Consider the following 72089-nt stretch of genomic DNA (forward strand, 5'->3'; position numbering starts at 1 on the left):
TCACCTGAAGCCTGTTAGAAACGCAGAATCTTGGACTCTCTCCCAGACTTTACTGAGTTAGAATTTTAACAAGACCTCCATGCTATTTATGTGCACATTAAAGCTTGAGAAGCACTAACCTACAGTTATGCCAACGAATTTCTGGCATCTCAGCATCTTGCAGTTAGGCCACCCCTGAGCCCAGGTATCAGTCACCTAATTGAAAACACAAGGAAAATCATTTCCACCTGCTCACCCTGACATCCTGAATTCAGAGTTCGGGATACACACAAATACCAGTAAAATCAGCCTGATGTAACATTATGTTTCTCTCTCCTTGGCCTAGACCCCCTATTCTCCATGTTTTTGAAAATAAAAATCAGCAGTATCTTCCCTCTGGGTTTGTCTTCATAATTACATTCCAGGCTATGCAGTTACTGGAAACTGGAATCTAGTCAAAAACTTGGAAACAACTAGGGGTGGCAGAACTGAATCATAAGGAGAATGGGTTCCCTTAGCAAGGTACCCACTGGGAAATGGAATATTGCCTGCCATGTCAGTAAACCAAGGATGTCACCGTCATAAGGGATTGCAGCCACTGCCAGACTACAGCTACCACCTGCCAGTGAGCTGGTGAGCCCCGAGGAAACTCAGGAAGGAAAAGAATACCTGCCTTTTGGCAACCAGCAGACTGCCGTCATTCCTCATGGTGAGTCCAGAGGAAACTCAGGATGTGAAAACACAGGATCCTGGCCCCACATATCTGAGCTGCATATCAAAGGAATGATTTCAGTGAACCCAGACTGTTGCATTTTCTCCTTAGAAAAGTGCTAAATTCCTTAACTTCAGATGTCTGATTTTCCTTAATTAACAAGACTTTTGACATTCAGACCACCTGCCCTTTGTTGCAAAGCTCCTATGTATACTAGCTCCCTCCTTGCCTCCTGGAAGCAGTTCTCTCGGAGGGTTACTTGAGATGCTGCCTCCTGGGCTCGAAGTCCTAAATATTTCTGCCAAAAAGCACATACAACTTTTAGGTTGTGAATACATTTTTAGTTGACACAACTTCAGCTATGATCTGTAGGCGTCCCCGGGCAAGGAAAGGATGACTTCATCAGGAGGGAAAGGAAAGGCTCCTTCCGAAGCATTCAAGCCCTCCTGTTACATCTGTTTCCTTTTACATGTCCAAATTTTTACATAAGGATGAATGAGGCTGTGAATTAAACCAATGCTGTAATTCAGCAACCCAGAGCTATGGCCATGCACCCTGATTCCTGCCAACGAGAGATGGGAGGAGACAAGGTATTGGGCATTGGGGATTTCATCCTTGTCCCCAAGAGGGAACGAAAGGGGAAAGACAGTTTCTGTCTTCCTCTGGAAGTCTGAGTCCGGAAGTGTTACTTGGCACTGCTGCAGTTTACCTGCTATCAGCCTGAGCGTGTAGACATCACTGAGATTGAGAAAGAATGAGAGATGCCAGGAACCTGGGGCCTTGGAGACACTGCTGAGTCTTTGATTCCACCAACCCTGGGGGCTGTTTTCCTTCCGTGTTTCCTGTTATGAGAGACGACATCTTTTATCATCTTTTTACCTATTGGAATTGGGATATTTGTTATTATGGCTAGAATCTGGGTGTAGAAGGAGGAGGATATCCATTGATGCTAGATTCCATGGCAAATAAGTGAGAGGCTCAGGATTTAAGTTGATCTGAAGGCAAAGCCCATGCTCTAGGAATGTGGCCCTGCGTATAGATGGGACATTGGGATTTTTATTAGTCATCTGGTAGTTCTAGGGCGGGTGATGGCAAGGGCCAGATACTAAAGATTTTAGGCTTTGTGGGCCATATGGTCTCTGTCTCAGTTACTCAACCCTGCCATTGTAGCAAAAGTAGCTATAGATAATATGCAAATGAGTGAATATGGCTGTGTGACAATAAAACTTTATTTAGGTTGGTGCACTTATGGGGTTGTATGTTGCCCATCATGGTAACAGAGTAAAAGGTTGAAAAAATCTGGAATTAGATCCTACATTTTAATTACACGTGTCATTATATGAAATATTGACTGAATCTGATTTAAGTGTTTGTGGCAAAGTGTGAAATTTCGACACAGCCAAATCATGTGTTGCATTTTTGAAAAGTTTTACCTATATCTTCCAATAGCAGGATTTGGGTCACCATAATGTGAGTTGAAGGTTTCCTGGATGGTGTTAGTGATAAAGAACCTGCCTCCGAATGTTCTTTGCAGGAGGTGTAAGAGACAAGTGTTCAATCCCTGTGTCGGGAAGATCCCCTGGAAGAAGGTATGGCAACCCACTCCAGTATTCTTGCCTGGAGAATCCCAGGGACAGAGGAGCCTGGCAGGCTGCAGTCCATAGGGTTGCAAAGAGTCAGACACAACTGAAGTGACTTAGCATGCACGCACAGTGTGAGTTGATTTCTAACTACAGAGTGAGTAAGAAAGGTTTGCAAGTAAAGGGTTATGACCAAGGGCCCTGATGTATTTGCAAAAGGCAGCCCTGGGAAGCGGGAAGGATGTGGTTCCTGCCTGAGAGGGCCAGGAGGTAGCACGGTTGACTTTCCCTCTGCAGCAGTTGCTTCCCTCTCCCCCCTAAGCCAGTGACTGGGAGAGTGACTGTCTAGCTGGGAGTGGTTACTGCACAGGGCACTGTGGGTGTGACTTAGAAGTGAGGGTGGGGAAGTGGGTTAGGGATGCGTGGATCAAAAATGTCACCATATTAGAAAACTAAGGATTTTGCAGCCATCAAGCTACCAGTACTGCATCCACTAGTACCCGACTAGGCATCCTGAGGGGGCTCAAGATGGAGAGAAATGGGATACTGGCTGCAGATAGTTAAAGTGCATGTCAGAGGCATGACTTCAGTGAGCCCAGACTCTTGCATCTTCCCATACATAGAAACGAGCTGAATTCATTAACTTGAGATATCTGATTTTTCTTTAATTAACAGTAGTCTTTTGATGTTCTGACTTACCTGGTTTTTTTTTTTGTTCGTTTTGTTTTTATTTTGCAAAAGCTCCTATATGTCCTGGCTGTTCCCTTACCTCTTTGGAGTGATCCCTCTGAGAGGTTGCCTCCTGGGCTTAAATCCTCAGCAAGTCTACCTAATAAAATTTAATTCTCAACTTTTAGGTTGCACATTTTCTCCCTGGCTGACAGTGGGAATCCCTCCCATGTCTTTTCCACAGAGAACGTTCAAGTAATTCTAAATAACTAGAGCTTTTGATGTGTTCTACCATGATTCTTGCAAAGATGGGCTCGATAAAGGACAGAAATGCTATGGACCTAACAGAAGCAGAAGATATTAAGAAAAGGTGGCAAGAATACACAGAAGAACTGTACAAAAAAGATCTTCAGGACCAAGATAATCACGATAGCATGATCACTCACCTAGAGCCAGACAGCTTGGAATGTGAAGTCAAGTGGGCCTTTGAGAGCATCACTACGAACAAAGCTAGTGGAGGTGATGGAATTCCAGTTGAGCTATTGCAAATCCTGAAAGATGATGCTGTGAAAGTGCTGCACTCAATATGCCAGCAAATTTGGAAAACTCAGCAGTGGCCACAGTACTGGAAAAAGTCAGTCTTCATCCCAATCCCAAAGAAAGGCAATGCCAAAGAATGCTCAAACTACCGCATAATTGAACTCATCTCACACACTAGTAAAGTCATGCTCAAAATTCTCCAAGCCAGGCTTCAGCAATATGTGAATCATGAACTTCCAGATGTTCAAGCAGGTTTTAGAAAAGGCAGAGGCACCAGAGATCAAATTGCCAACATCCGCTGGATCATGGAGAAAGCAAGAGAGTTCCAGAAAAACATCTATTTCTGCTTCATCGACTATGCCAAAGCCTTTGACTGTGTGGATCACAATAAACTGGAAAATTCTTCAAGAGATGGGAATACCAGACCACCTGACCTGCCTCTTGAGAAACCTGTATGCAGGTCAGGAAGCAACAGTTAGAATTGGACATAGAACAACAGACTGGTTCCAAATAGGAAAAGGAGTATGTCAAGGTTGTATATTGTCACCCTGCTTATTTAACTTATATTCAGAGTACATCATGAGGAATGCTGGGCTGGAAGAAGCACAAGCTGGAATCAAGATTGCTGGGAGAAATATCAATAACCTCAGATATGCAGATGACACTACCCTTATGGCAGAAAGTGAAGAGGAACTCAAAAGCCTCTTGATGAAAGTGAAAGAGGAGAGTGAAAAAGTTGGCTTAAAGCTCAACATTCAGAAAACAAAGATCATGGCATCTGGTCCCATCACTTCATGGGAAATAGATGGGGAAACAGTGAAACAGTGTCAGACTTTATTTTTTTGGGCTCCAAAATCACTGTGGATGCTGATTGCAGCCATGAAATTAAAAGACGCTTGCTCCTTGGAAGGAAAGTTATGACCAACCTAGATAGTACATTAAAAAGCAGAGACATTACTTTGCCAACCAAGGTCCGTCTAGTCAAGGCTATGGTTTTTCCCGTGGTCATGTATGGATGTGAGAGTTGGACTGTGAAGAAAGCTGATCGCCAAAGAATTGATACTTTTGAACTGTGGTGCTGGAGAAGACTCTTGAGAGTCCCTTGGACTGCAAGGAGATCCAACCAGTCCATTCTAAAGGAGATCAATCCTGGGTGTTCATTGGAAGGACTGATGCTGAAGCTGAAACTTCAATACTTTGGCCAACTCATGCGAAGAGTTGACTCACTGGAAAAGACTCTGATGCTGGGAGGGGTTGGGGGCAGGAGGAGAAGGGGATGACAGAGAGTGAGATGGCTGGATGGCATCACCGACTCGATGGAGGTGAGTTTGAGTGAACTCCGGGAGTTGGTGATGGACAGGGAGGCCTGGCGTGCTGTGATTCATGGGGTTGCAGAGAGTCGGACACGACTGAGCGACTGAACTGAACTGAACCATGATTCTTAGCGAATTAAATGGTCTTTTTGGGGGAACCTGTAAGATTTTTGGTCTACAGGTAAAGGAACATTTATAGCCCTCTTTACTTGATTTCTGTCCTAGGGTTTACAACAGTAATTGAAGGGGACCTCAGTGAGGGTCTGGATCAGGGTGTTGACCAGAGTTGGGGAAAGAGAGAGGAGCCTGGAAACTCTCTGAAGGGATACAGAATGGAGCTTAATGATGTTGCCATGGCTGAAGATAACAAAAAATGAAGTGCTTCCATTTGCTGCACAGTGGACATGCTCAGGGGACACACATTTTAAGACTGATTCTCTGCAGAGCCGAGTACTTAATATGTCAGCTTAGTGGTAATACCGGCAAGAGCATCACTTGTGTACCTGCTGTGATGAAGGCCAGCTCTGGCCTGGGCTCAGACAGTGCGTTTGTGCCTGGCAGGTCCTCCTCAGCCTAGGGAGCATTCGAGGTCCTGGCTCCTGCCTCAGGCTTGCTTCCTGGCACTCCCTTGGGGTTGGCTCATCTTGTCTGTTATGGCTGGAGGGAAGCCTCCTGGGGCTGTCGGCCTGAGCAGAGGGGACCCGAGACACAGTGGAGCCCTTTCCTGTTCCCCGCAGGCTGGAGGAGGTCCCCATCAGTGCTTTTTAATTTCAGCCATGGGGTCCTCTGCTCGTGGTTCAGGAGGGAGGGTCCCAAAGTGAAATATGACAAGTATTTCATTTTATGGGACACTTTCTGAAGCCCTTGCTAGAAGAAGAGATTTCAAAAGATAAAATGATGAATTGCACATCATAGGTAGTGACCAAGCAAAGCCACAGCCCAGGAACCGCCACAAAGCTCGGAGCCTGGCTGGGAGCACAGAGCAGCCACTTTCAAAGGAGATTGTTAGACAGAAAGTCATAACTTATTCATGCTTCATAAACACACGCAGGCATTCAGGTCCCTTAAACACAGTATGCCACTTCACTTCAATTAACAGCAAAGTGGTGCCATTTGCTCATACATTCTGCCAGCCTCGGTGTAGAGAGAGCTCCTGCAAGGAGGCGGCTAGCCATCAAACCCAAAACTCTAGCAACTGATTTGAATCCAAGAAATGCCGGCCTCCTTGGCCACAGGAAAGACATTTGGGGCCATTTCTGTTTTTTTCTTAATTTGGAATAACTTGTTGTGATTAACCAGAAAGTCTTAGTATCTGAGCTTCACTTGATAGGGAAGAAGAGGTACAGATTAGAAATAGCAAACCTACTAGAGAAGATGGGTGTGTGTGTTCAGTTGCTCATTTGTGTCTGACTCTTCGCGGCCCCATGGACTGAGGCCTGCCAAGCTCCTCTGTCCAAGGAATTTTCCAGGCATGAATACTGGAGTGGGTTACCATTTCCTACTCCAGGGGATGTTCCCGACCCAGGGATCAAACCCGTGTCTCTTGTGCCTCCTGCATTGGCGGGCAGATTCTTGACCACTAGGTCCACCTGGGAAGATCCTGAGAAAGTGAAGAAGCAGAAACTCATTATCTGATGACTGGATGTGCTGTCTGGTTGGAATCAAGAGCTGGGCTGTCGAGAGCAACCTTTTCCCAAGGCCTAAATGGCTTCAGTTCAGCACTCCATGTAACTATAGGCATTTGGATGGGGACAAAACACCAACATTAAGTGGCTCAGTGGAAAAGAATCTGCCTGCCAATGCAGGAGACCGGAGTTTGATCCCTGATCTGGGAAGATCCCACATGTCGCAGAGCAACGAAGCCCGTGTGTCACAACTATTGAGCCTGTGCTCTAGAGCCTGGGAGCTGCAACTACTGCAGCCCATGTGCCTGGAACCCATGCTCTGCAACTCGAGAAACCTCTGCAATGAGAAGCCCATGCAATGAGTAGCCCCCACTCATTGCAACTAGTGAAAAGCCCATGCAGCAACAAAGATGCAGCACAGCCAAATAAATAAATAAATACATAAAATTATTTTAAAGAAACAACAGGATAGTCCAGCACACGTGGCAACCAAGTAGGTCTTTATTGATAATGCTCTTGCAAGCCCTTGTTGACACAGCACACCTCAAATAATTCAGAGAAATAGCCCTTACCCTTAGTCATCATGAAAAACGAAACCACTTCCAAACATTTCTAGAATCATGTGGCTGGAAGGCTCTTTGGGAGATTACTTAGTTGAGTGACTCTTGAATGGAGTATTATTACCCCACTCTCCCCTACCTACCCTGCCATGGGGCATCTGGAAGTGTTTGGAAGTAGTTTTGACTTTCATGATGACTAGAGGTAGGGGCTTTGTAATTGCGGTTAAAGCTCAGGATTTCAGGGACCTTAAACATCTCGCCACAATGAGCAATTCTGTCCAAGAAGAATTGTCCCAAGTAAAAATCAGTAGTGTTCAATTTAGACCGATCGCCACATTTTACAGAAGAGAAAGCTGAGGCTCCGGTATAGATCTTTTGTCTAAGATCATCCAGGTTGTGTTGGAACTCTTTGCCAGAAACTGGGGACACAGACCACAACTATTTCTTCTTATACCACAGTCACACTTAGCGCAGCGCCTGGTGTGTCGTCGACCCTCAGTAAATGTCATCTGTTACCATCATCAGTATCACCAGCACCTTCCTGAGTTAAGCTTATTCTCTTGCAAGTAAGGAAGGTTCCTGGGGTGTAGATTGGGGATACAAAGTATAGTTTCTAATTAAAACAGGAAAGCAGTCAGAAAAATACAAGGGTCAGTACACTGAGACATGACATTCAGAATCATTCAGTTAATTCCATACAGACTGTCTCAGCCTGAAAGGCTATACTCAGGGCAAAAGACCATATGGTGGCTTGGTTGGTGGCATCTACAGAGTGCTGAAGAGTGCCGATTGTTTTTAACTGAAATGATCTGGAAAAGAGAATAAATCACACATCATGTCTACCCAGAAGTATGTCAAGCATTAAAAACAAGTCAGAAATAAGCAGTTGCAAAATATTAGTCTCCAAGATGGAAAATAAAAATATGACTTCATGAAGAATGTTGGCAGTGCCAATCTGTATTAATTCGCATAGGCTTCTGAGTCCCTGGCTTGATAGAAATACTTTTTAGGCAGGCTAAGATTTTAATTAAAATGGGAAAAGCCTCACTGTCCTCTCTCTATTGATCATTATATAGAAGACTCATAAGGTTGGAAGAAACTGGGGAGGATTTACAGAAGAAATAACTTTGCATAGAACTTCTGAAGGCTGTAGGAGTCCTGAGAAATTATTTCATTTAAAACCATTACTTTATAAGAAAAGAAACTAAAGCCTAAGGAGATGATGTAATTTACCCACATCCTACATAGTAAATGACATAATTCAGCACCGCCAGCTTCCATCCAGGACTGCCCTCACTATACCTCTAAAGAAACTGTAGAAATTTGTGATGGTTCCTCTTGGTTTTTTTTCTACTCAGTCTTAAAAGGAGAAATTTTTTGGATACAGAGGGTTTCTGATATGCTCATTTCCTGAGCCTTTTTATGCTTTGAATATTTATATATATAATGAGGTGATCTTCCATCATGGGAAATAATGTCACATTTTTCTCCCAGAATCTTTTCTGCAGTATTCTGGAGAGGCATTTACCTATAAAGAGAGAGCTGGTCAAGCCTAAGGCCAAGGTCCATTCCAGTCCCACTGCTGCTCCACCTGCACGTTCCTTAGAAGCCAGGCTCTGCTCTTGCAAGCCGACTGAACTGGCTGGTGTCAAGTAGATTGCGCAGCTGAATGAAATGTGGAATAATTGCACCTTCCCATTAATCAATTATACAAGACTCAGAGTCATCCTTCCCTTAAAAGCCAATTGCTTCAGCAGTGGCGATTTCTTCCTTTCCATTAGATATGTCAGAAGTTAAGCTGGAAAGAAATCACATGGGTTCATACATCAGTGAAAGAGAAGTTCACTCACACAGAATAATGGGAGTGAGAGCAACTTGAAACGGACTGAGTGCCTACTCTTTCTTGCCCTCCAGAACAGAAAACACGAGTAAAGCTCAGTTATTAAGGGTAGGAGAAGGAGAACAGTCAAGAGATTTCCTTGGAGAAAATGCTCCAGGTTCTTTTGAATCCCCAAGATTAAGCTCTGTCCTCATTTATGATAATGATTCAAAGTTTTTCCATTAGGTAGGACCAAATGCTTTTCAAATGTCGAGCTCTGTTGTCAGCAGCAGCAGCACATAGTGTCCATCTCTGCATCCCGTGAGATGATGTCTTAGTCCATTGCGGTCCTGTAACAAAATACCACAGACCGGGTGGCTTATAAACAGCCGAAGTTTATTTCTTATAGTTGTGGAGGCTTGAAGTCTGAGATCAGGGTGAGGGCGCCCCCAGTTTATGAGGGTACTAATTTCTTCACGTCCTTGCAGATACTTACAATCTGTCTTTTTAAAACTTTTTATTTTGTATTGGAGTATATTAGATTATCACTGTTGTGATAGTTTCAGGTGAACTGCAAAGAGAATCAGCTCTATATATTACATGTATCTATTCTCCCCCAAACTCCCTTCCCCTCCAGGCTGCCACCTAACATTGGTCAAAGTCCAGTGTATCTGACTTTTTGATTATAGCCACCCTAGTAGGTCTGAAGTGGTATCTCATGGTTTTAATTTGCATTTCCCTGATGCTAATAATGTCAAGCATCATTTCAGGTGCTTACTGGAAGCTTGTGTATCTTCTTTGGATAAATTTCTGTTCAAATCCTCTGTCCATTTTTAATTAGGTTATTTAGACTTCTTATATATTCTCATGATGGAAGGGACTAGGGAGCTCTGTGAGTCTCTTTTATAAAGGCATGAATACCATTCATGAGGGCTCTACCCTCATGGACCTAAGCACCTCCTGCCATCCCCGTGGGTATTAAGATTTCAACATAGGAATTTAGGGAGGAGACAAATGTTCAGACCATAGCAGATGGTGAGAACACTGCGCTTTTTAATCTATTCTTGAGTTTGAGACCAGAGTGGTAAGTAGTAAGAGTTGTTTGTGGTAATGAGATGGACTCTGGGTGTGAAAATTCGAGTCCACATCTTAGTTCAGAGATCTTCCTTCTCTCCTTAAGTCTTCCTGATCAGCAGAATGGGCACAGCTGGATACACTCGGTGAGGTCAGACCCAAGACACGCTGGGGAGTCTAGAGTCCTCAGAAGCCTGCTGTCTCCAGCTGCTATTCTGGAGTCTCGCTTCCTGGGAACCTGTGGAGGGGCCTCTAGATCCTCCTGGGATTCTCTACTTTTCTGTTTTCAGTTATTTGGGACTTAAACATACCCCCAAATGTGTAGGCAGAGTCCCTAGGCTCTGAGAGTAGGGGATCAACTCCAGGGTCCTCCTTTAGTAGGCGGTTTCCAGGCTTGTCTTTAGTTTGGGGACTGTGGGGATCGTTTACTGACATGCCCGCGATGCCAGCTCTCAGAGTGGTGTGGGTAGGAGTGACAGCAGAGAGTATAGGAGCAGCAATGTCTGAAATACCAGCAAAGCCGTTTATTGAGTGTTTACTAAGTGCTAGGAACTATGTTAAGCATGTTACAGTCTCTTTCTTTGCACTCCTAACAGCCCAGCAAGGTGGATGGTTATCCCTCTTTTATAGGTGAGAAACTTAAAACTCAGAGGTGAAATAATCTGCCTAAAGTCATACACAGCAAATGGCAAAGCTAAGATAGAAGTCTGTCTTACTCTGGGACTGCTTGGCCACGCCTTTCTACCACTCACAGGTGTTCTTATTTAGAGAGTCAAGACCCATCCTTGGAAATTAGTGGAAAAGATCTACAGGCACAAGCTCTCTTCCCTTAATCTGGCCAGTTAGCTGGCCAGCCTCAGGCAGGCTGGCTCCTGACATTTGTGCGCTTGCCCAGGTTGTAAATGACACCCCACATGACTAAATGTCTAAATATTTTAAAATTATAAATCCAGCTAACACGTAGTTAAATACAGTATGTTATCTATTTATTATTTAAGTATAGTTGAATTACAATGTTAGTCTCAGGTGTACAACATAGGGATTCAATATTTTATAGATTATATTACATTTACAGTTATTATAAAATAATGGTGATGTTTCCCTGTGCTGTACAATATATCCTTCTTGCTTATCTATTTCATACATAGTGTTAATAGTTTATATCTCTTAATTCCCTACCCCTGTCATGTCCCTTCCACTATTTCTCTCCCTGCTGGTAATCATTAGTTTGTCCTCTATATCTCTGAGTCTGTTTTGTTACATGCATGCATTTGTTTTACTTTTTAGATTCCACATATAAGCTATAACATAGAGTATTTGTCTTTCTCTGACTTATTTTGCTAAACATAATAGTTCCTAGGTCCTTCTGCAATGTTACAAATAGCAGAATTTTATTCTTTTTATAGCTAAGTAATATTCCAATATTCTTCAAATTTCAAATTCGCAGAAGCAAAGTTGCACACTGAGGTAAATTGACAGCCTTGAGTGTGTGCATGCTAAGTTGCTTCAGTCATGTCTGACTCTTGTGACAGTATGGACTGTAGCCCACCAGGTTCCTCTGTCCATGGAATTTTCCAGGCAGGAATACTGGAGTGGGTTGCCATTTCCTTCTCCAGGGGATCTTCCCAACCCAGGGATTGAACACATGTTGTCTATGTCTCCTGCATTGGCAGGCAGGCTCTTTACCACTAATGCCATCTGGGAAGCCCAGTATATTCATATATACACACACACACACACACACACACACACACACATACACACACAGGAAGATCCCCTGGAGAAGGAAATGGCTACACACTCTAGTATTCTTGCCTGGAGAATTACGTGGACAGAGGAGCCTGGCGGGCTATAGTCCATGAGCTTGGTGAACAAATCAGAATGTTGGGAGGATGTTTTTGTCTTGAGATTGGAGATGGCATGTAAGCTCTGAGACCACCACCCGCTCCCTGGCCGGCAATACCTTGCCCTGTGCATCTTCCATTTACCTATTCCTGAGTTTATCCTTAAAAAAAAAACCCATAATAATAAACAAAGTGTTTCTCTGAGTTCTGTGAGATACCCTAGAGAATTGCTGACCCTGAAGAGGGGGTTGTGGGAGCCCCTTAAATAATAGCCTACAGACAGGAGTATAGGAGGCCCCTGGGACTTGCCAGTGGCATCTGAAGTGGGGGCTGTCTTGTGAGACTGGACCCTTAACTTGTGAGGTCTGCACTAATTCAGGGTAGTTAGTGACAGAATTGAATTGTTGGATGTCTGGTTGTTCTCAGACAATTGGAGAATTGTTGGCGTTGGAAAAACCACACACATTTGGTCTCAGACGTGGTTTCAGAAAACACCCCACAATGTATAAAATATGCCTTTTTAAAATAATTTTTTAAAGAGAGACTGGTTTTTTACATATTTATATATATCTTTATTTGGCTGCATCGGGTCTTAGTTGCAGCATTCAGGATCCTTGTTGTGCCACGCAGGATCTTTCTGTGCATCGCACGGGCTCTAGTTGTGGCACTTGGGCTCAATAATTGTGGCCCATGGGCTTAGTTGCTCTGTGGCATGTGGGATCTTAGTTCCCCGACCAGGGGACCTGCATCTCCAGCATTGCAAAGCGGATTCTTAACCACTGTATCACCAGGGAAGACCCAAAGCTACATCTCTTAAATAAATGGAGTGACTGGAGCACACAATTTTGATTGCAGGTGTGATGCGGGTCCTGGAAAGAACAGGCCCAAGGCTGGGGTCCCTCTTGTCCAGGTCTAAGAGTGGTACTGGCTTCAGGAACATCAGGGATGGTCTAGCATAAATCTAACTCTTTGACTGGAAAACAGGCTCAGACAGCATCCTCTTCATAAAAGACAACTTACTGTGAGTTTGGGGTGATGAATTAAATGACATCATAGTGAAACTTAAAACCGAGCTCTGGGGTTTGGCCTCATTTTTGCTGTAGTAATTCTTTCAATTTTTAAGTTACCATTTGGCATGAAAATTACTTATCCCTAAACTCAGGCAGAAGGATTGACTTTTCTTGGGTGTGTATTTAAACTCTATTAGGCAATATAAGTTTGAGCTTCGAGGCTTAACAGAAGTACAGTTTTATCTTGGAGAAATGTGTTAGTCACTTTTCACCCATGCAGAAACATCCCTTCGCCATAATCAAACAGTTCTCCAAATGGAAGTAGGATTTCTGATTTTAAACATTTTAGGTCAAAGACAAAAGGTTAAGATCCCTGGTATACATAATTTACTTACGAGTAAGATAAAAATGAAAATGCAGTAGAAAAAAAGGAAAAGGGCATGAATCAACACTTCACCAAAGGAATATAAATGGTCAACACATATTTAAAAGATACTCAACCTCACTAATCATTTTAAAAACACAAAACAATAGGTGTTGTTTTGTGGGTTATCTTTTTTTCAGCCTATTATATTGGGAGGGGTAAAGATTGCTAAAATGAGAAAACAGACTTTCTCAACCTGCAGGATGAAGTGTCAAGTGGGTAGACTATTTTGGGACATGAGAACAGCATATAGAGTTATCTGCTATTATTGGAAATTTTTAAAAACATTGATTTGACAACTGATTTCTAGGAATTCATCCTAAAGAAACATAGTCCAAACATAGATGAATAAGGATGCTCCTTGCCGCAGTGTTTATTAAGAGTACAAAGCTGCATATTCAAGAGTCCCCAGGTCCACCGTCTGATACAGATACAGCTGCAGATTTGGGGAGCCCCAAGACTACCTTCAGTTTCAGTAATTTGCTAGAAGGACTTGCAGAACTCAGCAAAGCCATTTCAACAAAGCCATTACTCTAACAATTAAATTTATCCCAGCAAAAACATGGATTAAAATCAGCCGAGGGTAGAGGCACACAGGGCTGAGTCCAGGAGACACCAAGCCCAGTTTCCAGATACTCCCTCCTGCCCGCTCAGTGGACCAGCTTCTCCCAGAAAGTGTGTATGACAGTATGCATGGCATATCGCCAACCAGTGGAGATCATTTGGGATTTGGTGTTCAAAGATTTTACTGGGGCTTAGTCACGTAGACCTGACTGACCACCTGCGTGGCTGACTTTAATCTCCAGACCCTCCGGAGTTCAAGCTGCTACTGGATGACTCAAGGACCCCCAGCCACAAATCACATTGTTAGCCAAGACTATCCAGTATGGCCCGAGGCCCCCAGATAAACAAGGACATTCTTATCAGGCCAGAGGGTTTGAAGGTGTCTAATGGATTTTCTTCTGTAGATGGAGAAGATTCATTGAAGAATCTTAATAAGGGAAGACCAGGAGTAACGTGTGCTGTAGACAGTGTTCTCTAGGCTAAAGATGCAGCCAGGATCTCAGTGCTTGTTCATTCCTGCTCCTGGCAGCACTGCTCCCCACTGGGGCCCAGTCTCACATGCACATCTAAGCTGGCTGCCGTCGCTTCTTGGTCTTTTGGTTAAGATCAAGTGAACTGGTTGCCATTATATTTAGATTGGTGCAAAAGGTTGGTGTGGTTTTGCCCCATTGAACTTTGCTGTTGATCATGGCATCTGGTCCCATCACTTCATGGGAAATAGATGGGGAAATGGTGGAAACAGTGTCAGACTATTTTTTTGGGCTCCAAAATCATTGCAGATGCTGACTGCAGCCATGAAATTAAAAGATGCTTACTCCTTGGAAGGAAAGTTATGACCAACCTAGAGAGCATATTAAAAAGCAGTGACATTACTTGGCCAACCGAGGTCCGTCTAGTCAAGGCTATGGTTTTTCCAGTGGTCATGTATGGATGTGAGAGTTGGACTGTGAAGAAAGCTGATCGCCGAAGAATTGATGCTTTTGAACTGTGGTGCTGGAGAAGATTCTTGAGAGTCCCTTGGACTGCAAGGAGGTCCAACCAGTCCATCCTAAAGGAGATCAGCCTTGGGTGTTCATTGGAAGGACTGATGCTAAAGCTGAAACTCCAATACTTTGGCCACTTCATGTGAAGAGTTGACTCATTGGAAACGACTCTGATGCTGGGAGGGATTGGGGGCAGGAGGAGAAGGGGACGACAGAAAATGAGATGGCTGGATGACATCACCGACTCTATGGACATGAGTTTGAGTGAACTCCGGGAGTTGGGAGGCCTGGCGTGCTGTGATTCATGGGGTCACAAACAGTTGGACACAACTGAGTGACTGAACTGAAATGAACATACTTAAAGACATGTGATTATGTTATACATCATTTTAATGCACATTTCTCACTTTATGTTTTTTGGCTAATGATTTATTACTTGCTATGTATTTTATATTTATTTTAGACTAGGGAAATGGTGTTAGACAAAAATCAAATTCGAGCAATTTTCATATTCAAAATGGGTCATAAAGCAGCGGAGACAACATCAACAATGCTTTTGGCCCAGGAACTGCTAATGAACATACAGAGCAGTGTGGTTCAAGAAGTTTTACAAAGGAGATGCGAGCCTTGAAGATGAGGAGAATAGTGGCCAGCCATCGGAAGGTGACAACGGCCAATTGAGAGGATCATCAAAGCTGATGATCCTTACAACTACATGCTGAGTTGCCGAAGAACTCGTCAACCATTCTGCAGTCATTTGGCATTTGAAGCAAATTGGAAAGGTGAAAAAACTCATAAATGTGTACAAATAAAAGAAATCATTTTTGAAGTATTGTCTTCTCTTATTCTGTCCGACAACAACGAACCATTTCTTGATTGGATTGTGACGTGCGACTACAAGTGGATTTTATACAACAACCAGCAATGACCAACTCAGTGGTTGGAGTAAAAAGAAGCTCCCAAGCACTTCCCAAAGCCAAACTTGCACCAAGAGATCATGTTCACTGTTTAGTGGTCTGCTGCCTGTCTGATCTCTACAGTTTTCTGAATCCTGGCAAAACCATTACATCAGAGAAGTATGCTTAGCAAATTGATGAGATGCACCAAAAACTGCAATGTCTGCAGCCACCTTAGGTCAACAGAAAGGGCCTGATTCTTTTCTGTGACAACGCCAACCACACCTCACACAACCAACGGTTCAAAAGTTTAATGAATTGGCCTATGAAATTTTGCCTCATTTGCCATATTCACCTGACCTCTCGCCAACCGACTACCACTTCTTCAAGCATCTCGACAACTTTTTGAAGGGAAAAGGCTTCCACAACCAGGAGGCAGAAAATGCTTTCCAAGAGTTCGTCACATCCTGGAGCACAGATTTTTATGCTACAGGAATAAACAAATTTATTTCCCATTGGCAAAAATATGTTGATTGTAGTGGTTCCTATTTTGATTAATAAAGATGTGTTTGCACCTAGTTATAATGATTTAAAATTCACAGTCCAAAACCACAATTAATGTTTCACCAATCTAATATGAAAACAAGCAGTTCTACTAATGAGTGGGCTCTGGAATGGGACTAGTTGCCAAGAGCTTAGTGTCTGTGGTATGTGCCGTGAGCCCGGGAAGCCCAAACCTTCCTGGGTGCATCTTTTTTTTTTTGTCTCATCTACCTGATTGTGTCCAACTCTTTATCTGTTTCCTGACATGTGCTCCAGGTGTCTGAAGGTGAGCTCTCCTGAGCTGTCCACTGTTTGACCAGCTGCCTGGACTAGGCCTCCTCACTCAGGCATGAAGGTCAGAACATCCTTCTTCATCTCATGTCTAGACATGATTCTAGAAGGATCTCCTGGAACCGTGATTCTGCCGTTCACACAACTCCCAGCACCATCCAGAGAAGAGTGGCTAACCCTCTCTCCCCTCCCCTGGACCCATGCCAGCAGGGCCAGTGAGCCCAGCAGTCTTTCCCACTGTCATGGATGCAGCTTCAAGATCTTTTTCTACGCAGTATTCCAAGCGGCCTCTCAAAGATTAGCGTTGGCTATCAAGATGAAGGCCATTTGTCATTCTTGATGAAGGGCCCTGCTCCCCTTGGATGTCAGTATGGTCCAAGGTGACTTCCACTTCAACAGAATCCTCCAGTGTGGGTTGTTGGCATGTCTGGGACCTCACCTGGCCTTGAGTCCACTTATTCCTGGCTTTTCTCTTCAACTTGGGTGTCTTAAGGTCAAGTCTACCTGAGCTACAGTTCCAAGATATGAATTATGGAAACAGTTTGTGCTTCTGGAAATTTGGAAATCTTTGGAGACCCAATCAAGCCTTTGGTCGGTCAATACACTGAGAATTCCTACTCTCCCCGCAGCACTGGGTGCAGCCAGCTTGCTTCCCCAGGAGCTTGCTAGCTAGTTGGAGAGATATTTGTGGGGCCATGAGATGAACCTAAAACTCCAGGCATCATAAGCTAAATGCTAAATGAGCAGAGAGGGTGACAAGTACCAGAGGAATTCAAAACACACGGGAGCAGATGCTTTCAGAAACAGCACACAGGGCTCCACTCCTGATTCATCACCCAGTCACTGGCATTGGCCCCACAAGTGCCAGATGATGGGGAGGCAAAGCCAGATGCTGCGGAATGAGCAGGCAGGAGGAGGTGGTGCCCTGCCAGTCTGGCGGGGCCCCCAGGGCTTTGGTGATGCCTCCTGGTACTGGCAGAGGTTGCAGGAGGCAGGCAGGAGTGGGCGAGCAGAAGGAACGCCAGTCACCAGGAGCATTCATGCGCTTCCCTGTCATTATCTGAACTAAACTCGGCTACACCCACAGGGCCCCCAAATCCCTAGGGAGGCATAAGCAGAGAAGTCATTTCTGGGGGTGGGCGGGAGGCTGGTGTGTGCCCTGTGAGGTTTCTCGGTGGCTTCATAGCAGATGGTCCATGTAGGCTTAGAAAAGTGGAGGAGGACGAGGGGCTGGAGCAGCAGTAGCACTTTGACCACTGTGACTCCATTTTGAATTACTTACCATGTCTTAACATAGCTTAAATCCCGTATAGTTCACATGAGATGAGTAGGAATCATAGCACCGAAGAAATCACATCATGACAGAAAGACAGAGTGCAGAATATCCTCAGAGGAGGTAACTACAGAAAACCAGGAAAGTCACACCCACCTCCTGGAGCAAGCTTATTAGAAGATGGGTGGGTGCTTTGCCTGCCACCTGCCCCCCGCCCCCCCCCACGTTGCAGTCATCTCCATGGCCTGTTGCCAGACATTGAGGGGGTCCTTTCTGGGGAAACTTGTAAGCATATGACAAATCAGCTCCCTTTTCCTCCATCTCTGTTGCCTGCCCTGATGGAGGCCATGGCCTTCCCTCGCCCACACTGGCCCCTACTTGGGCTTCCAGATTCTAATCTTGCCTTATAAACAAATAACCCGGATTTTCCATTTCTCTTCTGTGAAGGCAATCTGTTGGAAAAACAAAGCTCTTTGTGTCACTCTCTTGTTTAAATCTGAACTCTGGATCACAGCCTTCACACCTCTCAGAGACCTGAGGTGGAGATAAATAATTTACGACTTGAGAGTTGTGAGTTAAGTTTTACTGGGGGCAAAATGAGGAATGGGGCCCAGGAGGCAGCATTTCAGATGCTCTGAGAAACTGCTTCAAGAAGACGAGGAGGGAGCCTGGTGGGCTACACTCCATGGAGTCGCAAAGAGTGGGACACAACTGAGCGACTGACACATACACACACACTGGGTCTGTGAAGATGCAAGAGTCTGGGCTCACTGAAATCTTGCCTGTGATAGGCACTTCAGCTACCCCGGCCTGTGTCCTGCTTTTCTCCTCCCCGAGTCCCCTCAGGGCACGCAGTCGGGAGTGACTGCAGTGGCTGAGGGCTTGGCAGCTGGCAGCCTGTCTGTCTCCATCATTTGTCTCCACCCTGTCTTCCCTCAGGGCTGGTTGTAGTAGCTTGATGGCTGCAGCATCCTTTGTTTACCGATTTGGCAGCAACATTTTTTCACTCACACCATGAACTAGTGAAGAAAGCTTTTCTCATTGTTTAGGTCCCACGGAGAAAGTGTCTTATTTCCATAAACACGAGAGGGATCCTTGCCCACTTGCTGCCCTTCAGCCACATTATCACCTTGGTTGATTTCTTCGATTTCAAAGAAATAAAACAGGAGACAATTGCAGAGAGGCAGAGAAGACCACTGCAGTATGGGCTGGGGCTTCCCTGTGCTGCTTGCACCCCGACTCTGCAGGAGCATTAGGAATAAATGAGATCGTAGTGATGTTTTCTTAGGTCAGTCTCCCAAGGCAATAGAAATAAAAGCAAAATAAACAAATGGGAACTAATCAAACTTACAAGCTTTTGCACAGCAAAGGAAACCATAAACAAAACAAAAAGACAATCTATGGAATGGGAGAAAACATTTGCAAATGATGTGACCCACAGAGGCTTAATTTACTGAATATGCAAGTAACTCAGACAACTCAACAACAACAACAAAAATCCAAACATCCCTATCAAAAACTGGGAAGAAAATCTAAATAGACACTTCTCCAAAGAAGACAGATAGATGGCCAATAGGCATATGAAAAGATGCACAACATCACTAATTATTAGAGAAGTGCAAATAAAAACTGTTAATACAATGAGATATCACCTCACACCAGTCAAAATGACCATCATCAAAAAGTCTACAAACAATAAATGCTGGAGAGGGTGGGAAGAGAAGGGAACCTCCTATACTGTTGGTGGGAGTGTAAGTTGATACAGCCACTATGGAAAACAGTATGGAGGGTCCTCGGAAAACTAAAATTAGAACTACCATATGATCCAGCAATCCTACTCCTGGACAGATATCCAGACAAAACTATAATTCACAGTAGCACTATTTACAATGTCCAAGATATGGAAATAACCTAAATATCCATTGATAGATGAATGGATAAAGAAGGTATGGTACATATGTACTATGGAATACTCAGCCATAAAAAATAATGAAATAATTCCATTTGCAGCACCATGGATGTAACTAGAGATGATCATACTAAGGGAAGTAGGTCAGAAAGAGAAAGACAAACATCGCATGATATCACTTATATATGGAATCTAAAATATAACACAAATGAACCTCGCTATGAAACAGAAGCGGACTCACGGACGTAGAGAACAGATTTGTCGTTGCCAAGGGGGAGGGTTTTGGGAGAGGGATGGAATGGCAGTTTGGGGGTAGCAGATGTAAGCTATTTTATATATTATAAACAACAGGGTGCTACTGTATAGCACAGGGAGCTCTATTCAATATCCTGTGATAAATCGTGATGGAAAAGAATATTAAAAGAGAATATATATATATACAACTGAATCACTTTGTTGTACAGCAGAAATTAACATGACATTGTAAATCAACCATACTTCAGTAAGAATTTTTATTTTTTACTTTTCCTTTTTTTGGCGGGGGGCTGGTGCACGGGGATGACCCAGAGGGAGGATAAGGGGGAGGAGGGAGGTGGGAGGGGGGTTCAGGAAGGGGAACGTACGTACACCCAGGGCGGATTCATGTCAATGTATGGCAAAACCAACCAATATAATATTGTAAAATAATTAGCCTCCAATAAAAAAGAAAAAAATTAAAAAAAAAGAAGTTTTAAAATTTATAAAAGGAGTAAATGAGGACCATTCAGCATTGCAGGCAGGTGCCCACCCTCTGCTCTGCGGGGCTGAGGGAGTGTGGGCTTTTTGTCGAAGGAAGCTCCTTGGCGCTCCACAGTGAACTGATGCTCGCAGGCGATGACCTACTTCAAAAACACCTGCCTAGTTATTCTCTGGGCCATCCCAGGCTTTCTGATAAGGAAATGGTATGTGGGGACTGGAAGTCCAAGGTCAGCAGGAGTCAGGACATGAGCCTCGAACAAGGGGCATGTACTATGAGTCTAGAACAGGGGGCGTGAACTTTTGTCTATAAGAGGCCAAATAGTAAATATTTATGACCGAATAGAGACCATGAACCATGTGATTTCTGTAGCAACCTCCCAACTCTGGCCATTGCAACGTGAAATAATAGCAATTGATGGGCCTGGCTGTGTTCCAACAAAACTTATTTAAACAGCAGGTGGTGGGCTGAATTTGGTCTGTGGGCCATGCTTTGCCAACCTGTGGTCTAGAATTTCACATTCAGAGATCCTGGGGGATTGTGTGTTGACTTGTTGAGCCACTTCTTGGATCACCCAGTTGCAGATGTGCATCGTGACTTACTCAAGGTCACATGGCTGGTAAACAAGGCTGCGATCCCAAGCCAGGTCTCCTGACCCCTGTCCAGTGCAAATTTTCACTGCCCAGGGAAATGCCACCTCCTTCTGTTCTCCTAATGTACCTACTATACTGACAATCCCAGATGGTGGGCACCCAGAAAGGAAAATGGATTAATTAAAATAAGCCTTTTTCATCCCCCTTTAATCAGAAGGTTTAGTAGAAAAAAGATCAGTCACTCTGAGTTGCCCTCTTCTAGAAGTCCAGCACAGAGTGACTCTGAGCAGGGTTGAGGGTCAGCCTTTCCTTTGCCTCCTGGATCCACTGGGCTGCAGCGAATCAGCGTTCTACAGGAAAAGTCGCTGTGGTTCACTTCTCAGTCCAGGTTCCCTGGCAAGGACACTCCTGCTCTAATCAGTTGAACTGCTGCTCTAATCAGAGCAGAACAGGCAAAACGAGGCTTGTCTTTGGGGAATTAATTTGCCATGTGATTTGTTTCTGTCCACCTGACTGTCGAAGTGCTGAGATTTAACTCTGATTGTGCTTCAGGGTTCCTACAGTCTAGTTGTCAGAGTTAATTAAAATGCAACACTTGGAAAACATTTCCAATGCAACAAGAAACATCCGTGTGTATATGCAGCATACATGTGCATGTGTACACACACTGTGTGTTCTTTCAGTGAGCGAACACGAATTATTAGAGACTGTGCAGTAGCATTAAGCCACTTTAGGAAAGACAAACATTTTTTGTGAGTATGCCGTAATCTATCCCTCCCCTCCTTCCATCATACCCTTTCTGTTGCTATGCAGAGCAGTTTTGGTGTTTTCTTTCCAACTTACAGACAATGCCCGAGATTCAGTGTGGTCTGAGAAAATGAGGGTCACTTCAGTGTCTTGCCAGCCAGAACCATTCATCCCTGTCGGACGCCTTAAATTACCTAAAACTCGTAAAAACTTTTGAAAAGTATCCTTTCCTTTCTTTGGAAATAGAAGTTTTAGCTTTTAGGCAAGGACCATTGACTGGGCAGACTATCCTCCTTTCAGAAGAAGGGTCATGCAAGGATTTAGAATCCTCCTGGCCACACTACAGGGAAATGGGTCGTTCTTACCAGCACACACGGGATGTTTCATCTGGTCATTTCACAAAAATAAATATCAAGTATTTGCTCTGGGGAAGGTGCTCTGTGTTCCTAAACCTAAAACGATGAGAACAGCAACTCAAGACTTCTTTGATTTTTAACCTGACATTTTGCATTTTTCAGTTAACCACGAAATGGAATTATTAACCTTCCATTAACAAAGCAGCAGAGCAGAAACAGTGGTGAGGTTCCAGGTTATTTCCCTAGGGAACTGGGTATGTCATGCGTGTCCTGGTTCAGGGAAGAGCAGCAGCCGGGGATCTGCCCCGCTGCACAGCCCTGGCCTGAGGATGCTCCTGGGCCCTGCTCATAGAGGGAGCCTTGACAACCAGCTGGCGGATGTGAGTGCTGAAAGGGGCTTCAGGACATCCCTGGTCCCTTCTCTCTCTGTGCAGCTGCACTGGAACCAGCACTGCCAGGCGCGTGGCCACTGAGCAAAGCAGAACCCGGGGCTGGCACAGTACCCATTGGAGAGTGCTACTTCTGGTTGGCCAACTGTGCTTTGTACCTGCACCTGTGTCTGGGCTGCTGTACCCATTTCTGATTCTCTTCCTGATCTCTGGCTGCCTTCCCCTGGCTCTGGGTCTGCTGGATCACCTTCCAGCTTTCCACAAACAACCCTCCTGACAACTCCATCTCCAGTTGCTTCTTTTCTAAATCTGGTCATTAGGAAACATCTCCAGCCCTCTGCTCCCCACCACCCACCCCCACCCCCGCCCCTGCCCCAAGGCCCATGGATGGTTCCATTTGTGCCTTCAGTTCAGTCACTCAGTCGTGTCCGACTCTCCGCAACCCCATGAATCACAGCACACCAGGCCTCCCTGTCCATCACCGACTCCCGGAGTACACTCAAACTCATGTCCACAGAGTCGGTGATGCCATCCAGCCATCTCATTCCCTGTTGTCCCCTTCTCCTCCCGCCCCCCACCTTTCCCAGCATCAGAGTCTTTTCCAGTGAGTCAACTCGTCGCATGAGGTGGCCAAAGTATTGCAGTTTCAGCTTTAGCATCAGTCCCTCCAATGAACACCCAGGATTGATCTCCTCTAGAATGGACTGGTTGGATCTCCTTGCAGTATAAGGGACTCTCAAGAGTCTTCTCCAACACCACAGTTCAAAAGCTTGGAGTTATTAGCAACTACTTTCTGGGATGGTATGAGCCTTCTGGAAACTTCATATTAACAATTGCCACAGGAACAACCAGTTTAACAACAGCTTTAATCCTCCGAAATCCAGGTCCCCCCAAAAGAGTGTGCCCTTGCCTCAATCTGTCATTTTCAAAGCAAGTGAACGGTTCAGATGTCTATTTGCTAATAAACCTGATATCATTTTAAGGGCATCAGTTTTACAGTGAAACTCCTGCATTTGTCTGGAATGATGATGCTTTTGCCATTATATTTCATGGCTCATGTTTTAACTCACTGCATATCTTAACCAGCCGTATTGTAACAGGGTGGTGCTATATTTGAAAAGTGACTTCACTTAGCCCAGAGATTTAGAAAGACACTGACTTAAGGGGGAAAACCCTGCTTTTTCCTGTCTCTGCTTAATTTGGACTTGTCATTTTGAAGGGACAGGATCTGCTAAGATGATGTCAGAGCAGTGGTCCACATGGACCTGGTTATTCCTGGATTTTTGCCACAGATTCAGGCTTCCCAAATGTCAAAAAGAATTTGATCATGGCCCTGGCTGTTCCCTTGTCTTTGGCATTAAAAACCAGCAAACATGTGTCATCTCCCAGCTTCCTGGTTACCTCCCACTCCCCCATTCCTGATGATGTCCAATCTCTTTTCTGTGGTTTGCTTCTGGATTTTATCAACCTAGCTTCCTAAGTATGATTTAATCTTACAATTCACTCTGAGCTCTGATCCCATCTAGTTTTTAAAAATGAATAACTTTATGTTTTTTTTTAATTACACATTTTCATTGAAATGAATTCATACAAAACAAAAAGGTACCAAGAAAGAAGTTTAAATACCACCTGACCTTATACCATCCAATGACAAGCACTAACTTCTTGCTGGATACCCTTTCAGGCATCTATATACAGTTTTATAAAAATGGGATTTACTTTACATTCAGTTCTATGTCTTGCTTTCTTCACTCAACCAGATGTCATTGTGGAGAGTTCCCCATGGGTCTCTTGTGCTCCTACATGGTCTTTCTGGGCATGCACAAAATTGCAAGGTCATTTTTAAGGATTGCGTTGATAGTAAACTACCTGAAGGATATCTTCCTCCTGGACAAAGGGCCGTCTTGCTTACTGCTTGCAATAAAATGGATGGGTTCACTTGAATGTCAATGAAACCTCTTTCCAAAAGGACACAATTTACATGTCTATAGACAAAAATTATTTTGGAGTAATGTCTATAATTTTTCAAGAATTAAAATTGCTTCCATAGCATCAGAGTACCCCAGGGGTGTCCTTTACAGTCTGAATAAATCCACAGTTTCCAATGAAGCGCGTTTCCCCCATGAGCACTAAGCAAACAGAGGCAACGAACTCCAGTTGCCTCTCAGAGGGTGGCAAACATGCAAGAGCAGGGTTGATTTCAAGTTCAGCTAGAGGAGAGCTGCCTTCTATCCTTCCTGATTCAGAGCAGGGCTGGTCTCAGAGCTGGGGGCTCACGGTGTTGAGGGTCCTGAGGAGCCAGAGCAGGGGCAAAGAAGGGGAGAGAGCCAGCAAAGTCATTACCAACACACCCATCATACGTGATAGTAATGGATTTCTATTCAAACCCACTTGAATTTCATGCAGCAAAACTGGTGTCCCGTCAGGTGTGTTAAAACTGGGTTTTAATCAATAAATGAAAATTGAGAGCAGGAAAAAAACTAAAAATGATACAGGATTTTGGGAAAGGGTCCAGAAGTAGCTCTATTTTCCCTTTTACTGCATCTCAGTTTTATTTCCAGACACAAATTTTCTTGGTGGAAGTGCCCATAGTTCAAAGTTCTGAGACTGGCCGTGAATCTCTTTTTAGCACCTTTTCATGGTAAAAAAAAATCTGGGTTGTTTTCCTCAGGCTGGCCTGGAAGGGGCCTCCCTCCCTCCTGCATTTGGAGCTGCATTTTAATGAGACCCCAAGGGATGACTCTGGGGATGCAAGGAGCCAGCACTCAGTTTCATTTAAGAGACTGGCTTTTTTAATTTTATTTTTTTCCTTCTGAGTCTTGGGCAATGCTGAGCACTCCAGCTGACGAGTTTAGCTCTCCATTCTGAAGCACCAGTGCTGTGGTTCACTGAAAAGTCCTGAGAGGACTCAGGGACATAAGAACGATGTGTGTCTAGTGACCACAAGGCTGTCTTTAAATGAAGAACAGTTGTAGCACACGGAAGTCTGCTCAATATTCTTTAATAACCTACGTGGGAAGAGAATTTGAGAAAAAAATTGATTCATGTGTATGTGTATCTAAATCACTTTGCTACACACCTGCAACTGACACAACATTGTTCATCAACTATACTCCAATATGAATAAAAATTAAAAACATTAAAAGAACGGTTTGTTAGGAAAATTCCACCTCTGCCAGCTGCTCTGTGTCAACTTCAAGGCCCATTCAAGTATTCATTCAGCAGCACTTACATTAAGTGCATGTTTTGGGTTTCAGAACTTCCAGGATGAGCAAACACAGAACTGCTGTCTGTTGAGGCTTGTTGTCCAGTACATGATAAACCCCAAAACAGACCATTGTAAACAGCCTTTTGTTGTTGTTGTTGTTAGTTTCTCAGTTGTGTCCAACCCTCTGCCACCCCATAGACTGTAGCCCATCAGGCTCCTCTGTCCATGGAATACTCCAGGCAAGAATATTGGCATGGGTTACCATTCCTTTTTCCAGGGGAATCTTCCCAACCCAGGGGTTGAACCTGGGTCCACTGCATTACAGTCTCCTGCATTGTAGGCAGATTCTTTACCATCTGAGCCACCAGAGAAGATCCCAAGCAGCCTAGAGGTGGCCAGAGATTCATGATGAAGAGAAAAAAAGCCAGGAACAGACCACCTGGCTGATACCCACTCCCATGTGAGTAACAAGAGTTATTTACACATATAGAGAGACATAAGACATATATGCTTATATATGCAGAGAACATTTGTGGAAGCATAGAGGATCACTGGTTATTTCTGGAGGTTTGGCTTTGGGGAAGCAGGCAAGGAGATTTTTACTTTCCACTTAATACCCCTCCATATGTTCAGAAAGCATTCTTTTTACAATGAGCAAGCACTACTTACAAAATAAAACAACAACATAGCATGCCAGTGCCATCAAAAAGATATAGATGGTGAGTAATGGAAGCAGTGAGACAAGTTGCCATATCTAAACTTAGGAATTTTCTTGACCACCTTAACTGGGGTCAATTTTTCTGTCTTCTGGAACCTCATAGGCTTTTGCTTACACATCTCATGCATGATACCTATCATTCTAAACCAGCATTTCCTTCCCCTTCCTCCTTCCCTCCCTCTCCTTCCTCCTCTCCTTCCTGCTTTCTTCCTTCCTTTCTTCTACAGATGTTGATCAAGATTCTGTTATGGGCAAGGCAGATGATTCAATACTGTGTTATGATCAAGTTTTGGGGCTTCCTCAATGGCTCAGCAGTAAATAATCTGCCTGCAATGCAGGAGATGCATGAGACGTGGATTCAATCCCTGGGTCAGGGAGATCCACTGGAGGAGGGTATGGAAACCCACTCCAGTATTCTTGCCTAGAAAATCCCACAGACAGAGGAGCCTGGCAGACTACAGTCCATGGGGTTGCAAAGAGTTGGACACAACTAAAGTGACTGAGCACAGCACATGATCAAGTTTGGCTAACTATGACAGAAAGAAAAAAATTAGTGGCTCAAATGAAAAACAGAAATTTGTTTCTCTCACACATGAAAAGTAGTCCAGAAGGAAGCACTCTAGGATCTGTATGGTAGCTCCAGAGTCATCAGAAACCCAGGTTGCTCTAGCTTGCTGTTCTATCATCCTTGGCTTGGCAGTTCAGGTTTTAAGATGGTTGCTGCATCTTCAGCTCTAATGAAGACTAGAGCGGAGCTCATACTCTCCCTTTGTGTGAGACTTCCCAGAGCTACCACACCACACTCTGCTTAAATCTAATTGGTCAGAGCTTATTCACATAGGCACATGTAGCTGCAAGGGAAGCTGGGACCTGTAAGAAAGTTGGAACATGTAGGGAAGCTGGAACGTGTAATATTTCAGTGGGGTACATTGCTGCCTTCAGTAAATTTAGGATTCTTTTTCTAATTAAAAAAAGTGGAAACCAGGTATTGGAAGGTCATGAGCAATCTCTGCTACCATAGAAGCCAAACAGTCCTTGTCTCTGTGATGCTATATTCTAACAGGGAAATTAGACAGTAATCCAACAATCATGAAAATGACACTAAAATTGTACACTTCGGTAAGTGAAGTAAAGATAAATTTCAGTGGGTTCTAGAAATATATAAAGTCCTGACCAACTCTTGGGGGAAGATATCCCCAAGAAGTATGTAATGAGGTTGGAGAAATAGGCAGAGGTCAACTATGCAGGGCCTTGCTGTCTTTGTCAAGGATTTTGATCTTTGTCTTAAAGTCATCCATGGAAAAAATTTTGAGCAGGTTGTAAGATTAAATTGTTATTCTTCTATTCAGTTCAGTTCAGTTCAGTTGCTCAGTCTTGTCCGACTCTTTGTGACCCCATGAATCGCAGCACGCCAGGTCTCCCTGTCCATCACCAACTCCCGGAGTTCACTCAAACTCATGTCCATCGAGTCAGTGATGCCATCCAGCCATCTCATTCTCTGTCGTCCCCTTCTCCTTCCACCCCCAATCCCTCCCAGCATCAGATTCTTTTCCAGTGAGTCAACTCATCGCATGAGGTGGCCAAAGTATTGCAGTTTCAGCTTTAGCATCAGTCCTTCCAATGAACACCCAGGATTGATCTCCTTTAGAATGGACTGGTTGGCTCTCCTTGCAGTCCAAGGGACTCTCTAGAGTCTTCTCCAGCACCACAGTTCAAAAGCATCAATTCTTCGGCGATCAGCTATTCTTCTATGCTTATGTTATAAAAGATCTTTTGGACCGCTTAGTGCAGTATGTGCTAAAGGTAGGAAGAGTGGATGTGACGGGGGAGATTGCACATCAGCAAAGGGATGACTGTAGTCCAGTTCAGAGTGTCTTCCTTTTTTGGAAATTGGCAATGGTTGGTGGTGAGGCTGCTCAAGGTTGTGCCATTTGTCTTGCCCTATCCTACTGAAGGAGGAGGGAAGGGCCTTCAGCCACAAAGAGGAAGGTCTGCATTGAGTCATGTGGAGTTATGTGTTATTTACGTATATTTTTCCAGTGATAGCACAGCCTGGTAAACATGGTTGGTTGCCTATCCAACAGCTATTTCACTCCTTTTTCCTGCTGAGTGAACCCTGATATACTCAATTGCATGGTAAACTCAATAAGATCGATCCCTCCTTTATCCCCTGGGGATAACTCATGATTGTACAGATATGATAATCCCATACTTCTTCCCAGATATTTTCCCAGCTTTCCTGTAGCTAGTGATAACCTTGTGACTCAGTGAGGTGAAATGGAGTTTCTTGCCTAATTACCCTAGCTGGAGAGAGCAATGTGGAAAAAATGTGCTGAAAGTAGGCATCATGCCTTGTTACTAATTTTAGAGGGAAAGTCCCCAGTCTTTAACCATTAAATATGATTTCAACTGTGGATTTTTCGCAGATACCCTTTATGAAATTGAGGAAGTTTTTTTCTCTTCATTTGTTGAATGTTTTTATCATGAAAAAAAACTTGAATTTTCTCACATGCTTTTTCTGCATCAACTGAAGTGATCATGAGATCTCCCCTCCCCCTTCATTCCATTAATGTGTATTGCTTTGATTGATTTTCTAGTGTTGAGCTATCCTTGAATTCCTGGGATAGACTTAGTCACAGTTTAGAATCCTTTTTATATATTGGCACTTGGTTTGTTAGTATTTTGTTTATAATTTTTGCATACATATTCAGAAGAGCTATTGATGTGTAATTTTCTTGTTATGTGTTTGCCTTGCTTTGATAAGACAGGGTTATACTAGCCTCATAGAATGAGTTGAGAAGTGTTCTGCCTCCTTCTGCTTTTTGGAAGAGTTTGTGAAGAACTGGAATTAGTTATTCTTTAAATGCTTGATAAAATTCATCAGAGAAGCTAGCTGGTTTTGTTTTCCTTTGTAGGCAGTTTAAAAAATATTATTACTAATTCAGTCTCTTCCCTTGCCTTTTCAGATTGTCTATTTCTTCTTAAGTTAGTTTTGTTAGTTTGTGTCTTTTTAGGAATTTGCCCATTTCATCCAGTTTATCTATTATTTTGCATATAATTCCATTCATTTTGCATACATTTCTTTTATAATTTGTTATTTTTGTAAGATTGGTAATACTGTTCCCTCTTTTGCTTATAATTCTATTAATTTGAGTTCTCTCTCTCTTTTTTCCTGGTCAATTTAGCTAAAGGTTTATTAATTTTATAATTTTTTTCAAAGAATCCACTTTTGGTTTCATTGCTTTTGTCTATTTTTACTATTTCCTATTTCACTAATTTCCACTCTGCTTCTGCTGCTGCTGCATCGCTTCAGTCGTGTCCGACTCTGTGCAACCCCATAGACAGCAGCCCACCAGGCTCCCCCGTCCCTGGGATTCTCCAGGCAAGAACACTGGAGTGGGTTGCCATTTCCTTCTCCAATGCATGAAAGTAAAAAGTTATTTCTGGCTTTCTGTTGATTATAAGTTTTTTCCAGTATCTTAAGGTAGAAGGCTAGGTTACTGAGTTGAGATCTTTCCTCTAAATATTGGTATAGGTGCATTCTCTAAGTTTTAGTATGTTGTATCTTTATTTTCATTTATCGCCAAAGTATTTTCTAACTTCCCTTTTGATTTTTGCTTTGAAAGTGAAAGTGACTCAGTCCAAATCTTTGCAACCCCATGGACTGTAGCCTGCCAGACTCCTCTGTCTGTGGAATTCTCAGGCCAGAATACCAGAGTGGGTAGCCTTTCCCTTCTTCAGGGGATCTTCCCAACACAGGGATAGAACCCAGGTCTCCCACACTGCAGATGGTTTCTTCACTGTCTGAGCCACCAGGGTTTATTTAGTAGGAGTATGTTGTTTTACCACGTTTTTTAATTTCCGTCCCGAAGAATTGATGCTTTTGAATGGTGGTGTTGGAGAAGACTCTTGAGAGTCCCTTGGACTGCAAGGAGATCCATCCAGTCCATCCTAAAGGAGATCAGTCCTGGGTGTTCATTGGAAGGGCTGAAGCTGAAACTCCAATACTTTGGCCACCTCATGCGAAGAGTTGACTCATTGGAAAAGACCCCGATGCTCGGAAGGATTGGGAGCAGGAGGAGAAGGCAACGACAGAGGATGAGATGGCTGGATCAGATGGACATGAGTTTGGGTAAACTCCGGGAGTTGGTGATGGATAGGGAGGCCTGGCATGCTGCGATTCAGCAAAGAGTCGGACACGACTGAGTGACTGAACTGAACTGAACTGAAAGCCTTACATATTCTAATGAATCAGTTCAGTTCAGTTCAGTCGCTCAGTCATGTCCGACTCTTTGCGACCCCATGAATCACAGCACGCCAGGCCTCCCTGTCCATCACCAACTCCTGGAATTCACTCAAACTCATGTCCGTCGAGTCGGTGATGCCATCCAGCCATCTCATTCTCTGTCGTCCCCGTCTCCTCCCACCCCCAATCCCTCCTAGCATCAGAGTCTTTTCCAGTGAGTCAACTCGTCGCATAAGGTGGCCAAAGTATTGGAGTTTCAGCCTTAGCATCAGTCCTTCCAATGAACACCCAGGATTGATCTCCTCCAGAATGGACTGGTTGGATCTCCTTGCAGTCCAAAGGACTCTCAAGAGTCTTCTCCAGCACCATAGTTCAAAAGCATCAATTCTTCGGCAATCAGCTTTCTTCACAGTCCAACTCTCACATCCATACATGACCATGGGAAAAACCATAGCCTTGACTAGACGGACCTTGGTTGGTAAAGTAATGTCTCTGCTTTTTAATATGCTATCTAGGTTGGTCATAACTTTCCTTCCAAGGAGTAAGCGTCTTTTAATTTCCTGGTTGCAATCAGCATCTGCAGTGATTTTGGAGCCCCAAAAAAGTCTGACACTGTTTCCACTGTTTCCCCATCTATTTCCCATGAAGTGATGGGACCAGATGCCATGATCTTTGTTTTCTGAATGTTGAGCTTCAAGCCAAACTTTTCACTCTCCTCTTTCACTTTCATCAAGAGGCCTTTGAGTTCCTCTTCACTTTCTGCCATAAGGGTGGTGTCATCTGCATATCTGAGGTTATTGATATTTCTCCCAGCAATCTTGATTCCAGCTTGTACTTCTTCCAGCCCAGCGTTCCTCATGATGTACTCTGGATATAAGTTAAATAAGCAGGGTGACAATATACAACCTTAACGTACTCCTTTTCCTATTTGGAACCAGTCTGTTGTTCCATGTACAGTTCTGACTGTTGCTTCCTGACCTGCATACAGGTTTCTCAAGAGGCAGGTCAGGTGGTCTGGGATTCCCATCTCTTTCAGAATGTTCCACAGTTTATTGTGATCCACGCAGTCAAAGGCTTTGGCATAGTCAATGAAGCAGAAATAGATGTTTTTCTGGAACTCTCTTGCTTTCTCCATGATCCAGCGGATGTTGGCAATTTGATCTCTGGTTCCTCTACCTTTTCTAAAACCTGCTTGAACATCTGGGAGTTCACGGTTTACATTCTGCTGAAGCCTGGCTTGGAGAATTTTGAGCATGACTTTACTAGCGTGTGAGATGAGTGCAGTTGTGCAGTAGTTTGAGCATTCTTTGGCATTCCCTTTCTTTGGGATAGGAATGAAGACTGACATTTTCCAGTCTTGTGGCCACTGCTGAGTTTTCCAAATTTGCTGGCATATTGAGTGCAACACTTTCACAGCATCATCTTTCAGGATTTGAAATAGCTCAATTGGAATTCCATCACCTCTACTAGCTTTGTTCGTAGTGATCCTCTCTGAGGCTCACTTGACTACACATTCCAAGATGTCTGGCTCCAGGTGAGTGATCACGCCATCATGATTATCTTGGTCGTGAAGATCTTTTTTGTACAGATCTTCTGTGTATTCTTGCCACCTCTTCTTAATATCTTCTGCTTCTATTAGGTCCATACCATTTCTGTCCTTTATCGAGCCCATCCTTGCATGAAATGTTCCCGTGATATCTTTAATTTTCTTGAAAAGATCTCTTGTTTTTCCTATTCTGTTGTTTTCCTCTATTTCTTTGCATTGATCACTGAGGAAGGCTTTCTTATCTCTCCTTGCTATTCTTTGGAACTCTGCATTCAGATGCTTGTATCTTTCCTTTTCTCCTTTGCTTTTTGCTTCTCTTCTTTTCACAGCTATTTGTAAGGCCTCCTCAGACAGCCATTTTGCTTTTTTGCATTTCTTTTCCATGGGGATGGTCTTGGTCCCTGTCTCCTGTACAATGTCACGAACCTCCGTCCAGAGTTCATCAGGCACTCTATCTATCAGATCTAGACCCTTAAATCTATTTCTTACTTCCACTGTATAATCATAAGGGATTTGATTTAGGTCATATCTGAATGGTCTAATGGTTTTCCCTACTTTCTTCAATTTAAGTCTGAATTTGGCAATAAGGAGTTCATGATCTGAGCCACAGTCAGCTCCTGGTCTTGTTTTTGCTAACTGTATAGAGCTTCTCCATCTTTGGCTGCAAAGAATATAATCAATCTGATTTTGGTGTTGACCATCTGGTGATGTCCATGTGTAGAGTCTTCTCTTGTGTTGTTGGAAGAGGGTGTTTGCTATGACCAGTGCGTTCTCTTGGCAAAACTCTATTAGCCTTTGCCCTGCTTCATTCTGTGCTCCAATGCCAATTTTGCCTGTTACTCCAGGTGTTTCTTGACTTCCTACTTTTGCATTCCAGTCCCCTATAATGAAAAGGACATCATTTTGGGGTGTTAGTTCTAAAAGGTCTTGTAGGTCTTCAGCATTCCTGGTTGGCGCATAGACTTGGATTACTGTAATATTAATGGTTTGCCTTGGAAACGAACAGAGATCATTCTGTTGTTTTTGAGATTGCATCCGAGTACTGCATTTTGGACTCTTTTGTTGACCATGATGGCTACTCCATTTCTTCTAAGGGATTCCTGCCCACAGTAGTAGATATAATGGTCATCTGAGTTAAATTCACCCATTCCAGTCCATTTTAATTCACTGATTCCTAGAATGTTGATGTTCACTCTTGCCATCTCCTGTTTGACCACTTCCAATTTGCCTTGATTCATGGACCTAACATTCCAGGTTCCTATGAAATATTGCTGTTTACAGCATCGGACCTTACTTCTATCACCAGTCACATCTATTCTAATGAATAGAATATGTCAAAATTGAGAATATATTAGTGTTGTGATTTGATTTTTGAAAGACTGGTACTTCTATATTGTTTGTGCAAACTTTCACACATTGGTACAGCCACTGTGGAAAACAGTATGGAAGTTCCTTAAAAAACTAAAAATAGAGCTACCGTATGATCCAGAAATCCTACTCCTTGGGATATCTGGAGAAAAACATGATTTAAAAGGATACAAGCACTCAAATTTTCATGGCAGTGCTATTTACAATAACCAAGATATGCAAGCAACCTAAACATCCATTGACAGATGGATGGCAAAGAAAATATGCTACAAATATACAATGGAATATTACTTAGCCATTAAAAAAGACTGAAACAATGCCATTTGCAGCAACATGGATGGACCTGGAGATTATCATACTAAGTGAAGTAAGTCAGAGAAAGACAAATGTCATATGATATTGCTTATCTGCAGAATCTTGAAAAATAATGCAAATAAACTTATTTACAAAACAAAAACAGATTCACAGACTTAGAGAATGAATTTATGGTTTCATGAGGGCATGGGTCAGGAGGAGGGATTGGTTGGAAGTTTGGGATTGATATGTACTCATACTGTATTTAAAATGGATAACCAACAAGGATATAGCACAGGAAACTCTGCTCAATGTTCTTTAATAAACTAAATGGGAAAAAGAGTTTGAAAAATAATAGATACATGCATATGTATAACTGAATCAATTTACTGTTTTCCTGAAACTAATACAATGCTGTTAATCAACTGTGCTCCAATAAAAAATAAATATATATTTTTAAAAAAACCTAGTACTTTCATCTTGTTTGTACAAACTCTTGCTTTATCTAATGAAGCAAGCTGCCATGTTGCATACAGCTAGAGAGGCCTAACCATCAAGAACTGAGGGCGGCCCCTGGCCAACAAATCAGAATCCAATGGCCCACAAGCAACTGAGCCAAAGGACCCAGCCAATGCATACTTGACTCAGAAACTGTGAAATCATAAATGTTATTTTTAAGCCACTAAATTTTATATTAACTTATACAGAATTTCTCTGTCCACAGTATTCTCCAGGCAAGAATACTAGAGTGGGTAGCCATTCCCTTCTCCAGGGGATATTCCCCACCCAGGGATTGATCTTGGGTATTCTGCATTGCAGGTAGATTCTTTACCATCTGTGCCATCAGGGTAGCTCGTATTATATACAGCAGCAGATAACAAATATAATGTAGTTAATTCAGAAGAAGGGTCTAGGTCCTTTGGGTGGACCAGCCATTTCTTTCTTTTTATTTCCTGTCTCCACAATGTATGAGACCTTGAAAGAACTCTAGCTCACACATTCTCTCTTTGCTCCAGCAGCTCTGCTAAGAACTAAATGGTTAATCAAATTGGGTCTGCGCTAGGGAACTGACCATCTTAGACTCAAGAGAGGAAGAATCAAGAGACCCTTCTGTAAGTTCAGTTTTCCAATCTCTCATTCAGTACTGGGGTAAAATGGACGTTGCTGTTTCTAAAGCGTTTCTTTGTTTACCATTGGTTATTATACCCAGTGAATAAATCTGCTGTTTATAATGGTAAGGGAGGAAGGGGAATAAAAGACTAGAAATCTCAAACCTTTACACCTAACCCTCATTATGATGAAAGCAGAGTATTCAGTATTCATAGTAGGTGTTCAGTAAGTGTTCATTTTTTCCCTATCATGTTCCTTTCCCTTAGATAGTCTTCCAACCCAGGAAGACTCAGAGAAAAGACTCAAACATAGAGAAAAGACTCAAACAGTTGGCATTATACCCTAGAATCATGGTCTAATGGGAGGTTATAAAACTCCTAATTTGTCTGCTATTGACATGCTTATTGATAACCTTTGCTGAAAGGGGAATTCAACTCAACAAACATCTAGGTGATGGGTATTATTACATTGAGGCCTCACAAACTGAGATGAATAGAGCAGTTTCTGTCCTCAGAGTTTTTAGTCCAGAACTAGTACCTGTGTGGAATAAGTTCATCTTTATGGATCATCTCATACTTTGAAGTTAAATTGCTAAGAATCCACTGATTTTTTTTTTTTTTCACTACACTTTCCGTAACCCATCCTGCTAAGTGATCATTTCAGGAAATCTAATAGTTCTTCCATTTTAGCTTTAGTCCTGGTGATGGATTTTTCCTGAAGCTATCTACCTGGGTGCCGCCTTGGCTCCCACTCCTAGAACAGAAGCCTGCCCTGAAGGAACTCTACTAGCCTATACAGTAACTTTGTGTAAACTAGAAAAAAGCGCCTGAACATCAAGTCACTTCACGGCCATTGGTCACAAAATGCCCACAATAATGGTACAACTCTATGACATGGTTCCCCACAGTTGTGTAATGTATGCTTGCACAAGCATGAGTGGTATACAGCTTGTACACTTACAGGGAGCAGGAGTGGAAATACAGGGAAACGATCTGCTTGATGTGGGGCAGGAATCTGGGGATGCCGGAGAGGGGTGGAGCAGGGCTGTCGGAGGAGGAAGGAGAGGATGGCCTTGTCCTGGGCGTCTCCTCCAGGCGCGCACACGATGCTGACATTCACACAGGAATTGGCCAGCTCACCGTTGCTATCAGTACCTTTACAGCCGCAGGATTGTCAGTGTCCTCCAGTTAATTCTGGTCTCAGACACGTCTCAGACCAAGTCGGCTCCTCTCCTTGTTGAGCGCCCCTGCCCTCCAACCACTTGAGGGCAGTATCTCACCACTGGAGCGGCTGCCAAGTCTGTTCTGAGACCAGTGACTACCCCTGACGTAGGCGACAGGTTTCCCAGGTGGCTCAGAGGTAAAGAATCCGCCTGCCAGTGCAAGATATGCAAGAGATGTGGGCTCTATCCTTGGGTCAGGAGGATCCCCTGGAGGAGGGCATGGCAACCCACTCCAGTACTCTTGCCTGGAGAATCCCATGGACAGAGGAGCTTGGAGGGGTACAGTCCATGGGGTCACAAAAAGTTGGACACAACTGAGCATGCGTGCACTGCACTACTTAGGCTACAGCAGCCTTCGAAGAACATCAGAGCACTGCAGATGCCAGCACTCCCACCTGCGTTCCCTCTCGTCTCTGTCCATTGAGACCTACACTGTGTCCCAGACAGAAATCTCCAGCCCAGATCCACCCTGGCTCTGGCTCTCAGGCCCTTCAACAACCATGCTTGTCTACCAAACTTCATGGTTTCCCTCATGCAGACAGCACCCCAAGGTCTTTTCTGCTTTAATATTTCCTTTTTTATACATCCAGCTGTTCCACCAGTTAGATAACAACCAGTTTTTGAACACCCATCATGGGGTGTCAGAGACACTCAGAACACCCTATTACAGTCATTCTGGGAAGTGGACCTTTACTTCAGGGAAGGGGTCTCCAGACGTTTTGTGAATTGAAATGGTACTGTCTCCCTCCTGCAGTCATATTGTTGTTGGTGCAAGAGGTAGATATGGATGAAGAGGGATAAAATCCTCGAGCAAATTGTGTTTCATGTGACTGTGTGTGAGATGTTGACCCACATCAGGGTTAGAGATTAGAATGGAAGCCCCTGCCAGCTTCACCCTTTTCCCTTCTGGGAATCCCAGCACACCTCTGGCTCCAGGTTGGGGGATGGATCATAGCAAGATTTCTGAGGACAATAACCAGTTTCCAGAGCCACTGGCTGGAGCTTTGGAATCGGCCCTGAAGGGGCTTCTGTGCCGGACACAGAAGCTGTGTTGTGGGGACTAGCTCCCAGCCAGAAGGAAACTCAAAGTTCTGTTTTCAGATGAGTAAATAACTACATACAAATATCTGTCAGTCAAATGTTGACTGAAAATTTCCTGGCTTTTTCCTGGTCTTCTGAATACATCCAGACCTTTCTTTGATCTTTTCTAGGAGGTGATTGTATTCTCACACTGGGTCAACTCAATTAAAAAATTAATGACTGTTAAAAAAATGAATGAATGAACCTGCATGGCGGGAGAGAAAGGATGGAAGGAAAGAAAACTGAACAAGCACTGGGAGACCATGGCTCAGGCTTTGTCGTTAACTATTTGGGTGACACGGTGTCTCAGTGATCTCACCATTAAGGTAAGTGGTTAAGGCAGTAGCCGTTCTTGAAGGCAACCTGCAGCGCATTCTCTGAGGACACCCCCTCCCTCCCCCTTTGCCTGTCCTCCCCGTGTCTCCCTTCTTGCCCTGTTCCCCCTGCACTGTCTCCTTTCACTGTTCCCTTTCCCTTTCTCTCGTGTCTGTTGTTTTGATTCCCAGATCTTTACACAGGCTCTTTTATTTTCATCACCAGGCGATGTGTGCCAACAAGTGTGATGGAAATAAAGTTAGACAGGATTTTGGTTCTGACTGAATAAGAATTGCTCCACTTGAGTTTTTTTAAAAAAACAACCCAGTCCCTCTCAACTGATTCTATTCAAAGTTTCTTGGCCTCTGAATTTAAGGAACAAGTTGTTCTCGTGGGAGGTTAATTATAAAATGTTCAGTCCACCCCCTGCCCCAGGAGTGACCAATACACAAAAACGAGTCCCCAGAAGGGTGTGCAAGCTCAGAACAGTCTTACAGAGTGAGGACTTTCCCCTCACCTACCAGGTCAGTGAATCCAAGTTCAAAATTTAAAAATTCTATGAAGCCAGGGCTGTCTAATGATAGTGAGTTGAGGAATCTCAGGAACATTCAGCATTTTCTGGCACACACACACACACACACACACACACACACCACACCAGACCATTGCTGTCAAAGCAGACTGGAATTAGCAACTCCAACTTTCTAAATGGTCTCTCTTGCTTATAGAAACAAGTGGCCAAGGTGGGTAGTACTTTTGGGAGGAATAAGAAAAACCACAAAAAGATGAAGCATCTTGCACTTCCTAGTTATGAGTTAGGGGGAGAATAGGATTCAGTTGCCTGAGGTGGGTAATATAATATGAGTAAATCATAGGAACAGGACATAATTCTACTCTTTCCACCATTTTTTATCAAGGAGATGGAAAAATCAAATTGAATCAAGTGGAATAAACAATACATTTGTGCCTAAAGTCCTCAAGATAGGCGAGAAGAAATTAGGAGAGCTCCTAGTTGCCCAGATGAAGTACCCTCCAGGCAGTTAAGATGGGCATAGCGTCTTAGCAGACGTTTTGATGCTTTGTCCCATATCCCTGGAAACCACCCGAGTTTGCGGCTAAGGTGAGCAGTTTCTCCATGCTGCCGGCTTCCAGCTCAAGCACCTGACCCTCTTTTCTCTGTGTGATGGCTTTTCGCGTCCTCACCAGGTGTCATTGGACTGCTCCCAGGCACAACCCAGAAAGTCAAAGGAGGGGATAATGCCCGCAGAGGCAAGTCTCTGGGAAGTAAATGGGAACTAGGAGCCAGTGATACTTGCCGCAATCTCCCCCATTCTCCAGAGAGATGCTCTTAAGCCGTGGCCCACCTGGTACTCAGGGTAAGGCAGCAGCTGCCCACAGAGGGGGGCTGCTCCTCGGCGCTCCCTCGCATGGGCGTTCGGCCTTCTCCATCTCACTTTCCCTGCTTCCCCCTGGAGCCTCCTGACTTCGCTTCCCAGACAACCTAAACCCAAGTCCTTGAAGTCCTTGTCTCAAAATCTGCTTTTCCAGGAACCCAAATGAAGGCTCCACTAGGTAAATTTTTTTTTAATTCTGGTAAATATGTATAATATAACATTTACCATTTCAACCATTTTGAAGTTTAAGTGACTTCAAGTTTCATCCATGTTGTGTCATGTCAGAACTGCATTCTGTTTTTTTTTTTTTTTAAACATTCAGAGGTATTGACATATAAGTTGCATATAGGAGCATTCACTCCTTTGGGCTATAAAGTTCAGTGGGTTTTGATCAGTGAACACGGTTGTGGACCTGCCACCATAAATCAGGATAGAGAACATTTTCCTCACCTTCTTGTACAGTGGTGGTAAGTACATTCACATTGTTGTGCAACTCTCACCACCATCCACCTTCAGAAATTTTTCAGCTTCTCGAGTTGAGAGCCTGCACCCGTTATATAACAACTCCCCATTCTTCACCTCCTCCCAGCCATTGTAACCACCATTCCACTTTGTGTCTCTATGAATTCGACTATTCCGAGAACCTCATATGAATGGAGTCATACATTTATTTTGTCTTTTTGTGGCTGGCTTATTTCACTTAGCCTAGTGCCTTCAAGTTTCAACCATATTGTAGCATTTGTCAGAATTACATTCTTTTTCTTTTTTTAATTCAGATATACTGAGGTACAAGTTACCATATAGTAGCAGTCACCCTTTTGAGCTGTACAATTTAATGGGATTTGACAAGTGGAACAGTTGTGGAATGGCTGTCATCAATTAAGATATAGAACATTTTTATCACCTCAAAAAGTCCTACTGTGTTCAAATAGCCAACACACACATAAAAAGATGCTCATCAGGGAAATGCAAATCAAAGCCACAATGAAATACCACCTCACACCTCTTAGGATGGTGCTTATCAAAAAAATTTCTTTTGTTTTTAAGGATGGATAATATTCCATCGTATATATATATATATATATATAGTATTTATAACCTTTAAGAATCCATGTTAATCACTGGCTAGAATTGTTGAAAGACTGTAGATGGACTGGTTTTCAAAAAGGAAAACATTGATTTTCGCTGCACAGCAAACAATCCCCAAATCTCAATGGTTTACAACAAATATTCATTTTTCTCACTGCCAGGTGTGCGGGTCTGCTAGGGCAGCTCTGAGTCACACTGTGGGTCTGGTTCAAATCAGCAATATATGTCTTTCATTCTTTGTGGACCAGCAGTCCCTGGTACAGGTGATTTTCATAGTGAATGGTAGGAGCACCTGAGGAGTGACTGGATGTATAAGGCCTCCTGTATGTTTTATAAGCCTGCATCTCTGCATCTCCCCCATCTCTTCTGCTGCCTTCCTCCGATTGTCCAGAGCTGCCACGTGGCCACATCACGTCTGTGCTAGGAGGAAATAGAATCTGCCAGCTCCCATGGGAATCCTGCAACGTCACACAGAAGAAGACGTGGATATATTATTCCAATGTAGGAGAGTGGAGAATTAGTAGCAATAATCCAAGCTATAACAGAATTGATTATGGAAAATAAGAATTGATGCTTTTGAACTGTGGTGCTGGAGAAGACTCCTGTGGTTTGCATTTCCCTGCTGATTCAGTTCAGTTCAGTCGCTCAGTCATGTCTGACTCTTTGCGACTCCATGAATCACAGCACGCCAGGCCTCCCTGTCCATCACCAACTCCCAGAGTTCACTCAAACTCATGTCCATAGAGTTGGTGACGCCATCCAGCCATCTCATTCTCGGTTGTCCCCTTCTCCCCCCGCCCCCCAACCCTTCCCAGCATCAGAGTCTTTTCCAGTGAGTCAACTCTTTGCATGAGATGGCCAAAGTATTGGAGTTTCAGCTTCAGCATCAGTCCTTCCAATGAACACCCAGGATTGATCTCCTTTAGAATGGACTGGTTGGATCTCCTTGAAGTCCAAGGGACTCTCAAGAGTCTTCTCCAGCACCACAATTCAAAAGCATCAATTCTTCGGCGATCAGCTTTCTTCACAGTCCAACTCTCACATCCATACATGACCACGGGAAAAACCATAGCCTTGACTAGACGGACCTTTGTTGGCAAAGTAATGTCTTTGCTTTTCAATATGCTGATTAGTAATGTTTAATATCTTTTCAGGTGCCTGCTGGCCATCTGAATTTCCTCTTTGGAAATTCCTCTTTGGCCCACTTTTTAAATGAGTAGTTTGGTTTTCTTTGTGTTAAATTGTATTACCTATTCATCTATGTTGGGTATTAATCTCTTATCAGTCATATCACTTGCAAGTATCTCCTTCCACTCAGCAGGATGTATTGGTATTTTATCAATGGTTTACTGTGCAGAAGCTTTTAAGTTTAATTTTGTCTCACTTATTTATTTCTGCTTTTATTTCCTTTACTTTAGGAAATAGATCCAAAAAATATTTCTGCAGTTTGTGTCAAAGAGCATTCTGCATGTTTTCTTCTAGAAGTTTTATAGAAATCAGTCTTATATTTAGGTCTTTAATCCAGCTTGAACTTATTTTTGTATGTGATGTTAGAGAACGTTCTAATTTCATCCTTTTACATGTTGCTATCTAGTTTTCCCAGCACCACTTAGTGAAAGACTTATCTTTTTTATTGTATATTTTGCTTTTGTTGTTGTAGATTTATTGACCGTAACTGCATGGGTTTATCTCTGGGCTCTATATCCTGTTCTGTTGATCTATGTGTCTGTTTTATTTTTATGCCCATACCATACTCTTTTGATTACTGTAGCTTCGTAGTTTAGTGTGAAGTCAGGGAATGTGAGTCCTCCAGTTCTGTTCTTCTTTCTCAAGATTGTTTTGGCTGTTTTGTGTCTTTTGAATTTCCACACAAATTTTAAAATTACTTGTTCTAGTTCTATGAAAAATGCCATTGCTATTTTGATAAGGATTGCATTGAATCTGCAGATTGCTTTGGGTAGTGTAATTGTAACAGTACTGACTCTTTCAGTTCAAGAACATCTTTCCATCGGTTTGTGTTGTCTTCAGTTGGCAGATATATTTTATTTGAATTTTAGAAAGGCATTCTAAATTTTTTCCGTACTATCCTTGAAGTTAAAATGGAGACATACAGATTTTATAACAATATAAACAGATGTTTACACAACTGCTCTTAAATATTTTTGATTAATGAATCATGTATCATTCTGGGAGGGAATCTTTTATAGCATGGCACAGATATAAAGCTCTGTTTGGGCCTCTATTTTATATCAGTGATATGTGTGAAGATAGACATGGGAGTGAAGCAAGCACAGAATGGAATTACAGATAAAAACCAAAAACTTAAAATTTAACAGGTATAAATGCCAACTGTCCTACTTAAACATTTTAAAAAATACCAAAGAAGCAAAAATCAACTACAGGAAGAGGAACACAAGGGAATGAAGAAAACTTTAGGACTCTACTGGGGATCGTAAAGGAAGACTTGACTAAAGGGAAAATATAACTAATTCTTACATAGGAAGCTTCAGTGTTATAATGCTGTCAATACTCCCTCAGTTGGTATATATTTTAATAAATGAGCTTAACTCATTTATATTTGAATTACTGATACGTTTGGAATTCTTTCTTCTGGCTCTTTTAGCGTGGGGGAGAGCATATGGGGACTTGCAGGATACTGGCAAGGTTCTATCTATGGACCTGGGTGGTGCTGTATAAAGGGGAAACCCCTCTGTGCTTCTCCTTTATGCTCATACCACTGCCAACAGTTTGCTTCACTTCTGACACCAGATGTGTGGATTTTCCACACATCAAGTAGTTCTCTGATGCCAACTAGGTGTCCTACAATTTAACTTAATTCTGATACCATCAACTTGAAGATGGCTTCAGACTTTACACAGGAAGGGCTCCTTCCCACAAAACATGCTCTTCCCCGCTGGCGTTTTTAGATGCCAGTCTCAAGTCTCAGCTTATTATCTATCTTGGTTATAAGTCAGATTTCTGTGACTCCCTCTTGCATTCAGTACTTTGCTAGAAGGTTCACAGAACTCAGGGAGATTCTTATGTTTACTGGTTTATTATATAATGAAGGACACAGATGAACAGCCAGATGAAGAGGTACATGAGGTGAGATCTTGAAGGGTCCCAAGTGCAGGAGCTTCTGTCCCCGTGTAGTTGGAATATACTACCCTCTAAGCATCTGGACTTGTTCACCAACCCAGAAGCTCCCTGGTCCTTACACTTTGGGGATTTTTATGGAGACTTTATCACATAGGCATAAACTCAGTCTCCAGCTCCTCTCCTCTTCCTGGATGATGGTGGAGTAGAGCTAATAGTTCCAAACTTCTAATCATGGCTTGGCCTTTCTGGTGACCAGCCCCCATTCAGGAGTCCACTAAGCTGCTTCGTCAGAACAAAACACATCCCTATCACCCAGAAAATTCCAAGGGATTAGGTTCTGTGTCAGGAACTGAGGTCAAAGACCAAATGTTACTCTTAGCACTTAGGAAATTACAACGGTTTAGTAGCTCTGTGTCAGAAAACAGGGGCAAAGACCAATATAAATATTTAATGTTTTACATGATACCAGAGCATTTGCTTTATAATTATGCATTATATTTGTTTTATGCCCTCCTAATCACAATCTCCTTCCTCTCCCCAGATGTAGCTATCATCCAAACTTATAGTAATCAATTTCTAGCACTTAGTTTATATATCTGAATGACATAGTTTAGTTTTACCTATTTTTGAACTTAATATGAATGGAATGAAATAGTACATATTTTTAATGTCTGGCTTTTCCCCCCTCCAAACTGTATTTAATATTCACACACTTAAATATAATGCAATGTATTTTCTGTCTTACTGTTGATTATTTTGATGTGTCTAGCTTTTGAGTGTTAAGAACATTGCTACCATGAGCCTTCTTGTATATGTGTTTTGGTGCATATGTGCTCGAGTTTCTCTTATACACATAACTATGAGTAAAAATGCTGAGTCACAGGGTATGAGGCCCTTCACCTTTGGTGAATAGTACCAAGCAATTTTTCAAAGTGATTATAATAATGTATACTGCTTCTAGAAGTGTTCAAGCACTCTTGTCCATCCACATCATTTCCAACTCTTGGTATTGTCAGGTTTTTAGAATGTAGTCAGTGGATTAGGTGTGATTATAAAGTTGTCACATGCATACTTAATGTACATTATTCTCAAAATGTCTCAAATTAATAAGTATATAAATATAAATATATATATATTTTTTTCCCCCTGGGACAGAAGAAGGATGTTAACATACTTTTATTTCTCATTGCTCTCCTGGTGCCTCTACAGCCTTACACATACCTACCTATGTTATCTTCTAGAATTTTAGACTTAATTATTTTAAAAAATAAGATTTTTGTAAGTAAAACTTATTATATAGTTTACTTTTGTCTGTGTATCATTACTTCTTCCATCCGTTTTCTTCTTTCTGGATTCACTTTCCTTCTTAATGGAGAGTATTCTCTGTGAGGGTCTGTGGGTGGTGAACTTTCTGAGTATATTAAAATGTCTTTATTTCATGAAAATAGTACATAACAAGATGTCCTTTCATATCACTGGAGAAAAGATGGGCTATTTACTCAACGATGGCTTAAAATTAGATCCCTACATCACTCTTTTTTTAAATTTATTTTTATTTATTTATTTATTTTTATCTGGTTGCATTGGGTCTTCGTTGCTTTACGTGGAGTTCTCTAGTGGCGATGGGGTCTCCTCTTGGCTGTGGTGCGTGGGCTTCTCATCGTGGTGGCTTCTCTTATTGTGGAGCATGGGCTCTGGGGTGCGTGGGCTTCAGTAGTGGCGGCACAGGGGCGCAGTCGTTGTGGCTCGCAGGTCCTAGAGTGAGGGCTTGGTAGTTGTGATACATGGACTTAGTTGCTCTGCAGCGTGTGGAATCTTCCTGGACCAAGGATGGAACTGGTTTCCCCTGCATTGGCAGGCAGATTCTTATGTACTGCACCATGAGGGAATTCCCTTACATTATTCTTTATAGTGAGAAAATGTTCAGATGGATCTAAGATTTACATGCACCAAAAGGATGAGGTTAAGCTGGCTTCACCAGAACCCACTGGTCAGTCATTACATCATTAAAAGTGGACACGCAGTCATTGAGTATCTCCTAATTTGATCCATCAGATACAGAGCACTTTCTAAGAAGTATTCCTGCCCTTCACAAATTGAGCCTAAATCCAGTCAAGTTTTAGATCTACCGGAGAAATACAGGAGATGGTGATACATATGTAGCAATATCACAAGGACATTGTCAGTCAAGACCAACGGTGGGAAATTCTAAAGTCTACCCCAAATTGCCCACGTAATCAAAAATTAACTGCCTCTCACACACACACACAGAGGAAACTACTATGGATTAAAAGAGGCAAGATGTAATAGCAAAATTCTAGGTATGACTTTATATGGATCCTGCATTGAACAAACCAACTGTGAAAGACGTTTTTGCCACAATCAGGAAGACTTGAAGATGGACTGAGGGTTAGACGATATTGAGGAATTATTATAAATGTCATTGGTTGTAACATGGTTTTGTGGTCTTTTAGAAAGTCTTTATCTCTTAGAGACATACACTGAAGTATTTAGAGATGAAATGATGTCTGGGATCTATTTTAAAATAATTCGTTAAAAATGTATGGAATCTAGAAAGATGAACCTCTCTGCAGGGCAGCGATAAAGACGCAGACATAGAGAACAGACCTGTGGACACAAAGAGGGAAGGAGTGGGCGGGACAGATTGAGAGAATAGCACTGAAACATATCCATTACAATATGTAAAATTAGATGGCCAGTGGAAATTTGCTGTATGACGCAGGGAGCTCAAAGTCGGTGCTCTGTGACAGCCTAGAGGGATGGGATGGGGTAGGAAGTGGGAGGAAGGTTCAAGAGAGAGGCAACACACATATACCTATGGCTGATTCATGTTGATGTGTGGCAGAAACCAACCCAATACTGTAAAGCAATTATCCTCCAATTAAAAATAAATTAATCTAAAAAAAAATTGGGGGAATGCATGAAAAAAGAATAACAGAAATTGATCATTTGGTGTAAGGAGGTGTTCAACTTTTGTGTGTCTTTGAAATTTTCATAATGAAAAGCTGAACATAAAGACAGCCTTTGTAAAGCATCTGCCTCTGCTTCTTGGAAGCACTCAAACCTGTTAGCTATAATGACAATAACCATTCACATAGAATGCTAGACAATATTCTACCCATTTTTACTAAGTTAATAAAATACAATTGAAGTTGATAATCTTGATGTGATTTGTGGTAATGTATATTTTAACTGGGAGGAACAGACTGGATTAACAGAAGGCTCTGACTACCAACTTAACATATTTACTTAATGTCTCGAATACTGCATATAGATAAGTTCTTGGACTGTGATTAAGAGACTAAAAAAATAAAATTCTTAAGTTAGCAGTTTAGGTTTCCTTGGGTTAGTATTTCTAGACAACAGTTTATTCCTGGTATTTCCTGCTTAAATAATTTCTGCCTTTTTCTCATTAATATTCTCACACTTTCAAAACTCAGCATAAAGTAAGTTAATAGGAATTTTCTTTTCAAATTACTGTTATGAGATAAGAAACAAAATGTCTTGTGTGATAAATAGATATGAGATCTAATTTCTTCACTCTTTCGGGCCCATTTCACACAAACTCTTTCAACATACAATTAACCTAATTAACTCCTGATTAGTCCCTAATAGGTTGGGAGGGTTCATTATGTTTTGAAGACCATTTACTAAACAAAGCAAAAAGAAACTTCCCTGTGTTCTTCCTCCTGATATGTAGATCCTACAACAAGATGAGGATGAAGAATCCACATTGAGAGAACTCTATGGTCCAAGTATCCCAGAAGTAGTCTCTGGAAATTATTTGCAGTCAAAGATGGAGAAGTTCTATACAATCAGCAAAAATAAGACCGGGAGCTGACTGTGGCTCAGTTCGTGAACTCCTTATTGCCAAATTCAGACTGAAATTGAAGAAAGTAGGGACAACCACTAGACCATTCAAGTATAACCTGTATCAAATCCCTTACGATTATACAGTGGAAATGAGAAATAGATTTAAGGGACTGGATCTGATAGAGTGCCTGATGAACTGTGGATGGAGGTTTGTGACATTGTATAGGAGACAGGGATCAAGACCATCCCCAAGAAAAATAAATGCAAAAAAGCAAAATGGCTCTCTGAGGAGGCCTTACAAATAGCTGTGAAAAGAAGAGAAGTAAAAAGCAAAGGAAAAAAGGAAAGATATATCCATTTGAATGAAGAGTTCTAAAGAATAGCAAGGAAAGATAAGAAAGCCTTCCTCAGCGATCATTGCAAAGAAGTAGAGGAAAACAACAGAATGGGAAAGACTAGAGATCTCTTCAAGAAAATTAGAGTTACCAAGGGAACATTTCATGCAAAGATGGGCACAATAAAGGACAGAAATGGTATGGACATAATAGAAACAGAAGATATTAAGAAGAGGTGGCAAGAATACACAGAAGAAATGTACAGAAAAGATATTCATGACCCAGATAATCACGATGGTGTGATCACTCACCCAGAGTCAGACATCCCAGAATGTGAAGTCAAGTGGGCCTTAGGAAGCATCACTATGAACAAAGCTACTGGAGGTGATGGAATTCCAGTTGAGCTGTTTCAAATCCTGAAAGATGATGCTGTGAAAGTGTTGCACTCAATATGCCAGCAAATTTGGAAAACTCAGCAGTGGCCACAGGACTGGAAAAGGTCAGTTTTCATACAAATCCCAAAGAAAGGCAATGCCAAAGAATGCTCAAACTACCGCACAATTGCACTCATCTCACACGCTAGTAAAGTCATGCTCAAAATTCTCCAAGGCAGGCTTCAGCAATATGTGAACCATGAACTTCCAGATGTTCAAGCTGGTTTTAGAAAAGGCAGAGGCACCAGAGATCAAATTGCCAACATCCGCTGGATCATCGAAAAAGCAAGAGAGTTCCAGAAAAAGATCTATTTCTGCTTTATTGTCTATGCCAAAGCCTTTGACTGTGTGGATCACAATAAACTGTGGAAAATTCTGAAAGAGATGGGAATACCAGACCAGCTGACCTGCCTCTTGAGAAACCTGTATGCTGGTCAGGAAGCAACAGTTAGAACTGGACATGGAACAACAGACTGGTTCCAAATAGGGAAAGGAGTACATCAAGACTGTATATTGTCACCATGCTTATTTAACTTACATGTGGAGTACATCATGAGAAACGCTGGGCTGGAAGAAGCACCTGCTGCAATCAAGACTGGCAGGAGAAATATCAATAACCTCAGATATTCAGATGACACCACCCTTATGGCAGAAAGTGAAGAAGAACTAAAGAGCCTCTTGATGAAAGTGAAAGAGGAGAGTGAAAAAGTTGGCTTAAAACTCAACATTCAGAAAGCTAAGATCATGGCATCCAGACCCATCACTTCATGGAAAATAGATGGGGAAACAGTAGAAACAGTGTCAGACTTTATTTTTGGGGGCTCCAAAATCACTGCAGATGGTGATTGCAGCCATGAAATTAAAAGACACTCCTTGGCAGGAAAGTTATGACCAACCTAGATAGCATATTAAAAAGCAGAGACATTACTTTGTCAACAAAGGTCCATCTAGTCAAGGCTATGGTTTTTCCAGTAGTTGTGTTATGGATGTGAGAGTTGGACTGTGAAGAAAGCTGATCGCCGAAGAATTGATGCTTTTGAACTGTGCTGTTGGAGAAGACTCTTGAGAGTCCCTTGGACTGCAAGGAGATCCAACCAGTCCATCCTAAAGGAAATCAGTCCTGAATATTCATCGGAAGGACTGATGTTGAAGCTGAAAGTCTGATACTTTGGCCACCTGGTGCAAAGAGCTGACTCATTTGAAAAGATTTTGATGATGGGAAAGATTGAAAGCAGGAGGAGAAGGGGATGACAGAGGATGAGATGGTTGGATGGCATCACCAACTCAATGGACATGAGTTTAAGTGGACTCCGGGAGTTGGTGATGGACAGGGAAGCCTGGCGTGCTGCAATCCATGGGGTTGCAAAGAGTCGGACACGACTGAGCAACTGAACTGAACTGAACTGAATGACCTTTGAGATGCTCAGGGTAATCATTAGCTTTCAACTTTTTGAGTCCAAAGCCTTCTGGTACTCTTTGATAGTTTGAGAATAATATTGCAAAAAAGGGGAAAATGCTTTTCAAAATCACAGTGGCCTTCAAGGTCAGAGATAACAGAGTTTTTATCAGGCTTCTCATATGCTATGTATGTGTGCTCAGTTTTGTCTGACTCTCTGTGACCCCATGGTCTGTAGCCCATCAGGCTCCTCTGTCCATGGGATTCTCCAGGGAAGTATACTAGAGTGGGTTGCCACTTCCTTCTCCAGGGGATCTTTCCAACCCAGGGATCAAATCTCCATCTCCAGCATTGACAGGAGGATTCTTTATCACTGCGCCATTTGGGACGTTGTCACATGCTAATAAGCCCTGTTTTTCAATTGATGACTCAATATGGGCCTGTCTGGGTTAAGGACTAGGGGTTGAAGAGAACTGACATTCAGGTCTAGAGAATTGACATTCAGGTCTTAATAAATAACAAGAATTTTTAGTTCCTGGGGACAGCATTGGGGAAGGAGGGGTAAAGAAAAGAGACTGAGGGGTAAGGAAAAGAAGGAGTTAGCTAATTGGCATAAGGCCTTGAATGTAGGGAGTCCATCCAGTGAAATATCCGGTGGCACGGTAGCCAAAATGACCTTTAGGAAAGGCAGATCTAATATAAAATTTCAAACAGTTCATGTTCTGCAGTGTAAACACATTTGGTTTCCCTGTAAACACTGATGCACAAGCAGAAACCTTTATGATCAGACTGTGTTTATTTTTTGTAGGAGAAAGGTGAAGATAATCAAAGAAACAAGTTTAGTTTCCTACGGGGATGGGTTTAGCATAGAATAATGTGAAGTTCATTTACTCAAGCATGTCATCAGAAGAAAGAAATCAGAGCCAGAGGTGACCATGAAAAACCCAAGCTTCCGAGAATTTGTAAAAATTGGTGGTAAGAGCTTAGACTTTTTAAAGTCGTGGAATGGGCATTCGAGCAAACCTTCTCCAGCTCTTAACAGGCAGGGCTACCTCGACTGATAATGAACCATACAATCTGACAATGTGCTCATCCTGGAACAACATTGCCCAAACTTCAAGGAAGTCATGTCTAGTTTCTAATGTCGACCTGAAAGCAATATTCCTTTCATCAGTCCCCTTCAGCCCGTTCCCATTTGAAGCCACATCCAGCCTCTGAACCCCAACACTGAATTAAATCTCAGAGACAGAGTGGTGGGTGAAGTAGAATAGTTCTATTGCTGTGCCAGGCAAAGGGGGCCAACAGCAGGCTCATGTCCTCAAAACTGTGTGTCCCCACCTGGAGAGGATAGTGAGAAGTCTTATAGTATTAGTTCCCAGAGCACGTGATCAGTTCCTGGACATTCTTCTGATTGGTCGGTGGTGAGGTTAAGTCGGAGTCAGTATCTTCAAACCTTCCACTTCCAACTGGTTTGGGATTTACGTGTTTGTGGGCAGCATACCATTGTTAACCTTTAACTTCTCCCATCTGGTGGGGGTTTTCAGTTCAGTTCAGTTCAGTGGGGGTTTTAGTATCTACACAATAGCTAAAAGATATTGGTGTGCTTGTCCTTTGATGGGGAACCAGGACCTTGCCCCAAGCTGCACTGTTGTTTCTTGACTGTTCCTTCTTTGTCTCCCTTTCTGTCCCCTGATGAGCAACTGTTTGAACCTGCCTGTTGGAACTCAGGGAAGGTCATGGAAGCTGAATGAAGAATCAGAGAACTGGGGGACACAGGAAGGCTTTTGTGTCCAGGAGCCCCACAAGGTCCTGCTCGGTATCACTTTGGGCAATTCAATTTGCAACTCTGAGCAAATCAGTTGTATGTGATTACAATTAATAGTTGTGATCATTTCAGTCTGTCTTTGAGAGAGTGGTTCAATCTCCATAATCATTTTAGTTGAACTTCTCGGACTCATTTCTATTATGATGTATTTCTTGTGTAAGGCTGTGTTTTAAACAAATATTATCCAAGTTCAACATTTCTAACCATTACCACTGACATCAAGAGGGCTGAGTGTGCCCTAGATTTGATCATCTCAGAGATGCAAAGGACTCTAGACCAGGAGTGAAAACTTCCATGTTTATGTCTCAGATTTGCCACTTAACTCACAGTGTGACCTTGAGCCTCGATCTCCTTATCTGAGAAACAGGGTGACAGACCTTCACTGCTCACCTCATACGACCCCTGGAAAAATTAGAAGAGATAATTTATACCAGTGATATTTTTATATCATAAAAATAGATAAATTAGAAGTGATAATTTAGACGAGATAATTTATATCAATGATATTTTTCAGCATATAGAATTATGTAAATAAAGGTGAATAACTGAGCCGATGATATTTAGATTATAAAGACAAATGTATTTCCTTTGCTAAGGACTATTTGATCTAGCGATGAACCTGAGAAAAGAATTAGTAAACCCTGAATGTTCTTTCTTGCTCAGTAGGTGATATGACGATGGTCTAAACAAACACAAAATTGGGAATTCTTTTAAGCTTTTCTGGTTGTTAATTTTCCTTCAAGCATTCAAGCAGGCCAAGGACCCAACTAACTTCTGGTTTCTCTCCTGAGAACAAACTGCAGGGAGAACTTCAGCTGAACTTACTTAAGGGTTACCACCCCGAGGCTCTTGATGTTTTGCAGGACTTCCTCTGTAAGCCAAGAATTAGACCTTTAGAGAGGACCAGGCTCAGGTAAATAGCCTCAGGGCTGTAGTGCTTCAACTGAGGAAGAGAAACACCTTCCCGAATAGCTTCTCTGGCTCTCCTACTGCTTCACACCCCTTCAGCTGCTCTTCTCAGCTGTCGTCACTTTGGTGGAATTCTCTTCCTTGCTCCAGGAAAGGAGACTGAAGAACCTCCAGGTCTCACCCATGCAAGTTTTTCAGACTTAGTAACTGGAGCAGATGTTTTTATGGTAGGGGTGAGAAAGTTACTATTGTGACACAGGAAAAATAGAAACTAATTAGGACACAGAGAATACTTAATATAGATTATCATGATGGATAATGATTGTTATCTGGTTATACATTTATCCAAACCCAGAGAATGCATTACAGCTTAAGGCAAACTAGGACCTTTGGTTGATGAGGACGTGTCAGTGTAGGTTCAGGAGTTGTAACAAATGTGCTACTCAGGCCGGGATGTTGATTGGGGTGGAGGGTGGCAACGTATGCATAAGGGCAGAGGGCATATGGGAAATCTCTGTACTTTCAGTTTTGCTATGAATCTAAAACTGTTAAAAATTTAAAGTCTTTACAAAAGAAAAGTAACAAACTTAATAAACTATACAAAGATTAAAAAGCAGAGACATTACTTTGCCAACAAACGTCCATCTAGTCAAAACTATGGTTTTTCCAGTTGTCATGTATGGACATAAGAGTTGGACTATAAAGAAAGCTGAGCACCGAAAAATTGATGCTTTTGAACTGTGGTGCTGGAGAAGACTCTTGAGAGTCCCTTGGACTCCAAGGAGATCCAACCAGTCCATCCTAAAGGAAATCAGTCCTGAATATTCATTGGAAGGACTGATGCTGAAGCTGAAACTCCAGTACTTTGGCCACCTGATGCAAAGAACTGACTCATTGGAAAAGGCCCTGATGCTGGGAAAGATTAAAGGCAGGAGGAGAAGGGGACGACAGAGGATGAGATGGTTGGATGGCATCACTGACTCGATGGACTTGAGTTTGAGTAAGCTATGGGAGTTGGTGATGGACAGGGAAGCCTGGCATGCCGCCGTCCATGGGGTTGCAAAGAGTTGGACACGGCTGAGCGACTGAACTGAACTGATACAAAGATACTTTAATGCTAGTATAAATACATCCTTTCACAATCTAAACCTTAAAGTTCTTTATACATCACACATACATATACAGACAAAAGCAAAGTAATTACAGAGCAAACTCCTTACCCACTTGTCAAGGCAATTACTGGTTCTGCATGAATGGTTGAGTCTGGGGGTCTCATGCTGGCTGACAGCTCCACTTTGGTCTCCCAGCTTCTTACTCTTGGACCACCAATAGTTATCACCAGGCAGTTACAGTCACTTACTCCCTGAGAACTGAGCTCTACTCTTTGCTTCTCCTTTATTTTTTCTTAGTTGTGTCATTTCCTTGGGTTTACCACTTTTCTCCTTTTCTTTCATTCCTGAGAAGAGCAAGTATGACCCATTTATGCATTTGTTTATTGTTGTTGTCTAAATATCATCAGCCCAATTAGTAATCACACACTCCATCTGTTACACAAAGCAAGTCAATCAAGGAGCAATGGATTGTATTGCAGTTACCCCAAAAATGTATGGCTGGGAAAATGAACAGTTGGGACTACTTATAAGTCTTTTTAAAAATAATTTTTTCTTTTTATAAAATAATAAATGTTCATGATAGAACTTGGCAACATATATGAATAGCCCCCAAACCCTTTTGTTAGAGATGTCTGATGGTGCATTTGGTTGTACGAATGTTGTCTGAACCTAGAACATCTTCTTCTTTACATGGTGCCCATGGGAGAAAAATGCACAAAACAAGGCCAGGAAGGGCCTCCTTACCACGAGGAGGGGTTCTGGATCTAAGTCTGATACTAGACTTGTGCTGGATCACATGGAATGCTCCTTTTTCTGAAAATAATTGGGCTTAAATGGCTTTGAATCAAAGCAGACTATAAACTGCTTCATCTGGGGCCTCTGGTCCTGAGCCCAAGGGGAGTGACAGCTGCCCTTATTGGAGCCAAGAGGAGAGAGGAGTCAGGACAGGGGCCACTTAGGCCCTGGGCTCGCCCTGCTCTAGTGGGTAGTAGCCTTGGGTCCAGCGGTCGGCGGGGACTGCATGGCATCCCGCCCCAGCCACCAGTTGTTGTTTAGTTGCTCAGTCGTGTCTGATTCTTTTGCGACCCCAGGGATTGTCACCTGCCAGGCTCCTCTGTCCATGGAATTCTCCAGGCAAGACTACTGGAGTGAGTTGCCATTTCCTTCTCCAGGGGATCTTCCTGACTCAGGGACCCTGCACTGGCAGGCAGATTCTTTACTACTGAGCCACCAGGGAAGCCCCAGCCACCTGTGCTGGCCCAGAAAACAAGGCCCCTAAGAGACCTGAGATCTGATGGATACAGAGCCCTCTTGACCTCTTGGGGGTGATGACAAGAGAAAGGGGAGGGATGGGGAGAGAAGAGGAGAAGACGTTTTCCCCCCAAGAGACCTTCACCTTTGACCCAACAACCCCACTTCAGGGATTGTATCTAAGGAAATGATCAGGCACATGTGAAAGCCTTGGCTATAAGAATGGCCATTACAGCTTTACTCATTATATTTAAAGTAATTCAGATGTTAAGTGTTAAATAAATTATGGAAACTAAATTATGAGGCTCTTAAAGGCAGACTCTACATATCAAAGTTAGGGTCCCTGATCCTATCAAAGCCACTTTCAAGAAATTCAGCTCATAGCTCAAGAATACTTATTTTTCTAAATTTCACAGGATTAATCCATTTCCCCCACAAGGAAAACATCAGAAAAAAGACCAGTGAAATGCCTTTCACAGATCCAAAGAGCAGTGAAAAAGCCAAAAATAATACTGACATTTGGAGCTGGACAGGACTTTAGAGATCATTTGGTCCAATACTTCTCACTGTGCAGATGATATAAAATTGAGTTCCTGTTGAGGGGACATGACTGAGTTGAGATGGAGTCAGGATCAGATTCCTTTTCTTGGGTGCCCCCCACCCTTGGGCGCCTTCTGCTCCTCTGAGGCATTTACATTCTGGGAGGGATTTGGATCAGACCTTTCCAGTTGATGTAACCTCTGGTTAAATTTGGCATTCAAATAGAGTTGCTCAATTCAGCAAATAGAAATAAGGACACCCAGTAAAATTCGAATATCAGATAAACAACAAAAGTTTTTTAGTATAAGTATGTCCTATGCATACTTCTGTTGTTTATCTGATGTTCGAATTTTACTGGGTGTCCTTATTTCTATTTGCTGAATTGAGCAACTCTATTTGAATGCCAAATTTAACCAGAGGTTACATCAACTGGAAAGGTCTGATCCAAATCCCTCCCAGAATGTAAATGCCTCAGAGGGTCTCCTTTTCGAGTGGGAGTCACCCGAGAAAAGGAATCTGATCCTGACTCTATCTCAAGTCAGTCATGTCCCCTCAACAGGGACTCAATTTTATATCATCTGCACAATATATATTGGGCTTTCCTTGTGGCTCATCTGGTAAAGAATCTGCCTGCAGTGTGGGAAACCTGGGTTCAATCCTTGGGTTGGGAAGATCCCCTGGAGAAGGGAAAGACTACCCACTCCAGTATTCTGGCCTGGAGAATTCCATGGACTGTATAGACCACGGGTTCACAAAGAGTCGGACACGCCTGAGCGACTTTTGCTTTCACTGTCACATATATATTAAAAATGGATTTGTTTATATATGTGTATATATATATATATATCAGTTCAGTTCAGTCGCTCAGTCGTGTCCGACTCTTTGCGACCCCATGAATCACAGCACGCCAGGCCTCCCTGTCCATCACCAACTCCCGGAGTTCACTCAAACCCACTTCCATCGAGTCAGTGGAGGCCACCCAGCCATCTCATTCTCTGTCGTCCCCTTCTCCTCCTGCCCCCAATCCCTCCCAGCATCAGAGTCTTTTCCAGTGAGTCAACTCTTCGCATATATATAAACATATATGTAGGCTTCCCAGGTGGCACTAGTGGTAAAGAACCCAGCGGCCAATGCAGCAGATGTAAGAGACATGGGTTTGATCCCTGGGCTGGGAAGAGCCCCTAGAGAAGGCATGGCAACCCACTCCAGTATTCTTGCCTGGAGAATCCCATGGATAAAAGAGCCTGGAGAGCTACAGTCCATAGGGTTGCAAAGAATCGCACGTAACTGAAACTACTTAGCACGCATATACATATCCATTTAGTGTATATGGATGTATGCTAAAAATTACCTAACATACAAATTTTACTGGCTATTTATTTTTAAAAACTGGATGTTTTTATTGGCATAATCTGGCAACCCCACATGCAAAAAGAGATAGGAGTGAAAGGTTGTTAGCATAAGAAAGGATGAGCCATTTCAATTTCCTGGATTTTACAGATGAAAAAACTGATGAACAAAGAGAAGCTGTGACTTTTTCAAGGTTCCGAAGCTGTCGGACAAAGTTCAGATCAGAAATCAGGGTGATGACTTCCAACCTGTGACTCTTTTAAGAATGAAATTCCAAGGAGATGGTCTTCTGTTCAGTCAGTACCCCTCCACCTGTCTCCTAGGCTACAACCTCACAGTGAGGACTTTCCAGGTTGCCAACACAACTTGTCCAGCACAGCATGCTGGAAAGATCTTTTAGAACAGTGGTTCTCAGATGCCAGCCTGCATCAGAATCCCCAGGAGAGTTTCACAGATTGTTGGCTCCCACCTCCAGAGTTTCTGATGCTGGAGGTCTGGGGTGGCCCTTGTCTTTGCAATTTCCAGTATTTTTACAGGTGATGCTGATGCTGATGCTCTGGGAACCACAGTGGAGAATCACTTCTTATTCTACAGGAGTTCCTTGATTAAACAAGAAAAGATAAAATCCTTATGATGGGTAATCATGTATGTCAGTTATTTGAAATCTTATCTTGTGTGTTATGAACGACACTTTTTAGGGGCAAAACTGATTTAAAGTGATTGCTGAGCTGAGAGCAGTATGACTGGACTAGAGCAATGAATTACATGATTATGAGACAAATTTAGCTGGCCAGGGGAAGAGGGAGTAGGGAACAATAATTAGTTTCAGGAATGAGGAACCACGTGAACAATTTGAAAATGCTCTGTAGTCAAAATGTTCTGTGACTATTTCATACCTTTTGTTTTTTCCCCTCAAACTTATCTATCCAATTAGGTGACTAATTGCAGCTGAATGAGACATTTTGTTGAGATCATTAGGGCCCAGATGCAAAATTTTGAGGCCTTTGTTCAGTAACTTTTGTGGGAACTGAGCGCCCTATTTCCACTCATCCAAGCTGCAATGTCCAGTATGGTTTCTTGTTGCCCTTTCCTCCTCCTCATCCACCACAGGGCCTTCTAGACTGTCCCCTGAACAACGACCTCATTGTCACACCTCTTTTGGCTGCTGAAAGAAACCATCGAACCGAAGTTTCCAGATCTCCCCTTCTCATCCTCGTCCGCCTCCAGTTGGTCCACTGCAGCCCTGAGCTCCAAGGCTGAGAAGTCAAATCCATGGTCAGCATCTTCTCACCTCATCTCTCTGCATTTAGTAAAGTATATATCCATGATTATTTGACCTTGCGCCAAATGACATAGCTTAATTCTAAAATTACTAGAAGATGCTATTTAAGAAAATTATTTTGTATTTTTTATTTATTTGGGCTGTGCTGGATCCTAGTTGCATGGGCCCTTCTCTAGTGGTAGGCTCAGGCTTAGTTGCCCCAGGGCATGTAGGATCTTAGTTTCCCAACCAGGGATCACTAGAAGGCAGATTCTTAGCCTCTGGACTAACAGAGAAATCAGCCCCACACCACCCCAAATCGTATTGTGTCTTGAAACTGAGGGGTCTGCTAGATACATTGTCATGGGAAGAGCAGTCTTTCTGGGAAACTCAGGTAGCCACGGTGGAATTCCATGGATGAAGTTTCACTGAAAACTGTCCATGGCAACAAATAAAGAGCAAAGGGGAAACAAGCCACACCAGCCAGTGGCTGAGCTGAAGAGTGGTATGCTCAAGGCTTATTGGTCCCATAAGTACATCCCCAGCTCACCTGAAGGGAGAGGCCCACGGTCCCTTGAAGCTGGGAGCTAAAAACAAAGGGAACTGGTTCCCTAAATTAACTGCAGCCCAACAGCTCTCCCAGGTAACAAGAATGGCACCTCATCTTCATGGAAATGGCAATAAAAGCACATTTCAGATTTCAGCTGGATATTAAGAAAACAGAAATTAGAATGAACTCCTTCAGGGATAGACGTGTGGCAGGCAATTTATTATAGGGTTCTGATTTCCTCTCTACCTTTCAAATATTGTGCCTGTGACTCCCAGCAGGGAGCTTGGTGGATGTCGGGGATAAAGGCTTGTGATACAGCCTGATAAATAAGACCACAGTGAGAAACAGCATTGGTGTGCGGGGTTACAGCAGTGAAATGTGAGGCAGGCATGCCCCTCAGACTTCCTCGCTGCCATGTTGCCGTGTTTCAGAGGCTTCAGGGAGCTGAGTGAATATAGTTTTGGGGAGAGGCTGGGCCAAGGCATGTTATTCTGAAGGCCCCTATCAGTCATTGGTCAAATAGATCTGCAACTCAGCAGTAAGGCTGAGCAACCAGTCATGTGGTAATGGGATTTTATTTTTCTCTGAGTTCAGAGGTTGAGGAATTTAAGTAGCTTATCCAAGATGCAGCATCTGTAAGTGGCAGAGTCAGAACTGAACTGAGGTCTCTCTACCCATTCCATCTGTGGTCCATGCCAGCCCATTCTTGTGTAGGAAGGGTAGTTAAACATAGAAGAAAAAAACAAAAGAAGGGAGTTGATCCTTGTGTTCACAGTCAATGAAAAGGATCAGAATACAGTCCTTCCAATGGTAATTGGTCTGAAGATCCTGTGGATAGAGGAGGTGAATGAGAGAGCCCAAGGGGGAGGAAGCAGAGGGGCCTAGAGCCCAAAGACACAGAGGGTAAGAAGGCAAAAGAAAGAAATGATGACTGAAAATCGTAGCAAATATATATGTGTGTGTGTGCACACAAGCACACACGTGTACACACACACACTAGTGTGACAGGCAGTCTTCTGAGTGCTTTACCTATAAAGGTATTAACAGTTCATAATCCTATGAGGAAGGTGAGGGAGTGAAAGTCGCTCAGTCGTGTCTGACTCTTTGTGACCCCATGGACTGTACAGTCCATGGACTTCTCCAGGCCAGAATACTGGAGTGGGTAGCCTTTTCCTTCTCCAGGGATGAGGTAGGTAGGTGGTCAGATATTAGATAGGTGGTCAATTATTAATATTTTTGTCATTATACAAATGAGAAAACCAAAGCACAGACAAGGTAATTCGCTTGTCCAAGGTCCCATTGCTTAACCACACTGCCCATTAACAGTAGAGCTTGTATTTGAACCTATAGAGTTGGGTCCCCCTCTCTGTGTGCCTACCTCTGTGCTATGCCAGTCCTCCCAATGAGTAAGTCAGCTCTGAGAATGGACATGGAGAGAATACAGATCATCACGAGGTCTAGGTGAAAATGGTCCAGGTAGGACTGGTTGTCAAAGAGGAGCAGTGCAGGCTGAGCTCAGCTGATGGAGGAGCAGAGTGATGCCTCCCTTAACCAAGGCTTGGAGCCAGTGTGTCTGAGTAGGCGTGTGGATTTGGACCCTGCTCTGGCCTCACGTGAGCTCGGTCATCTTGGACAAATCACATAGGATCTTTAGACTTGGATTCCTTTTTTTTTTTTTTTTTAGGTTTTATTTATTTTTAATTTTTTTTCAAAAACAATTTTAGGAATCTTTACTTAAAAACAACCTTATCTTAAAATGGAGTAACTTTGGTTTTACGAACAGCAAGCAAGTACAGAAGCAAAAATGCATTACAGGAGCATTAAGTTCTACATTAGGTCACAGCGTCTAATCTGAAATCACACCCATAATATCACTTTTCAGGATATCTGGGAAACAGTTATTTCCCAGGATGTCTGAACCATCAGTTCAGTTCAGTTCAGTTCAGTCGCTCAGTCGTGTCCGACTCTCCGCGACCCCATGAATCACAGCACGCCAGGCCTCCCTGTCCATCACCAACTGCCGGAGCTCACTCAAACCCATGTCCACAGAGTCGGTGATGCCATCCAGCCATCTCATTCTCGGTCGTCCCCTTCTTCTCCCGCCTTCAACCTTTCCCAGCACCAGAGTCTTTTCCAGTGAGTCAACTCGTCGCATGAGGTGGCCAAAAAATTGCAGTTTCAGCTTCAGCATCAGTCCCTCCAATGAACACCCAGGATCGATCTCCCTTAGAATGGACTGGTTGGATCTCCTTGCAGTCCAAGGGACTCTCAAGAGTCTTCTCCAACACCACAGTTCAAAAGCATCCATCAATTTTTCGGTGATCAGCCTTCTTCACAGTCCAACTCTCACATCCATACATGACCACGGGAAAAACCATAGCCTTGACTAGATGTATCTTGGTTGGCAAAGTAATGTCTCTGCTTTTTAATATATTATCAAGGTTGGTCAAAACTTTCCTTCCAAGGAGTAAGCGTCTTTTAATTTCATGGCTGCAATCAGCATCCGCAGTGATTTTGGAGCCCCAAAAAATAAAGTCTGACACTGTTTCCACTGTTTTTCCATCTATTTCCCATGAAGTGATGGGACCAGATGCCATGATCTTTGTTTTCTGAATGTTGAGCTTCAAGCCAACATTTTCACTCTCCTCTTTCACTTTCATCAAGAGGCTTTTTAGTTCCTCTTCACTTTCTGCCATAAGGGGTGTCATCTGCATATCTGAGGTTATTGATATTTCTCCCGGCAATCTTGATTCCAGCTTGTGCTTCTTCCAGCCCAGCGTTCCTCATGATGTACTCTGCATATAAGTTAAATAAGCAAGGTGACAATATACAGCCTTGACGTACTCCTTTTCCTATTTGGAACCAGTCTGTTGTTCCATGTACAGTTCTGACTGTTACATCCTGACCTGCATACAGGTTTCTCAAGAGGCAGGTCAGGTGGTCTGGTATTCCCATCTCTTTCAGAATGTTCCACAGTTTATTGTGATCCACACAGTCAAAGGCTTTGGCATAGTCAATGAAGCAGAAATAGATGTTTTTCTGGAACTCTCTTGTTTTCTCCATGATCCAGCGGATGTTGGCAATTTGATCTCTGGTGCCTCTGCCTTTTCTAAAACCTGCTTGAACATCTGGGAGTTCACGGTTCACATATTGCTGAAGCCTGGCTTGGAGAATTTTGAGCATGACTTTACTAGCATGTGAGATGAGTGCAATTGTGGGGTAGTCTGAGCATTCTTTGGCATTCCCTTTCTTTGGGATTGGAATGAAGACTGACCTTTTCCAGTCCTGTGGCCACTGCTGAGTTTTCCAAATTTGCTGGCATATTAAGTGCAGCACTTTCACAGCATCATCTTTCAAGATTTGAAATAGCTCAACTGGAATTCCATCACCTCCACTAGCTTTGTTCGTAGTGATGCTCTCTAAGGCCCACTTGACTTCACATTCCAAGATGTCTGGCTCTAGGTCAGTCATCACGTTATTGTGACTATCTTGGTCGTGAAGATCTTTTTTGTACAGTTCTTCTGTGTATTCTTGCCACCTCTTCTTAATATCTTCTGCTTCTGTTAGGTCCACACCATTTCTGTCCTTTATTGAGCCCATCTTTGCATGAAATGTTCCCTTGGAATCTCTAATTTTCTTGAAGAGATCTCTTGTTTTTCCTATTCTGTTGTTTTCCTCTATTTCTTTGCATTGATCACTGAGGAAGGCTTTCTTATCTCTCCTTGCTATTCTTTGGAACTCTGCATTCAGATGCTTATATCTTTCCTTTTCTCCTTTGCTTTTCGCTTCTCTTCTTTTTACAGCTATTTGTAAGGCCTCCTCAGACAGCCATTTTGCTTTTTTGCATTTCTTTTACATGGGGATGGTCTTGGTCCCTGTCTCCTGTACAATGTCACAAACCTCCATCCAGAGTTCATCAGGCACTCTATCTATCAGATCTAGTCCCTTAAATCTATTCCTGACTTCCACTGTATAATCATAAGGGATTTGATTTAGGTCATATCTGAATGGTCTAGTGGTTTTCCCTACTTTCTTCAATTTAAGTCTGAATTTGGCAATAAGGAGTTCATGATCTGAGCCACAGTCAGCTCCTGGTCTTGTTTTTGCTAACTGTATAGAGCTTCTCCATCTTTGGCTGCAAAGAATATAATCAATCTGATTTCGGTGTTCACCATCTGGTGATGTCCATGTGTAAAGTCTTCTCTTGTGTTGTTGGAAGAGGGTGTTTGCTATGACCAGTGTGTTCTCTTGGCAAAACTCTATTAGCCTTTGACCTGCTTCATTCCGTGCTCCAAGGCCAAATTTGCCTGTTACTCCAGGTGTTTCTTGACATCCTACTTTTGCATTCCAGTCCCCTATAATGAAAAGGGCATCTTTTTTGGGTGTTAGTTCTAAAAGGTCTTGTAGGTCTTCATAGAACCGTTCAACTTCAGCTTCTTCAGCGTTACTGGTTGGGGCATAGGCCTGGATTACTGTAATATTGAATGGTTTGCCTTGGAAACGAACAGAAATCATTCTGTCGTTTTTAAGATTGCATCCAAGTACTGCATTTCGGACTCTTTTGTTGACCATGATGGCTACTCCATTTCTTCTAAGTGATTCCTGCCCACAGTAGTAGATATAATGGCCATCTGAGTTAAATTCACCCAGTCCAGTCCATTTTAATTCACTGATTCCTAGAATGTCTATGTTTACTCTTGCCATCTCTTGCTTGACCACTTCCAATTTGCCTTGATTCATGGACCTAACATTCCAGGTTCCTATGCAATATTGCTCTTTACAGCACCGGACCTTGCTTCTATCATCGGTCACATCCACAACTGGGTATTGGTTTTACTTTTGCTCCATCCCTTTATTCCTTGGAGAGTTACTTCTCCACTGATCTCCAGTAGCATACTGGGCACCTACCGACCTGGGGAATTTCTCATTTAGTATCCTATCATTTTGCCCTTTGATACTGTTCATGGGGTTCTCAAGGCAAGTATACTGAAGTGGTTTGCCATTCCCTTCTCCAGTGGACCACATTCGGCTGTGGTCCATGTGATCAGATCAACTAGTTTCCTGTGATTATGATTTCAGTGTGTCTGCCCTCTGATGCCCCCTCACAATACCTACCGTCTTATTTGGGTTTCTCTTACCTTGGTCATGGAAAATCTCTTCACAGCCGCTCCAGCAAAGTGCAGCCGCTGTACCTTACCTTGGACAAGGGGTATCTCCTCAAGGCCGCCCCTCCTGACCTTGAAGGTGGAGTAGCTCCTCTCGGCCCTCCTGCGCCTGTGCAGCCACCGCCTGTTGGACGTGGGGCAGCTCCTCTCGGCCGCTGGCCCTGGCCTCAGGCGTGGGGTAGCTCCTCTCGGCTGCGCCTCTGTGCATGGTCGGTTGCACCGGGGCCAGCGTCTCTCGTGTCTGCGCCGCAGGGGCCGGCATCTCTCGCTGTCTGAACCATAGCTACTCTATTTTGACTTTTAATTGTAAAAAAAAAAAAAAAAAATTTTTTTTTTAATAGCCAAAGCAGATTTCACCATTAATGACGTCAGTGTTTTTCTAGATATGAGAAGATGCAAGAATTGGAACTCATAATATAAAACCTTTTTCTGAAAAGATCTAACTATCTGAAGGCCTGTTCTGCCAGTTGTTTTTTTTTTTTTTTTTCAGAGCACAGAGTGCCTCATTCCTGATTTTCACCCTGAACTTCTTTCAGGGGGTGTTGAAGGTCAGCAGCTTGCAATGGTCATGATGTAATCTTTGTAGAGGCAGCTGGCAAGGACCAACTTCCAGTCAGCAGGGTCCCTTCATAGCCACATATCTGACCATGTGACACCATTTCATGGCCATTGTGTCCCACGGTGCTGAGAAGGCTCATTCCCAGATCTAGGGAAGTGATGGGCCACTCAGTGTGCTAAAATTGGACCAGGCCTTGCAAGTAGCAAAAGTCTCTGGACCACTGTCTTACTAGCCTCCTGGTCCAGGAAAATATTTCCTCTTGTTGGTTTTTCTCATACCCAGAGTCACATTATTACAATTATTGATCTCATATGGAACTGTCAGTTCAGCATTATATCACAGGCTCAGTGAAACAAGTGACATAGAAAATAATATAGCCATAGCTAGCAATTATTAGTAAAATAAGAATTATAAGTCAAGAACTTTCATTAGATAAAGCCTGGTATACCCCAATAGACTTGGATTCTTTCAGTGAGGAATCCAGTAGAACCCTCATAATATTAGACAAGTAGTAATTAAACAATATTGCCTTGTTGCTACCCCTAGGGATGTTTAATGGTGTTTCACAGAAAGTGTCTTGGAATTGAATAACTGGGGATCAAATTTTGGATCCCTCTCCAATCCAGGAAATTCTTCTCCCCAAGAGGGATTTTGAACATTCATTCCATTACCACCATGTGCAGAAAATGCTGGTCCTGCAGAGTTGAAGAGCCAGCAAAGAATACAGAGACCCAAATCATCCATATTGGACAATCATAGAGGCACTACTTTGTTTATTAAGGGAGCAGACAGTCAGCATCTCCTGGAAGGTACTGGTGGGAACAGTCTTTATAGAAACCATTTGATGAAGTTTAAGTGGAAGTCTACTCACATGTCATGGTGGGAAACTTTCTACTGAGGGCTTAGCCTAAGGCATGAAATAGGCATCTCAATATAGCAGTTGAGCAGACATGTGTAACAATTGTCTCAGATTGGCCCAATAGGACATGGTCTTGGCTGCACTGATTAAGGCCAAACTCTTGTGAGAAAGAGCTACAGGATGGTATCGGGACTCATGGTTCCCTTCATAGTCCTTTTGTATGAAGCCACACCAAAATCTGTGTATCAGTTCATCTATAAGTCTGTGCTCTTCATAGAGTGTGATGTTAGTCCCTTTGACGTCAAGCCTCAAGTTAAAGAAATCAGCCTGGAATATTGAGTGTAGCTATCTGGACTTGGTGAACCCTATTACATGCACAATTTTGTGCCTGGAGTAGATAAAACAGGCAATTGGCACCCTTAAAAAATTCTTTATTGGTAAGATTCATTAGGTACCTTAGGTATATATACCTGTACATACCTTAGGTCTATTGTTGCTGCTGTTGTTGCTAAGTCGCTTAAGTTGTGTCCGACTCTGTTCGACCCCATAGATGGCAGCCCACCAGGCTCCTCTGTCCCTGGGAGTCTCCAGGTAAGAATACTGGAGTGGGTTGCCATTTCCTTCTCCAATACATGCAAGTGTGCCAAGTTGCTTCAGTCATGTCCGACTCTGTGCGACCCTATGGACAGCAACCCACCAGGCTTCTCTGTCCACGGGATTCTCTAGGCAAGAATACTGGAGTGGGTTGCCATTGCCTTCTCCAGTCTTAGGTCTATAGATGATTGTTTTTGACTTGATGGAGATTACAAAGGGAAATGGGACAGACAAACAAACCATAGTTGATCACACATCTGCATAGTCATTAATGGCTTGCTAGGGTGATCAGAAAGGGAGAGCCCACTGAAAACCTTCAAGGACGTCTGTCAATGAAGTATGGGTGGCAGACTATGAACTGATAAGAAAGGAGGGATTCAGGTTTGGAGAATGGGATACGAATCCATTGAGGACACATATCCTGAATTCCAGCAGAGGAGGAGATATTGGGTTGGCTCAAAAGTTTCATTCTGGTTTTTCTGTAACATCTTATGGAAAAACCTAAATGAACTTTGATGCTTTTGAACTGTGGTGTTGGAGAAGACTCTTGAGAGTCCCTTATACTGCAAGGAGATCCAACCAGTCCATTCTAAAGGAGATCAATCCTGGGTGTTCATTGGAGGGACTGATGCTAAAGCTGAAACTGCAATACTTTGGCCACCTCATGCGACGAGTTGACTCACTGGAAAAGACTCTGATGCTGGGAAAAGTTGGGGGCGGGAGGAGAAGGGGACGACAGAGAATGAGATGGCTGGATGGCATCACCGACTCTGTGGACATGAGTTTGAGTGAACTCCGGGAGTTGGTGATGGACAGGGAGGCCTGGCGTGCTGTGATTCATGGGGTCGCGGAGAGTCGGACACGACTGAGCGACTGAATTGAACTGAACTGAAATGAACTTTTGGGCCAACCTAATAGATTAAAACATGAACATAGTGTCAGCTGGGTAAGAAGAGGATGTCATTGGCCGAAATAGTTAGAACATGTGGTCAGGCCATGTGGTCAGGTAGTATACTGAGAAGATGCCTCCAGCAGGATCAGGAACAGTCTGTCCCTCAAACAGAGCAGGAAGATGGGTTTCCTGCCAGGGCTGTGATGCGCAGGAGAATGACACACATTTCCTGGGTGAAAGGAGGATAAGTCAAACAAGGCGCAGGGAAGAACTCGCAGAAGTTTCCGCAGTAGAACGGAGCAGTCGTCTTGGGGCAGATGGTGTGTCCCTAGCTATGGGAAAGCAAAGTGCTGAGACCGGACGATGTCACAGAAAAAGACAGCCAAGGGTATGTGGGCCGTGTGCTCCTGCTAGATGCTTCGAATGCGGGACACTGTGTTTTTACACTGGAGCACCAGAACGCAGCCAGCAAGCCAGATCATGAGAGCCAAGACAGACATACACATAGACGAGGAAGAAAAGGCAAGACAATGCGGGATCAAATCCAATGAGTGGTGCTCGGAAGATGAGCCAAAGGAAGCCAGCAGGACAAGAGACAAGAGGAAGCAGTGCATGCATGACTTGCCTTTTAAAGGAAGGGACAGGAAAATGGGCAGAGAAAAGAAAGCCATTCCGCTTGACCTTTCAGTTCTCCAGAACCAGTGGGTCTCAAAGTGGAACATGCATGAGAACCACCTGGAGCACTTGCATTAACAAGTTGTATTACAACTGTGTTAAAACACAGATTCCTGGGCTCCAAACCCAGAATCTCCAATTTAGTAGACTAGGAATGGGACCTGAGAATTTGCATTTCTAGCCTTTTCCCAGATGACAATGATGTTGCTGGTCTGAGGACCATGCTCTGAAGACCATGGATCTGAAATAGTAGTGAGGAAGAATTTGGAGTTTTGTTTTGCAGACTTGGTGCATCAGTGCCCTTCAGAAATACCAGAATTAGGCTTAGGGTCTGGAACAAGAAAAGCTTACACCAATGTGGTCCTGGGGAGGAAGTTGCCAAGGATGTGAAGTCCCAAACTGACTCAATTAGCAGAAAGAGAAGGACAAGACTGGTCCTCTGCTCAGTCAGCCAGGGAGACCAGACAGACACAGAGGATCTGCTTGTGCACTTGGAGTCAAGGAACATTTGAGAAAGGGTCTCTGAGACCAAAGATTTCTTCCATTGCCTTGTCAATAGCTGTCTGAAATATTACTGTTTTTGCGACGAGTTGACTCACTGGAAAAGACTCTGATGCTGGGAAAGGTTGGGGGCGGGAGGAGAAGGGGACGACCAAGAATGAGATGGCTGGATGGCATCACCGACTCTGAGGACATAAATTTGAGTGAACTCCGGGAGTTGGTGATGGACAGGGAGGCCTGGCGTGCTGTGATTCATGGGGTCGCGGAGAGTGGGACACGACTGAGCGACTGAACTGAACTGAACTGAACTGAAAGCAACAACAAGACCTCTGGGCATTACCTTCTGAACTTGCAAAGAATTCAACCAGAGTAAAGTCTGTAAATCTTTGTCCAACTCCAATTCTGCCTTGCACTGGTGAACGCTGTCCTCCCCCAGCTCACAGTCTCCACTCAGGACCTGGCACTGTTACCATCTGAGCTCCTAACACCTGAGGACCTTTGAGGCTGAGATTCCATCTACTCCTATCTATTGTGCCTCCCACACCTGAGGATCAGTGATTTACACATAATACATTCTCATAAACCAGTTCAGTTCAGTTGCAACCCCATGGAGTGCAGCACGCCAGGCCTCTCTGTCCATCACCAACTCCCGGAGTTTACTCCAACTCATGTCCATTGAGTCGGTGATGCCATCCAACCATCTCATCCTCTGTCATTCCCCTCTCCTCCCGCCTTCAATCTTTCCCAGCATCAGGGTTTTTTCCAATGAGTCAGTTCTTCACATCAGGTGGCCAAAGTATTGGAGTTTCAGCTTCAGCATCAGTCCTTCCAATGAATGTTCAGGACTGATTTCCTTTAGGATGGACTTGTTGGATCTCCTTGCAGTCCAAGGGACTCTCAAGAGTCTTCTCCAACACCACAGTTCAAAAGCGTCAATTCTTTGGTGCTCAGCTTTCTTTATAGTCCAACTCTCATATCCATATATGACTACTGGAAAAACCGTAGCCTTGACTAGACAGACCTTTTTGGCAAAGTTTTTATAAATAGTTAACAGTTCTTAGATGTGAATAGGGCTTTCCTTGTGCCTCAACGGTAAATAATCTGCCTGTCATGCAATAATAGACTTGGGTTTGATACCTGGATTGGGAAGATACCCTGGAGAAGAGAATGGTTACCCACTCCAGTATTCTTGCCTGGATAATCCCATGGACAGAGGAGCTTGGCAGGCTACAGTCCATGGGGTTGCAGAATTAGACACGACTGAGCACCTAAGCATGAAGAGTTGACTCATTGGAAAAGACTCTGATGCTGGGAGGGATTGGGGGCAGGAAGAGAAGGGGACGACAGAGGATGAGATGGCTGGATGGCATCACCAACTCGATGGACATGAGTTTGAGTGAACTCCAGGAGTTGGTGAGGGACAGGGAGGCCTGGCGTGCTGTGATTCATGGGGTCGCGAAGAGTCGGACACGACTGAGCAACTGAACTGAACTGAACTGAGCTGAGTAACTAAGCCTGAGCAATATGAATAATTAATAGTTTTCAAATTAAATACACAGGGAATGCTTTCATAAGACGATCTGATTTTAAACTGTTTTTTATTTTTACAGTGTTTTTTTGAAGCATAGTTGATTTACAATGTTGTGTTATTTTCAGCTGATTCAGTTATACATATACTTTTTCAGGTTCTTTTCCATTATAGGTTATTACAAGATATTGAGTATAGTTCCCCATGCTACACAGTAGGTCCTTATTGTTTATCTGTTTCATGTACAGTAGTGTGTACCTGTTAACCCCAAATTCCTAATTTATCCCTACCTCCCTTCGCCTTTGGTAACCATAAGGTTGTTTTCTATGTCTGTGAGTCTGTTTCTGTTTTGTAAATAAGTTCTGAACTCTTTCTTTTAAGCACACATACCTGCAGCACAGTTTCATGTGTAGCAAGTTGAATTTGATGTTGCCATTGGCTTCTGGGCCCACTTCTGACAGTGAGAAGCTGGGGAGCCTTTGCCTCTCTCAGGTTATTTGAGTCCCCATCAGTCAGCTGGAGAAACCTACCTGGCTTATCTCATAGGATTGCACAAGAGGAGGCCCAAGTGAGATGGGTGAGAAGTGCTTTGAAGCTTTTAGGAAAGGTACCACTACAAGGGCCTAATTAGATGTGGCTTCTCTCCATTGTTCTCTCTAGTGTAAATGCTTGGTTGTTGAACTCTGATCTAGTCACTGGATGACAAATGCAAATGCATAAGACAGAGACACTCCTACCCTGTCCTTGAGAAAGGAGATCAGCTCACTTTGAAGCTCTTCAGGGAAACAGTCTGTAGGTGAATTGACAGCAGGTTGCAGATCCCTTGATACCTGATGATAAATGTAATAGACTCTTATCAAAGGGGGAGCAGAGGTCATGCAACATTGAGTCGTCATCCAACAGTGGCACTTGCTGTGAGGATCCTTTTGGAACAAAGCAAATCATCATTAACTCTCAAGAGGTTTAACATGCCACTCTAGCTAAACAACATCTTCCTTGTGTTACAGCTGTGCAGCTGATTTATCAGACCAAAGTATAGGACCTTATTTTCAGTTCAGTCACTCAGTTGTGTCCAACTCTTTGTGACCCCGTGGACTGTAGTACGCCAGGCTTCCCTGTCCATCACCAACTCCTTGAGTTTATTCAAACTCATGTCCATTGAATTGGTGATGCCATCCAACCATCTCATCCTCTGTTGTCCCCTTCTCCTCCCACCTTCAATCTTTCCCAGCATCCGGGTCTTTTCCAATGAGTCAGTTCTTTGCATCAGGTGGCCAAAGTATTGGAGTTTCAGCTTCACCATCAGTCCTTCCAATGAATGTTCAGGACTGATTTCCTTTAGGATGGGCTGGTTGGATCTCCTTGTTTAATTTTATTCAATTTTGCCCTTTGGAAAATATAAAAAAAATATGGGCTCAGTGCAAGGATAGCTAAATATCATGGTGACGGCTTGGGGACCAGAGTGGGCTGAAGCAAAAGCCCTGAGGAATGTATCTGGAATTCTTTCTCCAGGTGGGGATGGTGCAGATGCTTTCGCATGGATGCTCTTAGATATTCAAAGTGTCCAATACTTTGTAGAAACCCAGATCCATCACCAACTGTGTAATCCTATTTCCCAGCCCAGAATCCCTACTAAGGTAGAAAATGAGGTTAGGGTTTCCATTCAGGTCCTATGGTCACTCCTTCCTTTATGCTCAATGCCCACAAACCATGCCTTTCATCGTCTGAATTGACATCAAACAACCTGTTTCCAGTCTTCCGGCACCTCATCCCTCCTTGCACACCCTCAGAAATTACGGCTGTGGCGATCCATCTCTTTCATGAGTCCTTTCGTTTCCCCAGGAGGCAGCCCACCCAGGCTGGGAGGCTTGAGATGCTGGGCCCAGTTCATCACTTTTCAGATATGCTCTTCACTCATCTCTGACCACCTGGCCTCACGCATGTTTGTTCTGCCCTTTGCAGTCCGAGGCTTGTTCTCTTTGATGGAGAAAGCTGAAGTGCATGGGGAAGGATTAAGAGTCTGTTTGCTCAATGCAAATAGAGCAAATTGTCACTACTGGCACATCATTTTTAGTTTCAGACAGCTTAGGGAAACAATTCTGCAGTATCCCTCCCTGATACTTGTTTTCTGCAGGGAAACCAGAATTATGTCAGACTCTCAGAAAACCTGTGACGTTGATGAAGGTTATCTGTAGCCGCCCTCCATCTTCTATATTAGCTCCTACTTACCCCCCACTGGGGCCACTCCATCTGGTGCCTAGCTTCTGTGGGTTTTCTGTCCTACCTTTGGGGATCCTGCCTAGCACACACTCAAGGTAAAATAACAGAAGGGTCTTGGGTAACAGAGCCAGAGGTGATATAGAAAACAGACATTCTCTTTAGCATTATAATGTCCAAGAAATAAACTGGCAGGGGGCTGACCATGGCAGAATGGAAGATCTGACTGCTTATCTGCATCTCTCCCTGAGGTTAGATCATGATGTGGGTCTGTCACCTCTCCCCTCCCCTCTTCTTCTCTCCCCACTGCTGGACTCCGCTTGGTAGTGATAAGGGGTGAAACTGAATGATTGACTGCTGACACTGGCAACCTAGCCCAAGAGGACATGGGGCACCAGAGTGGACTGGGGATGGATGGGCACTATGGGAGGAACAAAGGAATTAACAATGACTCAGAGGCTGAGGGAAACAAGTTACAGGAGAACCAAGGAGGATTCCAGGACCAGATGTTTCTCTGCTTCTGACAAGGGGGTGGCCATTTGGGGAATCTGAGAGTCTAGAGAAAAGACTGAATTGATTGAACAGTCTGGCAGGTCAGTTAACAGAAGGGATACTCCACTCCCTAAACTCCACTGTTTGGGGAAGGCTGTGGAAATGAAATGAGAAATGAAGGACTGCTCATACACACATTCTTCTAGGATCCTGAGTATGCTTGGCTGGCTCAGAATAGGGTTCCTTCCTCATCGTCACTCCCACGGCCCCACATTGCTCCTGCATAAGTAGCATAGAGCTAGCAGCACACCTGGGTTGCATTCTTGCCCTGGCAGGCTGTCAACTCATTTTTACTAAGGTGCCAACTGACTAGTAAGGCGCGATCTGTGAGGATGAATTGCATTTTGTAATATTAAGTTCCCAAGTATGAGCCCTGTGCTGTACACACTGCACTGTGGTTGGTACAGGGGCTATAGCATTGAATAAGACAGTACCTATCTTCATGGGTCTCATATTTAGTTGGGAGTCAGATATTGAGCACTTGATCACGAGAATGATGAGAATAAGATGTACAATAGAAGAGAAGCCCTGGGCACTTAGCCTTTTCAGGGGGACTTTCCCTAACCCTGAGGAGCCAGGAACACTTCCTTCATGAAGTCACCTTTCATTTGAGTTCTGAAAATGGGTAGGAC

The sequence above is a fragment of the Moschus berezovskii genome, chromosome 28, assembly GCF_049115385.1.
Source record: "Moschus berezovskii isolate FMDL1 chromosome 28, NW_MosBer_1.0, whole genome shotgun sequence".
NCBI lineage: Eukaryota > Metazoa > Chordata > Mammalia > Artiodactyla > Moschidae > Moschus > Moschus berezovskii.